The sequence below is a fragment of the Setaria italica genome, chromosome I (assembly GCF_000263155.2).
Source record: "Setaria italica strain Yugu1 chromosome I, Setaria_italica_v2.0, whole genome shotgun sequence".
In the NCBI taxonomy this organism is placed as follows: Eukaryota; Viridiplantae; Streptophyta; class Magnoliopsida; order Poales; family Poaceae; genus Setaria; species Setaria italica.
Window position 1 is genome coordinate 13904773 of NC_028450.1, and position 71656 is coordinate 13976428.

At 46.9% G+C, this 71656-nt stretch overlaps 3 protein-coding genes and 1 pseudogene across 4 annotated transcripts; 2 read left to right on the forward strand and 2 right to left on the reverse strand.

The window, feature by feature from the left end:
- Positions 1 to 11589: 11589 nt before the first annotated feature.
- On the reverse strand, positions 11590 to 14075 carry LOC101773566 (annotated as a pseudogene).
- Positions 14076 to 18017: 3942 nt separating this feature from the next.
- On the forward strand, positions 18018 to 22001 carry LOC101772053 (circumsporozoite protein). The gene is made up of 3 exons (XM_004952258.3): positions 18018 to 18910; positions 21391 to 21447; positions 21567 to 22001. The coding sequence occupies exons 1-3, from the start codon at positions 18080 to 18082 to the stop codon at positions 21600 to 21602; spliced, it is 924 nt and encodes a 307-aa protein (XP_004952315.1). The 5' UTR covers positions 18018 to 18079; the 3' UTR covers positions 21603 to 22001.
- A 6552-nt stretch (positions 22002 to 28553) lies between these two features.
- LOC101772459 (protein MIS12 homolog) lies at positions 28554 to 32158 on the forward strand. Of its 2 annotated transcripts, none has more exons than XM_004952259.4 (7): positions 28554 to 28835; positions 28976 to 29042; positions 29683 to 29802; positions 30365 to 30454; positions 30540 to 30678; positions 31557 to 31697; positions 31796 to 32158. In XM_004952259.4, the coding sequence occupies exons 1-7, from the start codon at positions 28696 to 28698 to the stop codon at positions 31852 to 31854; spliced, it is 756 nt and encodes a 251-aa protein (XP_004952316.1). In that variant the 5' UTR covers positions 28554 to 28695; the 3' UTR covers positions 31855 to 32158. The 2 variants fall into 2 exon arrangements, with proteins under 2 accessions (XP_004952316.1, XP_004952317.1); XM_004952260.4 differs by having other exon boundaries at positions 28554 to 28823.
- Positions 32159 to 33055: 897 nt separating this feature from the next.
- On the reverse strand, positions 33056 to 38755 carry LOC101773140 (protein DEHYDRATION-INDUCED 19 homolog 4). The gene is made up of 5 exons (XM_004952261.2): positions 38534 to 38755; positions 37548 to 37687; positions 35080 to 35157; positions 34692 to 34975; positions 33056 to 33562 (listed from the first exon to the last, which is right to left on the reverse strand). Exons 1-5 carry the CDS (start codon positions 38631 to 38633, stop codon positions 33451 to 33453), a joined length of 714 nt encoding a protein of 237 aa, XP_004952318.1. The 5' UTR covers positions 38634 to 38755; the 3' UTR covers positions 33056 to 33450.
- Between the last annotated feature and the right edge of the window lie 32901 nt (positions 38756 to 71656).

Below are 71656 nucleotides of genomic sequence, written 5' to 3' on the forward strand. Positions count from 1 at the left end.
CTACAAGACGGTTATGTAAGTAATGTGAATCCAATATAGCTTTGTCATGACCACCCTTCACTTAGATGCAACCTGACTGCCATACCTTAGCAATGCACGCGGTGCCTGTTCCTGATAATGGTTGAAGTTTCATTGTGCAGACAGCTCTCTGCAGATTTTAAAAGTAAAATTCCAGAATTGATCAAACAATGTCGATCATATCGTCTGGAACTCGATCAACTAGTGGCATATATATATATAGGCTGATGAAGATATCTTTAGAATCGATTATTTTGCTGTAATGCACCTATTGCTTTCATAAAAAGTTTGCTAGATTCAGTATGAGTTTCCGTAATAGAGCCATAGTAAAGTGAGTATATTCAACTTGCGATGCAATTGGACCCTAGTAGACGTTTTCATCTCTAGAAAAAAACAGGTCCGTGCCTTGGTTCAAAAACATTGAGCACTAGCAGAGAAATGGGCTATAATCCCGGTTGGGAAATCTCAAAGTGCTCGGTTTTCCCAACCCGGACTAAGAATTCGGGTCTCAGTTATTCCACCTGGGACGCTCCTACACACGCGCACGTCACAAGTCACACGATTTTTCATGTGAAATATGCACGTACGCGGTGCGTGGGATTTGAACCCACGACCTTAGGCCTCTCAATCCTTCCTTACCACCTCACTCACATAGCACATGTGATGGAGTTAAATATGTTTTCATTTTGAAGTAACCGTGAAGATCCCTTTAATCCCCGGACTAAAGGTATTAGTCCGAATTTGTGTTACAAACCGAGACTAAAGAGATCTTCACGGATTATAAAATTTAGATCGGGATTTAAACTTCTTTAGTTTCAGGTTCAATTATTTTCGAGAGTTTTGTTTAGGATCGAATAGTGCAAGCAAGAGTCGTCAAGAGAGACAGTTGTTTCGCTAGAAACTTTCATGGTTTGTTACGAATGTATAAAAAGCTGAAGTGTTGATGTGCGCCCGTCTGACTTTTGATGAAGAGGATACTGGATTTTATATCCGGTAATAAGATATCACGTTTCAAATAGCATTACAGCTTAGTTCTAGCTGGGTGAATTATGCCAGATTACTAAAATCAATTAATTTTATTATAATGGACTAGATATTATTATTTATTGTAGTGATTAAAAAAGAATCAGCAAAAACCATTCTTGGACATGAGCAGCACATAGTATTTTCCCCCCTCTTTTGAGGACATAGTATCTATGCTGTGAAATCTTGAATAGATCAATCTTTATGTAACAACCTGGGCTAATCAGCTGAGTTAATCTCAAGGCTAATCCTAATTCTGCAGTTCTAATCAGCCCCGACCCCTGAAACCCAACCAAAACCGCCGGTTCTCTCTAAGTCCCAAAGATAGTGTTCCTTCAAAATCTTAGAGCTGTGGGAGAACCAGAGACTGAGTGGTGGATCCACAACCAGATCCCACGGATCTCTCGGGTCAAGCGCGCCAGAGCAAGCATGTGCCCTGCTTCAAAGTCTCTCCGCCGCGTGGCTTAACCTCCTCGACGAGCCCTGCCTCGCCCAGTCGCCGGCCACGACCAAACGGATCAGCACGCCTCCCTCCCAATTGCGTAGAAGCGCCCTACAGACTCTCTGCCTCACCTCGTCTCACTCGCAACCTCACCAGCCGTGCCAGGCGCCCTGTCACTGCTGCGACCAGAGATTGGCCGCTGCTGCGCCAGACCGCCTCGCCTCCTGCGCTCATCATCTCACCCGGATCCCCGGCCGCGCGCGCCCCACGACGATGCCGCCTTTGCCAACCACGAATCCAGCAGTGACAACTCCTTCTCCCGCCTCGCCAGTAGCGTGCCCCGGCAAAGCCGCTGGTTCGGCGCCTGCTAGCGTCACCGCTCGCCCTGTCACCTCGCCTGCAGCGCCCTCGCCTGCAGTGCCCCTTCCTTCCTTCCTGCCACACGCTAGCCGAGTCGCCGCCCCCAATCTGCCGCTTGATGCGACCAGACCCGCGCTCACCCTCACCAATCCTTCTCCCCGGCAAAACCGCGCCTGCATAAGCTCTGTCTCCAGTGCCCAATGACCGAAGACCCTATCCCCGAAGCTCTGCCTCGCCGCCCAATCGCCACCAAGGCAGAGCACTCCATCCTTTTCAATGTTGGAGGTATGCCCTAGAGGCAATCATAGATATGATGATATTCCATTTGTATCCATGATTTGTATATTGTGTTCATTGAATATCCATTAAAGGCTACTTGAATTGATTTGCAATTATGTGAATTGTATGTGAAACTCTTTACTTGTATGGTTATTCTAAACTTGTCCCTAGTCGGAGTTCATGTGAGGACACACATGAATATTAGACTAGCACATGTATTAGTTGATGACTATGTTTCACAAGTCATGGACATGGAGATGTTGAACTAATAATGTGGACACATGTGGAGACATGTGTTAGGACTGACCCAACAAGAGAAGTAGTTCTCTCTTTAAAACAACATATACGCTTTGTCCTTAGACCTGAGATTGTCGCATGTATTCTAGATGTGGATCGACCTACTTAGGGGCTATCAAACGCTACGCCGTAACAGGGTAGTTATAAAGGTAGTTTTCGGGTTTGTCAAGAAGCATGCTATGAGACATGGTCAATCAAGATGGGATTTGCCCCTCTCTAATTGAGAGTGATATCTCTGGGCCCCTCGAGTGATCGGATCCGAAAATGCATGGCCATGCTACGTACGGTTAAGAGTTAACCTACAAAGGGATTCCGAATCACAGGATCGAGAAAGAGCGGTCAGCTTGAAGCTAGACCAAATATCGTGAGGCAAAGGGAATATCATGTATATTATGTTGTGATGGTTCGTCTGATATGATCTTCGTGTGCGTATAGGAGTTGGCACGTCTTGCTAGAGGCCGCTACCGACTATTGGGCCGAGTAGGAGTACTCGGGCCATGTCTATGCGTATCCGAACCCATAGGGTCACACACTTAAGGGGCTGGAAGCCCAATTCGGATCTGATCCGAGTTGGATTAGGTTTAGAAGTACTAATGGGCCTCGGATCCAGAGGCCCGTCAGGAACCTCTATAAATAGAGGGGTGGGGGGCGCCCTAGGGTTTACACCTTTTTGGCGAAACACACCTGCCGCGCCTCCCACGCCCTTGCCTGTTGCAACTCACGGATCTAGCAGTCCGGCTTGCGACGCTTCCTCCCTGCACGTGTAGATACCTTGGAGGTGTTGCGCCTGCAGCACTTGGACGAGCCGCCGACGAGCCGCCGACGAGCCAACGACGAGCCGCGGTACCGAAGGAGATCTTGCTGCACGTGGACGAGCTGCTGAGGAGCTGCTGGACGTGATCGACTATGTACGACTACGTTGATCGACTACGTACGACTACGTGATCGTCTTCACTGCATCGACGCATATCTACATCTTCCGCACCAGTAGTGCGTCGAGTGGTAATCCCGTGATCCTTATACGGCAGTTCTTCCTGGTTATACGCGGTAGAATTTTTGAATTGCGCTAGTGTAGCCTACCTTGTATCCCAACACTTATCCCACCTGGACTAGTCAAAGTATGCATATGGAAAACTACTCAGGCCATACCGAGTAGAACTCTGTAATTGTACTCGACTAGGACTCGGACTTGTAATCCTACCCTCCTGTGTATATAAGGGCGGGCAGGGACCCCTCTCAAATAGAACAACTCCAAGTGCATCTAAGATCAATACAAATAACTACACAGGACGTAGGGTATTGCGCGATCTAGCGGCCCGAACCTGTCTAAATCGTGTTCCTTGCGTCACCATTGATTCCTTGATTCTTGACGACCCTTACCACATAAAAGCCCACCTAGGGTACCCCTAGGTGGGTTGCCGGTCTAAAACACCGACACCGATGCTAGTTTCCAAACCGACAGAGATGATTCAAAGTCACAATTAGGATTTGTGTTCACGCTAAACGGTGGTGCTATTAGCTGGAAGAGTTCCAAGCAAGAGACGGTGGCTGATTCTACGACAGAAGCTGAGTACATCGCGGCTTCAGAAGCCGCGAAGGAGGGTGTTTGGATAAGGAATTTCCTTATTGAGCCTTGTGTCCAGCCCATTGAATCTCTACTATGATAACAATAGGGCAATTGCGCAAGCAAAGGAGCCAAGGAACCACCAGAAGAACAAACACGTAATGCGACGATTCCATCTCATTCGAGACTTTGTTAATTGGGGTGAGATCAAGATATGCAAAATACACATGGATTTGAATATTCCGATCATTTGACAAAGCCACTCCCGCAGGCTAAGCATGATGCGCATGTAAGAGCTATGGGTATTAGATATCTTCTAGATTGACTCTAGTGAAAGTGGGAGAATGTTGGAAGTATGCCCTAGAGGCAATCATAGAGATGATGATATTCCATTTGTATCCATGATTTATATTGTGTTCCTTAAATATCCATTAAAGGCTACTTGAATTGATTTGCAATTATGTGAATTGTATGTGAAACTCTTTACTTGTGTAGTTATTTTAAAATATGTCCCTAGTCGGAGTTCATGTGAGGACACACATGAATATTAGACTAGTACATGTATTACTTGATGACTATGTTTCACAAGTCATGGATATGGAGATGTCAAACTAATAATGTAGGCATATATGGAGACATGTGTTAGGATTGACCCAACACGAGAAGTGGTTCTCTCTTCACACAACGTGTACGCTTTGTCCTTAGACCTGAGACTGTCGCATGTACTCAAGATGTGGATCGACTTACTTAGGGGCTATCAAACGCTACACCGTAACAGGGTAGTTAAAAAGGTAGTTTTCAGGTTTGTCAAGAAGCATGTTGTGAGGCATGGTCAATCAAGATGGGATTTGCCCCTCTCTGATTGAGAGAGATATCTCTGGGCCCCTCGAGTGATCGGATCAAGAAATGCATGATCATGCTACGTACGGTTAAGAGTTAACCGACAAAGGGATTTCGAGTCACAGGATCGAGAAAAAGTGGTTGGCTTGGAGCTAGACTAAATATATATCGTGAGGCAAAGGGAATAGCATGTGCATGATGTTGTGACAGTTCGTCTGATATGATCTTCGTGTGCGTATAGGAGTTAGCACGTCTTGCTAGAGGCCGCTGCTAACTATTGGCCGAGTAAGAGTACTCGGGCCATGTCTATACGCATATGAACCTATAGGGTCACACACTTAAGGAGCTAGAAGCTCAATTCGGATGTGATCTGAACTGGACTAGGTTTAGGAGTACTAATGGACCTCGGACCCAGAGGCCCGTTAGGAACCCCTATATATTGAGGGTAGGGGGCGCCCTAGGGTTCATCCTTTTTGCACTAGCAGCAGCCGCGCGCCTCCCACGCCCTCATCCTGTTGCAACTCGCGGACCTACCAGTCAAACTTGCGACGGTTCCTCCCTGTACATATGGATACCTTGGAGGTGTTGCACCTGCAGCACTTGGACGAGCTGCTGACGAGCCGATGATGAGCCGCGGCACGAGGAGGACCTCACTGCACGTGGACGAGCTGCTGAGAAGTTGCTGCACGTCGACGTGTTCGACTACGCTGATCAACTTCGATGCCCCGACGCGATTCTACATATTTCGCACCTTTGCATCGAGTGGTAATCTCAAGATCCATAAAATTTTATTTTCCGCTAGCGTAACCTACATCGTATCCCAACAACAAGCCTCTCCGATTCACCCTCGTCCCCTTCCTGCATCTCCTCTCCGTTCCTCCATGGCACGCGCAACTAGGCCAGAGGCGCTTCCTCCGCCCATCCCCGGTACCCCACGGCTGCCGGCAGGCCAGAAGCACCTCTCACTTCCCTGCGGCTGCAGCATCCAGGGCACGGCTCTCTAATCTCAGCCTTCAATCATGCTGTGCACCTCTCAGTTCCAGCATCTACTACCGCTCGTGCGAGCTCCTCCGTGGCGCCGCACCTGCAGGGCACTGCCTACTTGTCCTCGTCCGGCGCGAGTTCTAGGCGTCAGCCATGCTGTGGCAGCCTGCCAGTTTAGGGTGTGAACCAGCGATTCGACCGGCTGGTGGTTTAGCACGAGGTCCTGTAATCGGCGAAGTGAGCTGAGGGCATGGAGATGCAAACCTCCTCAATTTGCTATTTTAGTGTTACCGAAGCTCAAATCCAAATATTTCATCTTTTCTATTTGCTTGCTCTGGATTTCTTTGGGGCCGTCGAGATGCAATTCTATCGCAGGTGAGGCAGGAGAAGATGGCCTGGCGTGCAAGGACATGGCCTGCTAGATGTGCAGCACCATGAAGCTGACGATCGTGGAGGCTGATTCACTTGCGCACCGCCCAGATGAACTCGTCATCGCCTGATTCGCTTGCGGCGAGTAAGCGGCGCGGCAGGTGTGCTTGCGCTCCCGGAAGATCGAATGCGGGGGAGAGGGAGCCGGGCTCTATGTCTGGCCACAGGCTGGCTGGCATGGCTCGCCTCCACGGCCGTCGCGTCGCGGCCAGCTGCACAGAAGCTGATGCTGATGGCGAGGTGGAGGTGCCCGCGCACACGTCAGTGCAGCTGAACCTAAGCGCTGGTGTAGGTAGGCCGCTAGCAAGGCTGCCGAGCAGGCGTTGTGACAGTGGGGCCGGTGTTGGCAAGGACGCCCAGCCAGGACAATAATGAAAGGCGGCGGCAATGGCGCAAGCAATCAGGAGATGGATAGGGAGCTAGTTAACACATCATGACAAGTTTAGGAACTTGGGATGCATTTTACTCTTTTTTATTCTTACTAGCAAAATGCCTGTACGTTGCTACGGTAAAAGATCAATTGTGTTTTTTAAACTTATGATATTTTTATTTCCATCACTAAATTTTTATTGCACATGTTGGATGTCTACACATTTAATGAAAACCAAAAGAATTTTGACTTAATTATTTCCTTCAACTCAAATACCCATTAAATTAAAATATTTTTTATTCAAGCAAGAGAGTTGCTACAGAAAAAATATGTAACCATGTTGTACCATACAAAGCGACCATATTTCACATATATTCTGGCTTAGCAAACACTGTTGTTGTTCGAACATAGTGTATATGCGTTGGTAGACGCGGATCCATTTCTAAATGCAAGTAGCATAGCGTACAACCAGCCTGCATCGACACTGCTCAATATGCGTTAATTTTTATCTTCATGTGTATTTTTTCTACTCTAGTACATATTGGACTTCTAATAAATGTCATGGTTTTTCAAGCGACAAACGGTTCCTAAAGTTTGGAACTACGACCATTGCCATGTATGACAGCGGATGGCAAATGTCCCATGGGGTTTCCTTAATTTTACTCGTATAATCCGAAATGGTAGGAGTGCTTCTCGGGGAGAGGTCGAAGGATCAAATCCCTTCCATGCATTTTTTTGAGTTTTTACTTGTCTATTTAATTTCCAGCAGAGGTTTTCCTCGTGGGCATGCGCCGGTTTTTCCTGGTTTTGCATCCTATGCGCCGGTTCAAAAGTGTGTGGGGGGGAGCTGTTTTTCTTCCGTTTTCTACTGGTTCACCGTGACGGACAAGAATTTGATGGCGGAATCATTGCTCCCCCACCTCCTCTCCTCTCTCTCTCTCTCTCTCTCTCTCCCCTCCGCTGGATCCGGCCAGCCCCCACTCCCTCTCCCTCAGCTCCTCCTCCCTCTCCCCCAGTCGAGGCGGGCGGCGAGCGCAGGTTGGGCAGTGCAGCCAAGGTAGCTCGGGCGCAGCCAGGGCCGGGGCGGTGCGAGCGGCCGGGGCTGAGGTCGGGCGGCACGGCAGGGGCCGGGGAGGCGACTCTAGTGCGGTCGGGCGGGGCGGCCGTGGTGGGTGAGCAGCTGGGGCAGCCTCCTCGTTGGCTTCTCACCACTGGCGCTTCTAACTCCTCCGCCATGGGATGCGGATGCGTCCACCACCGACGCAGATGGGTGAAGGAAGATCCCACCGGCATCGCATCTTCTTCTTCTACTCCCGTAGGCAGTTGCCACCTCCTGCTCCTTTGATCGCTTCGGCGAAGGGGACGCAGAGGAGGAGGCATAGGACCGGGAGGGTAGATGGGGGCGAAGGATGGAAGAGGCGCGACCGGGTGGAGGACGCCAGGATGGAGGTGCGACCGGAGAAGACGGCTCCGTCTCAATGTTGTAGATCTCGTGGATGGCATCGTGGAGCTTCCGCCACGACTTGTTGAAGAACTTGGGGTCGATCTCCACGCGGTGCCAAAAGGGCTCGATCTTCGTCCCCCGCTTCTATTTATACAGGTATAGCACAAGAACGCGACCTCGATTCCGATCCAAGTCGGTGAAGACATCGATCCCGACACGTCCGGCCTCAATACTAATCCGAGTCGGCGGCAACCTTGATTCCAAATCAGTAAGGACTTATGCAACATTGAGGGGCCGCCGCCACCACTGCCAGGTCTCGGTGCCGTGGCTGCCGGAGGCGCGGACAAGAAGACAGAGGCGGCCGCCACCAGCGCCAGGTCTCGGTGTCATGGCTGCCACCATGGTGAGGGTAGAGAGGGAGGGAAGGGGAAGAGGGAGGCGCGGGTGAGAAGACAGAGGCTGCCAGACAGATGGCAGGGAGCCGCGGCATCAGCAGACGGTGAGAGAAAGGGAAGGGGAAACAGAAGGGGAGGTAGACGGGCGAAGGAGAAGACGTGCGGTGCGGACAGGTCTGTGTACAGAAAACAGATTAATGAATATGGACCCACATGTCTATGTACTAATTAATAATTAGGTCCACATGTCAACAAGATTAAGTTGGACCAAACTAAAAAAGTGGGCAGAAGCGTTCCTCACTTTAATAGATAAGATTTAACATGACTTTTGGCTAATGGTTTTTCTTTTGGTTACTGCAGGTTCCAAATCACAACGGTGATTTAGTCTTTAGGTATTTTCCCTTCCCTCATCAAGACTTCTATTTATGGAGGATATATTTCAACTTGTTGGTGCACTGACTTCTCAACAACATTTGGGTAAATGTTTAGTGGACTCTATACATTGTGTAATGTGTACTGACAGACTAGCTGGAATGCTGTATGCTAAATTGTTAGCTATCTACCATCTACTTTGTTTTACTAGTCAGCATTGAAACTGTAAAATTTAGTGATATTCCTAGCAAATTTGATATTCTGACTCTGGTAATGACATGTAGACTGCAGATCTGATGTTGCAGATTCATTAACTTCAATTCGCTTTGCTTGATGGGTAATTCAAAGAATTATTCAAAATCTCCACCCGTATTTATTAGTTAAAATTACGGTCTTGTAAATTCTTTTGAGACTTGACTTTTGTAACTTCAGTCAGCTAGTTCAAAACTACACATGTCGATTTTGTTGAATAGATCCATTGTCGATCAGTTCTATATGTTTTTCCCTTCCAGACATCTGATTGACCATTATGTTCCGATTACTATTACTGATAAGTGGAAGTCCTTGGCTGGAATACTTTATTCATCTTGTTGTGCAGGCAAAAAGATTTAAGTAAAGATTAAGACATTTTCGGTGCCATTGAGCTAGACCAGTGAGCTATTGTGCTTTGTTCAAAGGATGGCTGCTTCCAAGCCCACCTCCTAGTTGTCATCGCTCGATCACTTTCTTTTCCACTAAGTGATTGCTTAGTGACCTTAACGTATGATCTAGGTTGTTTCCCTCTCGACTATGGATCTTAGCACCCCCAATTATTCTGTCTGTACTAAGGATGGCGGCCTGTGTTCGGAGTTTCCCTAGGGTTGGTAAAGCAAAATGGGAACCATCGACATCATACGCTCTACATAAATAAATTTCACTGAAAACCAGCTATATCTCATCTTGGTTTGCCTTTCACCCCTAGCCACAAGTCATCCCTTATTTTGCCACAATATCGTGGGTTCAGTCCTCCAAGGCATGTTAGAGCTCTCTTCAACCTACTCATGGCTAGATAGGAATAGAAGCTCTGTAAAATAGGAAGAACGTAAATCTTCCACCTTTGGATCATGTTCCGTTTTTCACCTGTAAATGTAAGTATGGCCAATGAATTAATGTATGATACTGTCGAATTAATGTATGATACTGTCTTCTGCGAATATAGGAATAGAAGCTCTCTCATAATGCTGTGGAGCCATGACATGGATATATGTCTTCTGCAAAATATAAAAATAGAAGCTCTATGTCATAATGCCCTGGGGCCATGACATGGATGCACGTGTGATCCTTCCATTAGCTAGCAATCTTTTCATACGTGCTGCTGATGTTGCCCATCAAGTCCCTCAATTTCTCTCGCTTAGAATCAGTAATGTTGATTTCTTGATTGAACGCATCAGGGCCATACATTTGTAACAAAGATCATATAGAGTGTTTGGATACTAGGTGCTAAACTTTAGTAGTGTCACATCGGATGTTCAGATGCTAATTAGGAGGACTAAATATGAACTAATTGCAAAACCCTGTACTAATTCGTGAGACGAATCTATTAAACCTAATTAATCTGTCATTAGCAAATGGTTACTGTAGTACCACATTATCAAATCATGGACTAATTAGGCTTAATAGATTCGTCTCGCGAATTAGACTCCATCTGTGCAATTAGTTTTGTAATTACCTATGTTTAATCCTTCTAATTAGCATCAAAACATCCGATGTGATAGGTGCTAAACTTTAGTGGGGTGTATCCAAACACCCCTATAGTCTGTAAAGATCCATCTGTTCCAAATTTGTTACAATTACCCCTATAGTCTGTAAAGATCCATCTGTTCCAAATTTGTTACAATTATAATGTTCTCGCCGTGCCGATGGAATACTTTTCACAGAAAGGATACTAATGGACGAGATGTTTCCTCCTGCTGTCCAAAAGCATCAATCTTGCTTATTGGCATCTTTCGCAACACGCTAAGACCTTATTCGTTTGAGATTCTCGGCAGTTTCGAATCATTGGTTTCTGGGATCTTCAATTTAGGAGCATTAAGCTTTTGGAGGTCTCAAGAATGATCAAAAGTGCCTAAAAGCTTAAACAAACAGAGGCTACGAATCTGTTTGGAAGGCGCCTAACCATGTTACGTACACCAGCGATCACGCCTAAGCCACATCGAATGAAAATCTTGTACGCCTCAGCTGAGGCGAGTGGCGGCGACAAAAAAAGAACGGGCCAACCATAAAATCTCTACGGCGCGCCTAAACCGCAGTGCCAGCCAAATGCTATGCAACTCGCGCGTGGTTATGTACGTGGCAAGTTACAGCGTGTGTAGATCAGTAGATGTGAAATAAACACAATCTAATGCTATCCGTATTCACATTCACCGCTCGCGAAGCTGAAGTCAAATCCGCCACACCTGAGGTGAGTTGCGGTGGCAAAAATGAACTAGATGATCGTGGCGTCTCAAACCATGGCACCTGCCAAATGCCATCGCAACATCCTGCGAATGTGGTGCAGTGAGTTATGCAACCAAACACATCCTAATACTATGTACATTCATATTTTTTGAAACGAACCAAGCAGGAGAGTCGCTGATATATACAGGGCCGAGCCGGCAAAAATCGAGACCCTATACCAAACTCTAAAATAAGGCCTACCTTCCAAAAAAATAGAACTTTAAATAAGATATATGATATATATCACAATAAAATATATCAAAAACCGTACCTATTCGACTTTTGCTTTCATAATCTTTAATTGAAGTACTTCATTCTTTTAGTATTCCTTGAAATGAAATCTTCAATGATATGATCATAATCAATCTTCTCCAGTAATCCAGTTTCAAGTGCTATTGTAGCCAAATCATTAAGTCTTTGTTGTGTCATTGTCGAACGCAAATATGACTTCAATAGTTTCAATTTTGAAAAGCTTCGCTCTGCTGATGCAACGGTCACAGGAATGGTCAACAGAATTCTATATGCAATACTTGCATTGGGAAAACAGTCATGCCGCTTTAGGAACTTTAGAATTTCAATAGGACCCATATTTTCTTTAGGAATGAAATCTTGAAGAAACTTTAACTCCACGTACAAATCATTGGCATCAACATCAGATTTTCCGTCTTTTGTAAGGACAGCCCCAAGATTATCACAAGAAGATTTCAAACTCGTGTCATCCAATGACTGTAATGTTTCAGAGGTAAATAGGAAACCAAAATTTTGTTGGTAACTCTGGTACTGTTCAAATCTTGTTGTAAGTGAGAAAATTGCTTGATCAACAACAAGTAAAAAATAGCTTATTCTAAATAGCTCCTCGGCAGACTGTGTAGCAGCATTTGTGTCACCTAGGTTCTCATCAAAATGTTTCTTTCTTTTAATTTCTCTTCTTTTACAAAACGTTGTACCAATATCCATCTCAAGTGCAATCCCTTTGGCAATCTCTAATGCTTCTGAGAAACTAGTTTCCTATAACCCTTGAAGAAAGAAATCAACCCTTCCACTTTCTCAATGGTAACATCAATAAGCATATCTTTTGCTTGCAAGTGTTTGCTTACTAAATTAACGGCATATAATACCTCATACCAAATGACGATTGCCACTATAAATTCATATTCTCCAAGTTCATTGTTTGCCAAGCCCTTAGCCTCACTTCTTGTTTTTGGATCATTATCAACATCAGATACCTGAAATTGAAAGGAAGAAAATATGTGTTATAGTTGGAGATAGCCAAAATAAGTACATCATTATCAAATATCAGTACAACAATATTGGGTACCTGAAGTAGAGCCTCTCGAATGTCTGTGCACTGAAATCTTATAGATTTAACACTTTCAACGCGACTCTCCCAACGTGTAGCTGATACTAACTTGAGAGTCAATCCTGATATGTTATCTTTCAGAATCTGCCATTTCTTGGTAGAATTAGCAAAAGTTGTATAGATGCGCTAGATGATTCCAAAGAAATCCTTAGCTTTACCACAAGTCTTAGCCATATCACAAAGTGTTAAATTAAGGCTATGGCAACCACAAGCAGAATAGAAAGCACGAGGATTTACATCCAAAAGTTTCTTTTTTACCCCCTTATGTTTCCCTTTCATATTTGACCCATTATCATAACCTTGTCCTCTCACATCATCTATATCAAGACCAAGGAGCTTTAGTTCATTCTCTAGCACATCAAAAAGTCCTTGCCCAGTTGTATCATTGACATCCAAAAATCCTATAAAGGATTCTTCTACGCGAACATTACTTGAAGATGAGTCAACATATCTTATAATTAAAGACATTTGTTCTTGGTGGCTTACATCAGGAGTACAATCAAGTATGACAGAGAAGTATTTTGCACTCTTTAATAATTTCAGACTTAATAGCATAAGCAAGCAAATGTATCAACTCATTCTGAATCTTAAAATCAAGATAATGAGCTTGAGTTTCCTCACTTGTAATACGACGAACATGTTCTTGAATAATTGGGTCAAATTCAGCCAACATCTCTACCAATCCCAAGAAATTCCCATTGCTATCTTCATACATTTTGCTATTAGTCCCACAAAAAGCTAGATTATGCTTGGCAAGAAATTTAACAATGCAAACAATTCTGAACAAAACTTTTCTCCAATGGTCCTTTTCTTTCTCGAGTTGTCATTGAGCACCTTTATCAATAGTTTGATCCTTTTGCAATCTACTACGCAACTCATAACAAGTTGTCATACTCAAAACATGATTTGGACTTATCTCATGCTCTTTAAGTCTAATACCAAGATGTATCCAATCATTAAACCCCTCATTTGCCAACTGACCTTTTCGATGGCCTTTTGTAAATAATTTACAACCAAAGCAAAATACCCTGTCAAGTTCCTTAGAATGGACAAGCCAATCTCTATCACAATGCTCCCCATTTGATAAAATTCTTGTATAGAATAGTGTAGAAAACCTTCTAAAATATCTATCCTTAGGACCTTTCGTAATTGATAAATCTCTTCTAGGGCCCTTTTGTGCTAAAATATCAATTTGTTTATGATCAAGGGAATCCCAATATCTAGGATCAAATATATCAGGCTGAAAGGAATCATTAACATCTGCAACAATATTGTCATCATTAACTTCCTCAACCCCAATAATATTTTCTGTCTCTATCTGACCATCTGTAGGATCATTGTCATCATTATTATCAAGTGCAGCTCCCTGTCCCTGACCAAGTGATTGATTATTGGTGGACTCTTTTCTAATAAATTTATCCATAGCACCCTTTTGAGATTGAGTTAAATCCTCTATTCTTTGTTTTTTCTTATGCTTTTGGTAACCAGATTCATACTTTCTAGACTGATTTGCAGAAGACATGACTACAACCTCAAATTGGAACACTAGATAATCCAGAACCAGAACAAAAATAACCGAACACCTAGATTAATCAATATTATATTATTCATCACCCATCAATATTGATTAAAATATTAAAAATTTATTGGATCAAATTAGTATACCTGGAGCGATCGATCACAATTGACAGACCGATTGACGAATACCGGTGTCGATCTCGATTCGTGACGTCGCACGGTACACGCCCACATGCAGGACGCAGCGGTAGTGGGTACTAGCGCACCGGAGTCTGGAGGCCGGAGCTGACAGACGGACACGAGTTGCGGCATGCGGCGGCTGCGCCACGAGCGAACAGGGCAGGGCACTAGGGCAGCGAGCCAGGCAGCCAGCGATGGGCGACAAAGGGATACAGGCGAGGCGTCACGCCATCACGGGACACAGTGACGGGCCACAATCTATAATCTATTCAATTTTTCACCTATCATCTATCGGAATTCGGATGGACTCCTGTCAAGCAGGCTGGCAGCCTGGCAGGGCGTCAGGTACTCAGGTTCCTAGAGTCATGGGCTCCTACAAAACAACAGGACTGTGAAACAATTATGCCCAAGCCTGCTACTGCCTAATGCCTATACCTACAGAAGGTGCGCTCCTTGGGGGGGCCCTCCAATTTTGGGGGCCCTGTTCATGCGCACCGCTCGCACATGCTCAGGCTCGGCCCTGGATATATATTAAAAAGAAGATGAAGTCTAGATTGGGCAATACAACCAAAGGAAAAACAACAACACTAATGGGTTGGATTGAGACGTCAACACGCGCCAAACAACCTCATCATAACACTCAAACTCAAAAATGACCAGTTGGATTGGGACATCAACACACGCCGACCTCAACTCATCTCAACAAATAGCTCCGGTCGGGTCAGATTGGGACATCGACACAAGTCGCACAATGCTATCGCTCAGCTCAACTCAAAGCTGCATTGCAACACCCGCTGCCAACGCTAGTACTTCCGCCGCAAACAATCTTAGCACATCACCAACTCAGCCACCGTTTCCACCACCCGCCTCGAAGCTCTAAACTCTGCCTTCAATGGCCTCAACACCACCACTGCACCATCACACCACTGCCGCACCATCTGAATTCTTCCTTTTTTTGTTTTTTCACTTTTTCTTTTTTCTTTTCCAAAAAAATATAAAAATATCATTCGCATGGGTACTAAAGAAATCTAAAAATATCATCCACCACAGGTGAGTAGAGCTGCGGCGACAAAATAACATGGTCGACCGTGTCATCTCTACAGTACTCCTAAATCGTGCCACACGTTAAATAACACCGCAACATGCTGCGGTTGTGATGTGGCAAGATACCATGTGTAGGTGCAAACGTAGGGCCTGTTTGGCAGAGCTCCCGCTCTGAAAAAACAGCTCCAGATCCATAGATCCAGCTAGCTTCATCATAGAGCTGCTCCACCGTGGATCTGAGATCTCAAAAAGCATTTGGTACAGCTCCACTCTTATCTTTGTCTCACTAGCAATTTGGGCCCATGCATAAGAATAAAAAAAGAAAAAATGTCTTCGCCTACCGAGCGCCGCCACGCCGGTGGACCCGTCGTCCTCCTTCTCGCCTGCGGCCACCACCTCAGGCCGCGACGCCCGCTATGGCCACGACGATGCCTCCCGCAGCTCCTGTTGCCGCTGCAGCCCACGCCACACGTCCTCCGCCTCCACCTCCGCGGGAAGCTCTTGCTCCTCTTCCTCTGTTGCCACCACGCCGGTGCTCATGGCGCGGCAGTTGGCCCGGCACGGGGCGGCGGCGTGCTGGTGGCGACGCCGGCGGGGAGGCGGCAGCGGCGGCGGGAGCGTGGACAGCTGCTCCTGCTACTGCGCCACGGGCTTGTCGCTGTCGGAGTCCGAGCTCCACATCATCGCACCGACGGCTGCTCTTTCTCTCTCTAATCCGCGAGCATCTCCTCCTCTCGTAGAGGCACTGCGCCGTAGAGGATCTCCGGTGGGTGGGGTGGTGCTCCGACAACAGGGGTGAGCAGGGGCGGGCGGGGCTTTGGTGGGTGGGGTGAGCGGGGCTCCGGCGGGCAGAGGGGCAGGCGGCGCTCCGGCGGGGCAGAGAAGGATGACGACGTAGCAGAGGAAGAGGAAGGACGACAGCGTTTTGCACGGAGAAGAAGAAAGAAGAAATAGAACGAACTGGTCATTTTCCACTAATGAGTGGCAGTAGTGGGTAATTTTCTTCAACTCCACCAAATTTGATTTCGTGGAGCACCCCCTGAGCTGCTCCACCAAATCCATGGATCTAGGGGTAGATCCACCGTTTTCGTAGAGCAGATCTGTGGTGGAGTTGCTGGATCTAAAATTGTTTGGCTGAAAAAATCTAGAGCGGAACTATTTTTAAGGATCTGAAACTACGTGGAGCTCTGCCAGGCCCTTAACACGTCTCAATGTTATGCTACTCAAGGAAGCCCATTGGGATAATGCCTAGCTAGTTCCAGTTAGGGATGAAGACGGACGGATAAAATCTTGTTTCCGACCGTCCATTTTTCTACATTGATCCCATATTTTTATCTATGCGAAAACGGGATGTGAAAATATGAGAACGGGATGGGAAACGAGATGAGGGTGACCAGGAGTAGGATGGAAACAGTTGAGGGTGTATCCCGCTCGTATTTGCGGGATCCTATTTTCAACCGGGATGATCCCGTATTCATCCCTTTTTATTTATACGGGATAGGTCCAACATCACAGTTCTTCGCTCCCTCAGGTCTGAGGCCTTGACCCAACATAGTTTGGATACGAGATACTAAACTTAAACTTTAACAGTGTCATATCGGATGTTCGGATGCTAATTAGGAGAACTAAATATGAGCTAATTATAAAACTAATTGTAGAACCCTGTGCTAATTCGCGAGATGAATCTATTAAGTCTAATTAATCCATCATTAGCAAATGGTTACTGTAGCACCACATTATCAAATCATGGACTAATTAAGCTTAATAGATTCGTCTCGCGAATTACACTCCATTTGTGTAATTAGTTTTATAATTAATCTATAGTTAATACTCCTAATTAGCATCTAAACATCTAATGTGACGGGTGTTAAACTTTAACACCCAGGAGCCAAACAGGCCCTTAAGACGCCTACAATCAGTGAACGTGGTGGACGAGGGTCGAGCTTCGATGCCGACATCCGGCGCTGGAGCCTCAGAACCTGCGCATGCACGGGCAGCGGGGCAGGAGGCTCATGCGTGAGCAACTAGTGCTATATGTGATGATTATTTTTATTTTCAAAAGCATCTTGGGATGAATTCTGATACTGCTATTGCCTTGCGTGCTACTCGTATGCTAGCTTGGCAGCTTGCTCTCGGTTGCAGCGTATGCTAGCTTGGGAGCTTGCTCTCAGTTGCAGTGCATAGTGCTAGCGTGCTGCTCTACTGCTTGTGATTGTGGCATTGCAGCCTGTTGGCCTAGGCATCTTACAGGTTTATATTGATACAGTGTAGTTTGAAACGTGTCATCCCGGTGTATGATCCTGTTTCCGGTATTTTCACCCATATTTGTTCGTTTTCGTATACCTGTTTGTCTTGCTTCCCGTTTTGCTCCCGACTGTCCCGCTACCGGTGGAAAAATATGGGACAGAACATGATTAAGGGGTTTTTCGCCCGTTGTCGTCCGTTTTCATCGCTGGTTCCAGTATTAGGTGTGGTGGTATCATTAATTGTGTGCATAATAGAAAAGGAGATTTTATTTGGAAAATCATAAAGACGGCAAATCAATGTGTGCAAAATCGCCCCCTTCCTTTTACTAATTTATTTCGCAGAGATGGGCCCCAGTTCCTTTCCTTCTTTTCGTCCTCTTCTTCAGTCGTCCCCCAGCCCCCACCGCCGTCGCAGCCGGAGGGGAGAGGACGGAAGGCAATGCCGTGCTGCCAGACGCTGCTCACCGCTGCCGCGGCCGCCGCCAGTAGCACGCCGGTATGGCTCCACCGGCTGCACGCCAAAGAGGGCCTTTCCTTCCCCTCCCACCTCAACATCGACGACCTTCTCTACGGGGGCCGACAGCCGCAGCCTCCCCCGCCCCTTACCCCGCCCGTGCCGCTGCCGCCTCCTTCCTCCAATCACCAAGCCAACCTCGCCGTAGTCGTCAGGGAGCCGCCTCCTAAGGTCGCCGCTAAGCCCAAGCAGCCGCAGCAGCAGCCCCGCCCACCGCGCAATCCCTCGCGACCAAACCCTAGCTCTACCAATTCCCCACAGCCGCCGCCGCCGCCGCCGCCGCAGCCGCAGCCGCAGCTCGCCGCCGTGATCTCCGACGTCTTCGCGGTCCCGTCCTCCGTGCCGCCGGGCACCCCGCCGCCCAAGGCCTTCCGCAAGCAGTCCCGGCCCCGCCCGAGGACTGACGACGACCAGCCGATCCCTGCTCTGCCTCCTCCGCCGCGCCCCCACAAGGACAAGAAGGAAAAGATCGCCACGGCCAAGAAGCGCCGCCGGGCGGAGCGCGCTGCGGAGGCCGACGGGGAGCGCACCAGCAGGACCGACGTCACCGTCATCGACACCAGTATCGACGGCTGGAAAGCCGCCAAAGTGCTTATCCGCAGGGGCGACATCTGGAAGGTCCGCGACAAGAAGCCCTCCGCGGTGTCTGAATTGGAGGATGCCATCGCCAAGGGCAAGAGGAGGGCTGGCCTTGTCTCCAAGCTGCAAAGAGATAAGGAGAAGGAGAAGCTTAAGGAGAAAGAAGCAACAACATCAGTGAGTACTCTTTATGCCCATGCTAGTGCCCTGTAGTATCAGTATCTCTATTGTGCTGCTTGACCTGCCTCTCCCTGGAAACTCACATCTAGCTATGTGATAGGGTTGCTTGTAGAGATTCTGATTTTTACAGAAATGTAGGATGCCACTAGTGACAAAGATAAGAAATGAAGGATTTTTTATATTCTTTTAGTAAACAAATGCAGCCCCCCTAGTTCCATTTATATGAAACCAATGCAGTATTTTAAGTTTCTGGCCCAATACTGTCAAGCAGATTATGTTCAAACTGGGTACTCAGCTGATTTGCTACCCAAACAACAGCCACCTAGGGCCTAGCAGCCGAAATTGGATTATTGATATATCTAGAACTCATGCCGATAGTGCTCATATTACCACACGCACTGGATTTAGACACAGGACCATGACTTCAACATCAATCTTTTGCTTTGATGCATCTTTCCACATAATCCTTGGAATTTCCTTCTTCTGCTTCCGCAATGCATCTTCAGCAACATGGTATGATCGCATTTTGCCCCCATTCAATAGCAACCTGAACTGCACTCCAGATCTCTCCATCTCTGTTCAAACTTGTCCCTGAAAATATAACCACTCGCAGTTTCCATTAGCTTCATATGGCAGCAGAAGTAACTATATCGAGACAACACTTTTATTGTCACTATTCAACTATTCAACACCTAGATTAAAAATCTGTCCCTAAAGATTTGTCAAACGTGTCTGCAGTAAACAACCAGACATTAAGCACCATGTAGCCAAAAAATAAATGATGGATGCACTTAATCTCTCCATAAAATAAGCAAGTTATCAGATGCTTCTGTTCTCTCAGCATATCCCTGGTAAGCAGTTTATTTTAGCCAGAAAAAAATGAAAACACTGATCTTTGGAGGCACAGTCAATTTCCACAGTGCTGGAATATACACATCTTTCACTTCAGCAAAAAGTAATACAACATACAGGGATTGCTCACTGTACTGTTTTGTTAAGGTTCACATTGTATTTTTATTTGGTTTTCCTTCTTGAGTTGAAGTGTACCTGTTGATTTACTTTCTTGGGTTAAGTATTGTTGTTTTGATGATCCAGGGAGTGAGTTGATGAAGTTGGGTGCAATCTGTTATTGTATTATGTTTTGTATTGCCATTGCGTGTCTGTGTCAGCATGACAGTATGCATCCTTAACTATGACCATTTGTGCCTGCAGACATAGATGAAAGCATGCATCTAGGTGTAGAAATATCCACCTAGGATAGCTTGGTTGTTTCATTATATGCTATATGTGGAGAAAAAAGTATATCAACTGTGTTGGGAATACATCCTCCTACACAATGCAGTGGTGGCTGCTGAGGGGTGGGATGAGATCACATGGATCTTGATTATGGTTAGGTTCAAGTATGGGTAATATCATATGGCACTGTTAATTGTTGTTGATCATGGAATCAGATGTTTATTATAGTTTTTTTATGAAGAATGTTCGTTATAGTTGGATGTGTTCTCCTGTAGTAGGGATAACCGGATAGGTGGGTTCACATGGCAGATTCTAATGTATCTTCTCTCATTAGATAAACCTGGTTTGTTGGTTTCAGGATCTACTAAAGTACACATGTGCACACCAGTCTCTGTTTCATTGTAGATCAAAGGAGGCCACCTACCATGTTATGCTTTTACAACATTTGTTCACCAATTGAAAAGCACTACCGTGTGCCATGCAGTTTTCAAGGGAAAAGAAACAGGGCAAAGTTTAGCAATATAACCCGTACCTTTTCCTCATGTTTTGCTTTAGGGACGATATATTAGAATCACGCGGAACAAGTTGGATACTACTTTTAATCACATTACGTATTATAATAGAAAACCTAATTGAACAACACATGTTCGTGAGATTTTCCAGCTACTTGAACAAGCATGATTGGATTAAAAAGAGTACAAATCAATAGTGGTACTCGCTAGTGGTGTGTGTTGCTTATTATCAGGTTTCAGTGCCATTACTAACTTGAACTCATGATCACCCATTCCCCATGTGAGTTTCTTGCCGCCAAGGGCATATGCACGTTCAATAACAGTATGGTTGTTAACATTTGAATTGACTGATTTTTTATTCTGTTATGGGACATAAACTGCAGTTCTTTGACATGATAAAATTTTCCCGTTGGTCATAAAAAAGAGTGTCGTTTTGAATGTTTGCGGATTTTGAAATTCTGTTATTAATATCTTGATGAGTATTTGCATATTTGTTTTGGATGGTATATTAATAATGTTGTGGTTTTACTGTGTTTTGCAATCACATTATCATTGGTTTTAGTGGTCAAAGACCATGTTGAGGTCCAAACAACACTTTTCTGTGACCAAAGGCCATCGTTTCAAGCATATTACCATCCGTTAGAAATGTTGGGTGGATTGTAAAATATAACCAGGCAGTCATGCATAGCATGTTTCACTAAAGCTTTGTATGGTTGTGTCCTACTCCAGGGATACATTCAAGCTGGTAGTGGAGATGTGACAAAAGAATCAGATGACTCCGACAAGGTAAACCTGATGAATTCATCTCTGATGTGAAGGGTGCTTTTCTGTTCTAACACAAAATTAAATAACTCATGCTGTTATGGATATGCTAAATAAGTTTTTTATTACATCCTGCTCTGCAGGTGTTAGTTGTTCACCAGAGCCAGAAGGCCAAATAGAGGCAAGAAAAATGGGTCAAGACAGCCCAATAGGTGACTTGAGAGGGAATTGGGAACAAGACATGGACAACATTGTCATTACATTGCAATTAACATATTCAGTTTGATTAATGTCCTATTGATCCTTTTTTTGTGTCTTGATCTCATCCTATTAGAAATTTGAAATTCCAATCGCGAACATGGGATGTTCTGGAGCTGGTAGGATATAATGTTTATAGATGAACCCTCGCGAGTTTTCCATTTTCCCCCTTTTGTAGAGAAATGTCATGGTCATCAAAATGTTATTGTTGGCTGTTGTTGGAGTTGATGGGCGTCTGATTCAATTGGTCTGTTTGCGTGTACTGCAACTTGGTTGGGTACTGTAAATGTAATGTTCATATTGGTTGCTCAGTTGCTGTACACGTTTGGTTGGCTGTTGTTGGAGTTGATGGGCGTCTGATTCAATTGGCCTGTTTGCTTGTTTGGTTCCGACCCTTAGGCTAGGCAGCTGGCTCCAGGCAACAATCCCAGCCCCAGGCGTCCGAAATTGATGGCCTGGGTTCGCTGCCTGGACCAGGCAGCTTGGCCAGGGTCACAATCAAACAGGCCGGTCTCAAGGTTCCTGTAGGGTTTCAATGGTTGACCAAACGGTCAATGCTGTTGCAATGTCATGAATGTAGTCGAATGTAGTCGCGGTAGCTTGATGCAGAATGTAGTCGCGCGTCTAATTTTTTAGGCGTAAAAGGAATGTTCTCTTGAGTGTTGATATCCTGGTATCCTCTCTTTCGTCACATGAATGCTCCATATGTTATCATTCCAGGAGTACCGAACAACACGAGCATTTGATGTATGCAAATCCTTCGGTCCATCTAAGGATAGAGCTCCATCTTATTCTGATTCTCTATAGAAGATTCTCTAAAAGAAGTGATTCTGTGGCTGAAAATGATTCTCTTTGATTCTAACATAAACTCTTAAAATCATGAAGGAGAATCACTTCACAGAATGAGGAGAAGCTACTTTCAGCTCCTAGCCTCTTAGTTCATTTCATAGAATCACTTCTCTCTGAAAAACTATTTGGTAGAGGTTTTGCTGGATTTAGCAGAGAATCAGCTCTGGAAGCTCTACCAAACGTACCCTATCACTACATGACTGGCCTGAGTGAACTAGTTCAATTTGATGAATCAAAGTTGCCAAATGAGGTTTGAATGGGCGCTCCTATCTATCTTGTGGAAGATAGATAGGAAATCATCTTCCAGCCCACCCCAGCCCATTATCCCCTTCCTTCTTCTTCCCCGACGACACCCTACCCCCGCCACCTTCTCCACCACCCCCGCCGGCGGCTGCCGCGCCGCCCGCCCGCCATCCACCACCACCCTCCACCCCACCCTTCCTAACCCGACGCCGCTCATGACCCCCGCCGCCGGTCACCGCCCACCGGGTGTCTAGCCCCAACCGGCAGGCCGAACCACCGCCACCGCCAGGCCTACCGCCGCCGACGGCCTCCTCCTCCTTCTCTAAGGTCGGTGGCCATTAGAACCCCCAAAACCTGAACCCTTAATCCTAACCCTAAGTCCGCCAGTCTCGACCACCGCCTGCGCCCGGCTGCGACCTCGCCATCGAGCCGCCCCCACCCACCTCCCACCCCTCCGGCAAGCTACCCTTCCCCAACCTCCCCCGACAGCGGCGGCGAGAGATTGTGTGGGAGACGAGGGAGACAGGGGAGGTGAAGGAGGATGAAGGAGATCGTGCGGCCCACAGAAGGCGCACGAATTTCAAACATCGGAAGATTCCGGAAGATGGATATGTTTTTCGGGTTTCAATTCATCTGCAATTCAGGGGGTGTTTGGCAGCACTCCACCTTTCAGAAATCAGCTCCACTCTACCAGCTCCACACTTTTGCAGCTCCACTCCACCAACTCCAGAAAAATATGGAGTTGTTGAACGTGTTTGGCATATTGTTGTGCTCCAGCTCTAGGAATATGAGTTTTTGGTGGGAATGTTCTATTCTGCCCTTGGTGGTTGGATCGGTTGAGTTTTTAGCATGGTTTATATTTTTTTTCCGCTGCTACAGTAAAACCAGGCCATCAGTACCGTTCGTAGGTGTTTTTGAGTTTTTTTCCTGCTGCTACAGTAAATAGCGTACAGTACTTTCTTCAGGGTTTTTTCCCATGGCAAAAAATATTGAACCAAATAACGTTGTACCGAATGAAAGGTTGCAACAAATACGGTACAAAATCAATCTTTCCAATACAAACTAGTTCCAAGTAAGAGAGAGTGCGGTGGCTAGCTCATCACGAAAGACATCCATAGTTGGCGCGTTGAGTGCGGAATTCGACCCATCTGACGCCGCTTGCAAAACTGCATATTTGTTATATCTTTCCGGTATTGTAGGAACAAAATTAGGATCATGATCAAACCGAGCAAAGTCTTCATCTTGACTTCCATACTCACGAATGAAATTGTGAAGGACCATGGTAGCCACAACAATCATCTTTTGCTTGTACATGGGATATGGTGGCATCTTCCAAAGAATTTGCCACTTCATTTTTAATAGTCCAAAAGATCGCTCAATCACATTGCGGATAGATGAGTGAACCCGATTGAACCTTTCCATAGGCGTCTTAGGTTCAATACCTCTATGTCATTCCGGTAAATGATACCTTTCACCCTTGTAAGGAGCGAGGTAGCCAGAATGATTAGGATATCCCGCATCCACAACGTAGTATTTGCCTATGTTCACAAAAAAATAATATGAGTTATGGATTAATGCTACATGTTAATCACATTCATATATCAAATTGAACACATGTTACCTTGTGGAGGATGTGGAAAAAATTCTTCATCCACTCTGAGTGCATTGTACAACACACTTGTATCATGCATAGCTCCAGGTTATCCCGTGGAAACATAAGTGAAACGCATGTCAAAGTCGCATACCGCTAGTACATTTTGAGTGGCTACCCCGGTCTTTCCAATATATCTCACTTGCTCATCAGGTGAAAGAGCAACACGGATATGAGTGCCATCAAGTGCACCAATGCAATCTTTGAAATGTGGATATGCGCGTTTGTCATCTCTTTTCTTTTATGGACTGTGGGGAAGTTGGGATTCTTTGGTCGAATGAAATCTTTCGCCATAGCCATCAAAGCATTTAACACCTCATCAAATTTTCTACTAATAGTTTCGCCAGAATGCTTAAATCTATTTTGAGCTCTCCTATTAGACTCGTTTCCAGCACATGTGTATAGGAACATAGCAAACATCTCTTTTGTGCTAATGTGCATAGAAGGTCACAGCCCATACCTTCCCACCAACACACCATGAAGATCCAAGAAGATTTCATTGTTCATACGTAGTTGTCTATGACATTCTCCAGGACTTTTCATTGTCTCTAGCAGCCATCCTGTTCCACTTACACCAGATGTCCTTGTTGGGTTTTTAACAAGGTAAAGGTTAGCATATATTTGTGCAATTTTTGCAGCACCCAACATAAGATTCCAAAAGACCTCGCTTTCATCATTGGAGTCATCACTATCGCTCTCACTTTCCTACAGATAAGAGATCATATGACATATAAAATAAAATAAGTACTTGGTATTAAAATAACACTTAAGGTTGAATGACAATACTTCAGTCCAACAAGTAATTAAAAATTGAAATAACACTGCAGTTTCAATAACAATAGTTCATACGAACAAAAAAGAATTATTAAAATGACACAATTCCTCAATTGCCATACTTGGCATTGTACTTTCTGCGAAGCCAATTAAATCTAATCTCGTTTGTTGGCAGGGTCATGAATATTTCCCTTTGGTCCTTCTTCACAAACAACTCTGTGGCGATATAATGCTCATCTGTATCATATCCTATCCCACATTCCAACACAAGGTCCATGACTTGTTGCACAGTTACTTCACCCAATTTTTTAGATGTAAAAGAGGAAGCGGACTCAGCAATCTTGGTTACTTGTTCCTGAATAACTTGTGATGTTCCAGTTCTTTGTTTCTTTGCTGGTGGAATTCTTTTGTTTGCTAACAAAATAGTAGGAGAAGGAGTAACCTCTTGGACCTCATCTGTTTCATCCCAAGTAACTCCGTCATCGTCGCAATCATCAGGGACATCATGAACCTCATTCACATGTCCGTTGTCAACATCCTCTTGTGTTGGTGGTATGATGAAATTAGAGCTCATAGGATTCCAATAATCGCTTTCATCATTAGTTATGTCAGCAAACATCACTGTCAAGTCCTCCTCATTTTGCAACGGTTTTTTTCGAAACTTGCCGCAACCTGGAATCTCCTGCAAGGACATCATCGTTATTTACAAAAAAAATGACATGAACCTATTGCTTAACAGAAATAAAATAGTTTCGGAACTCACCGCCCTTGCCTTCTTCCACCACTCATCATCCATATCAATCACACCTCTTGCTCTGTCCCATCCCGCACCCGTTTGCTTCCTCATTAATTTCTTCCAAGTCGTTAAATCGGTCTTTAACTTATCCCACTTGTTCTTCATTTGCCGCTTGGTCAAACGAATTGTAGTGAGGTTGAAAAATTCATTGCTGACCTCATCATAGCCTACTGAGTTCAAATGAGTGTTCGGTCTATTTCCTTTCTTAACTTGTTTGGTAAATAACGAACATATGATCGTCGTGTTTGCATCAGTCCATTCAATTGAATCACCCTGAATAACATATGACAGTCCATTGAAGTACAAGCATTCAAAGTAATCTGACCTTGTTGATAAAACCACAATTGTTATTCAGTCACAATCCATATAACATGCAATCCATATAACTCTTCTAGCGGTACAAATACCTTGCCTATCGGAGGTGCTCATAGGAGAGTTTAGCATGCACCACATGATGTCTAGCAGACTAGCAACTAAATACACCCTATGTTTCATATGTGATAGGTTCAGAAAATCTGGTTAATCTGGTCAGAAATAGCTAACCTTGACTCATTCGGAATACCATTAGTGTAGCTACTCAAAAGGATTTATAATCACAAGATTACTATATACAAATGGTCCCAAGTAGAATTCGATTCCTACCAGATTGCACTTATGGCTTAATGGAATTCCTTCTGGATAACAGGCAAGTATGCATACAAGTTTGCTACCACACATTACAAGTACCCGAATGAATATATGACTCAACTGTCCTGAAACTAAAAAAAAAATAATTCTCAGACTACAAAGCCATTTCATGAGCAATGATTTCCAAGAAAAGATGATGTGACTGCTCAACAAAATTGATGTGGTCCCTCCAAATCTTGAGCCAACCCATTCATCTAGACCTGCACCAATAGTTTATACGAACTGAACCCATCTTGCTTATTCAGGAAGGAATGCTTATTCAGGAAGGAAAAAGCCTTCCAAGTCTCAACCAAACACATAGCATAATGATCATATTTAGAAGGAATGGTCAATTGGGCCTTAACAACAACTACAGGTAGATGCTAACTTTACCGTAGCATTTCACCTTCGCACTAAATCCCGACAGAAAAAGTGGGAAATAAATGGGACCGTTCCGGAGTCGACAATCGAATTAACATCTATTAGCGCAGCAAGTGTTCTTTTCAAAACTAGAAGGCTTGAGATCGATAAGATCAATCAAGTAAAACGATCAGCAAACTGTGCGCTTGATCACTGAGCCTATTATGCAAAGCAACATGGATGAACTTTGACACGACGGAAAATTAAAAGTAACTCAGCAGATTCTACCATAAGCCTTTCACTCCTGATCCAGCTATCCAAATTGACTTTACAAGCATATTTCTATCTTGCAGCTGAAAGATGACAAACAATTATACAAGTATCACTGGCTACATGAGTTAGTTTTTCCATTACCGTGTCAGGAGCGTTTCTCTTTGATGCCTTCTCGCTGCCATACCCGGCGCCACAGCCACGGCCACGGCCGCCACCCTGGCCAACACGGCCACGGCCTTGGCCGCCACCCCTGAAATTGCCAACACGGTCACGACCTCGTCCGCTGACGGCCAGACCTTGGTCACCATCATCCTGGCCCCGAAATCACCCCTGGACGGATCTTGCTCCATGCCTGATGCCTCCCTCGTCACGCTGGTCACGCCGCCCACAACGGCCGGGCCGCCCCTCGGCGTGCCGGCCAGACCGGCGGGGGCCGCCAGGGACGCGCCGCCCAGGCCGGTGGGGGCCGCCCTCGGCGCGCCGGCCAGGCCGGCGGGGGCCGCCAGCGACGCGCTGCCCAGGCCGGCAGGGGCCGCTCTCGGCGCGGCAAGGCCGGCGGGTGCCGCCTGCGGCGCGGCGGCCAGGCCGGCGGGCCCTTCCATCTCCGCGGCGCCCAGGCCGGCGGGGGGGCTCCCTCGGCGCGGCGCCCAGGCCGGCGGGCGTCTCCCTCGACGCGCCGCCCAGTCCGGCACCTCCGTCCCCGTCCATCTCGCCGGAAGAGTCGCCGCCGGCGGATCGGCGGAGGCGCAAGGTCGGGCGCATGCAGATGAGTAGCGGATGGGTCTGGTGTTCTATTTTCTTTTGACCAGAATCGAAGGGGTACTGTGTAACGGCCCTCGGCGTCCCTCCCTTGGAAGAATCCACGACGAGGTCTGTATTCAAGATTTTTGGAGCACCCCTTGAGGTACTCCACCAAAAACGTGGATCTACCCCCCTGTTCCACGTTTTTCCTAGAGCCGGAATTGCTGGAGCCGAACATGTTTGGATGCGATTTTTTTGGAGTTGGTGGAGTGAAGTGATTTTTGGTGAATGAATGTGCTCCCAAACAGGCCCTCAGTCAGGCAAATAAAAAGCACTGCAAAACGCACCAGCGAAGCAAGCCCAAGACAAACCATGAAAAAGGACCTTGGACGGACGGGCGGGGAATTTGATGTCACGGGCTGGGACGCGTTCCATAGGATTTAGCCCATGAACAGAATCAGGCCTAGTTAGGACAGCCCGCGAGGCTCATCCACTTTCTTCTTCTGAACAAGGCACATCAAGAAGAAAGCGGCTGTGACCAGCGAGAAATTTGAAACCCTCGACCGGGCTCCGGCGGCCGGCGGCCGACGACCATCCCGGCTCCGATCCGCTGCCTCCCACCAGCCAAGAGCTCAGAAGACTCGGAAGTAGGAGAGCGACGATGGAAGAAGGCGATGAGAGCGCGCCAAGAGCGGGGGCGGAGGCGGAGGCGGCGCTGGGGCTGAGCCCGCAGCTCTTCGTCGACGAGGTTCTCGACAGAATCGCCGACATCAGCGCCGAGGCCTTCGAGTACTGCCTCCAGTTACGCTCTCTCCGGATCCTTCTCTCGCGGATCCCCGCCTCGATTTCCCTTTTCGTTTCGGTACTCTCTCTACCCGCTTGGCCGCCGACCGGCAGGCAGCTTTTTAACATGCCATTTTCCTGTCGCTTTTCTTCTCCAGTGAAGCGGCCGCACCAGGGGTCCTCGGCGCCGCCACAGCGGCCCAGAAAGCCGCGGAGCTCCAGCGGGTAAGTGACTGGCTCCCGCAACATGATTCGATACAGCCCAAATCGCGGATTAGATTTGGGGATGGATGGATAGTTAACTGCCTGTCCTCAGCTGATTCATGTTCCTGTCTTGTGAATTCCACTGCGCCAGAATTCATATCACAACTTTACCTCAAAAAAAGAATTCATATCACAACCACATGTCCTCAGATAGCGTTCCTTTCCCACTAAGCCACTTTTGTTTGACTTGATTGTTCTTATGTAGTGGAGATCACTAGCTGACCTGTTGCAAGCTACGGTGTTTCAGTATCTGCTTGTTTACAGTGCTGTATGGCAAAGAAAGACAGGACCAGGAAAGCATGGCTTCATTAAGTATATTATGAACTTTATATGGTGCACTAGCCTTCCAATTGCAGGATTGCACTTAGCTGCTTTGACGCTTCAAATGTTTTAGGCAGTTAACTTGTGTACTTCATGTTCCACAACATGCATTAATTTCTTTAACATATAATTTGTTTTACTTAGGCTGCCATTCATTATCATCTCTTCTCTTGTAAAAGGCTTTTGATAGCATTCTTAATCACGTAAACTCTTATTGCATTATTTTATGAACCAGCAGGACCATATTGATAAGTAGAAGTGTGTTTTTTTTTGTCTGTAGGGATTAAATGGCATTCGCCATGTTGTAAAGAATGCACTGGATAAGAGAATGACCAACTGGGAGAAATACTGCTTCGAACATTGCTTCAATATACCTGAAGGTTTTATGGTGCCTGAAGATGTACGTACCTTATATTCCAAAGTAACAGATTTGTCTCAAACATGTTAAATTTAGCATTGATCTTCTGTAGCAACATTTCAATTGTGTTCATCATTCCTCATTCATTATAGATGAAGGGGAACAGAAAAACCCTGTTTATGAAGGTTCATAGTTTAGAAATCTGTTATGAGTTTATTGGTGTAAACACTCAACTACAGAAGCCCACATACTCTTGTGCAGTCATAAAAGCCAAGAGGTCGTGCATTCAATATTGACATTTTACTAAACTGCTGAAATACTTGAGTTTTTGTTAACATAGTTTCTCTCATAGACTTGTGAATTTGATGTTGTTGAAACCAGTGTTTCTGGTGAATGCAACAATTGTAATACCATTGTTTCCATTGATCTGAAAATTATCTATATATGTGGAATATCGGTTTAGCTTAACTTTGTGCTAGATTGCAGTAACTACAAAATAAGCCTTTGATTCCAACTGTGCTTTCTTTCACATTCACTTCACTTCCTCACCTCACAAGATATGGTAATGCGGATGAGTATATATGATCTTCTTTTCTTTCATCAGGATAATTCATGTGCAAAAGATTCACACAAAGATGGGACTAATTCATATTTGGATGTCGAACTTGACTCCATAAGGAGAAAGCTCGAAAGTGTAAGCACCTTAGTTCTGATTTAGCTTATGATATATTTATTCCTGTAATGTTTGCTAGTGTTTCTCACCTTTTTTTTTCTGTCAGGCTAACAAGGAATCTGAAAATCTTCAAAGAGAGATGTCTTCATTAGAAAATCAAACTACGTACAAAAGAAAACTTGATTCTGCTATTGCTGAGATACAAAAGTTGTTTGATGACAAATTTGTGCAGGAAAATTTTGAAGGTATGACATTATATTCAGTAGTTTAACCCAAAAAAGGAAGCAGAGAATGGTACAATATTTGATCAATTCTTATTACAGTTATCAGTTCTGTCCAGTATTTCCAGAGATAGTTGAACTTTTCTGTTGTTCACCAAAGTTAGCATGTGAAATATTAGTTTTTCTTTTTGATAAAATTGGAAAACTATTATGTACACAGTAAGGTGTTACGGGATCCATTGTCTTGTCTACCTGATCAGAGCTCCAAACTGCTCAATTGTTTATTGGACATTACTTATTGAGGAGGATGTTATCCTTATACCTTAGAGAAGTGGTGCTGTCTTCTGCGTGTCATTTATTTATTTATTTGAGAACAGGCCTTCATGCTAATGATTTCCCTTCACCAACTTGTTTGACAATTTGATACCACATGCAATTCTTTCGCAATGCTGGTGCCTAGCAGCTTGGTGTCATTTTTTTCGGAGGGACCAAGACATGTTAGGGAACCAGTATTCTTTTCCTCCACATAGTTGTTTCACATTGAAAGACAATAGAGCACTGAGACATGGTGACTACTGTTCCTTTATACTGAAGAAAGACCATTGCACGAAGTTTTTCACTCCATGCGTTACCTTTAGCAAGAAAACTGGTAAAAAAAAACTTGTGAACCTAAATTGTGGATTCTGTCACTTCTGTCATTTGAATGTTTCCTAGTCTTTTATTTCATGTAACACCTCGATATTGTTGCGGTATTGTTGTAGAATGTGTGACATCAATTACAAAGTTTACATGGACCTTTAATCTGGATAGAACATATCTACCCTTTTATCAATTCAATCTCCAGTCAATCTAGTTAGCCCTGGTTCAGAAAGTATGAATAGTCAACTGTGCTGAACCTGCAGATCTTGCAAAGGCGATACCAGTATTGCAGCAGAAAATAATAGGTATGAAAAAGAAAAGAACCGAGACTGGGAACTTGATAGATCAACAGGTTTGGAACACGAATGGTCTGAGAGACAGTAAGCGTCAAGCATTGGGTAACGGTACTGCCACCACTTCCCACATTGCCTCTTCAGTTCTTCCGTGCATAGAACTATACTGTGTGTTTATATGCCATTGACCAAGAACTTGCCCCTCTCAGGTTTTACTGCATGCACCGAAGACATTCAAGGGATTGTCAATATCTTACAGAACAAGTAGCTTAAGGTGTTGTGCAGCCTATGCCATATCAGGATGTCAACTATTGGTTGCATTTGCATTACAGTATCAGCTACGCTTTAACTTTGTCTAGCCATCTTCTTGCTAGCTGCCTGTTTGTGACACTGAACTGCGTTATGGTGATGGGAGACTTCCTGTATAAGCTAGGGCTGCTATGTTGTGTAGATATGGTGTATTGGGTATTTTAGGTAATGCATCAGTGAGACTTCTTGGATCATTGTGTTTTTTTGAAGTAATTCTTGGATCATTGTGTTGATCATGAAAGTTTCTCTTTTTTTGGGCTTAATTTGTGTCACCTCTGCAAGTTTGCCTTGTTAAGTTGCTATCCTACGTTGTGATCAGAGGTATATATTGTTGCGACGGTACATTAATGTGTCCTGCTGGAAGCAGCTAGCTGTGATGTCGGTGCATTCTGAGTTGTAGGTTACATATAGTAGGAACAATTTGTCTGATTAATACTGCTGTTAGTGCATATGAATTCTGAGTTGTGACAGTTACAATAAGTCTCAGTTCTTATCGCCTGAATATAATGCTCCACAAATTATCTGCTCAGATATATGAAACAACTCGTTAGGTTAGGGGGCTTGGATCCGCGTTCGGCAAGGAAGGATTCATTTCCTACATTTTTAGATGGAATAACAATATTGCAGCCTCTATCCGTGGATGGGCACAGCTGCTCTCATCACCAGTCCAGATTGAGGAACTTGCCCTTGGATCTGCGGTTAGTGCATCCTCCAACCGGAGATCCCAAATTCCTGGCCACCCCATCTACATGAGGCCCTAAAACTCTTTACTTCAACTACTCCCTCCGTCCCACTTAGATATCTAGAAAAGTCAAAACAACTGATATCTAGAAAAGTCAAACAACTAATAGTTTGGGATGGAGGAGGAAGTATTGATTAAAGAGAAGGTATTATTCAATTAGTCTTGAAAAAAAGTACTTTCATGATATATTAAGTTTATACGACTTTGTGTTGCCAAGTTAATCCAAAACATAGTGTTAGAAGTTGCATTCGAGACCAATTGTGAAAAACATCATACATTTACGAATGGAAGTTGACTTATGACAGCAGACATTTGCAAAGACAGCTCATTCTGATAGCGATAAAAGAGGCTCCAAAACATTGCCACATGGATTTTATCGACTTGTCACTCGCATCCTGTGGAATTTGTTGAAAGAAACGAACTTAAAGGATTTGGCAGACAGATTTCATACGCATATACCAAAGTTGGAAAGCCAACATTCAAATGTCCATAGTAATAATCAAATTAGACAGGGTACGACACCTGCAGCACAGAATGAAATACAATGAAAAAAACATTAAGACTCTACTATAAGAACACTAGTCAATAGCCTAGCAGTCTGAATTTGATCTGGAAAACAAAGGTTCAGAGCTGCTTCCATAACATATAAGAGGCCCTCCGCATCTTCAGTTTATCGTCGAGCTTCATGGAATCAGGTACCAGCCTCAGTCGGATGAACAACTTCGAGATACCGAAGATTATTAGCTCATTATTCATCCAGATAAATGAGTGGGCAAAAGGCCCACATGATTCAGGTGCATGAGCTCTGTTCTGCTAGTCATCGAAAAGGGTAGTGACAAGGATATGCTGTACAAAGGCTGATCTCACTGCTGCTCGCCTCCTCCTCTGCTCCCTCTCTTCATGACTAAGGTTGGAATCAGCAGCACTATAAGAAGAAATTGCATTAATGCAGCTCTCTCTATTGGAGTTTAAAATCCTATCGTAGTAATGTATTTCATCTATGTAGACATAACTGATGATCCATGGTGTTTTAACAAGCCTATAAGATTTGATAGTGTGCATAATCTACACAACCCAAAGCAATATGCAATTATGGTACAGTTTTAACATGCCTACAAGATTTGATTGTGTGCATACTTGATTTATTGACATCCTCTACAGTTTGAAAAGCATAACTTCAGGGCTGGATGAGAGCCAGCAGTGCTGGATGTGGTACAGGACTTACAGCGCCCATTGTTTCCCAACATTGGACATTCGCATTGGTCATTCGATATGAAGCAAACTTAATTCCACAACGGAAGAACAGTATAATTAAACAGGTCTCATAAATTTACACTCCAGACATGCTTATTCGACCTTAAACTTATATGTAGAAAGGGGGATTAAGCTTATCAGAGAAGCTCTATAAGTAAGCTAATCATTCAGCACGGAACAAATTGCAGCGCAGAACATGAACTTGCATGGTAGGTGCAAATAAGGTATTAACGTGATGGGAGCTAGGATATATCACTAATCTTGGTTTGGTGTGCATATTTAGTGCAAAAGCAATGGTGCCAGCATGCACCAATCTGGATTCCATCGTGGCAGTGGGCTCATAATCTATAAGCACGCAAACTTGGCATACAGAACGGGCTGGATTTAACAAAATAGCTTCTCCAAAGACGTTTAGTTCATAATCTATAAGCACAATAACTTGGCATATAGAATGTATCCAGTCTGTGCTAAGTTCTAGTCTAATCAGAAAAGGAAGTAAAGAGCTAACTAGGTAGCTATTAAGCTGACTCTAACCCACATATAACAGCAATCTTAATGTGGATGATTCAAGCAGCTTTAAGCTAAGTGTTCATAAACAGGTTTTATCTTTTGTGGCTTAGCAATCAACATTAAGATTGCTACATAACAAAGGAGGCTTTGTCTTTTGTGGCTTAGCATTTTCATTCAAAGGAGGCTAAAAGAAACTTCACCTGACATAGAAACCCAAAAAACAGCCACATAACATGCAGAAGTACAGCAAACTACTAGTGATAAGAGGCAGGAAAGGAATTGGATTGTACCTTATCTTCCAAGTCTTTGAAGGTAGTGATCTTTTAAACCAACTATTTTCGACCACAGCAGGAGCAGAAGATTTTGACGTTTCTTCTGCTTCTGTTGAAGATAAATTTAAAACTAACGACGATAGCAGTGAATCAGTGACTGAACTAGATGTATTGGTACTGCTGCTTCGACCGCTATTTCCAAGAAGCACCTTTAAGTAGGTCTCCTGAAGATCTCTCCCTGCGTAGGAGAGAGTGTGGTTGCCAGAACCAGCAACTCTACGTAACCTGTGATGTCTTTGCAGGTGCATATTATTAAGGAGACAAAGGAAAGTTACAGTTCAAGAAACACTTCCACAACACCAATGCAAACTGCCTATAAAGACATAATCATCTAAGAAAAGGATATTTTAAACAGGTAGCCATGCTGAAGAGTTATATGATCCAACAAGTCTTTCGAAATCCTGGCTGAGCAAACTGGGCAAGCCTACGGAGAGTATAAAAGTGAGGTTAGGAACTGTACAATATATTACATATATAATGGATGCAATGGGCTGAGCTGTTCATAATGCCAATAGCTAGCTTCTGTGCTTATGGTGTATAAGCCCCACAAAAAAACTGTGGTTTTTGGCCACAAACTTATGGTGCATAAGCCCCTCAGGCAAAAACAGAATCTAGTTTTGGCAGAAGGCCAACAACCTTGTGGGCATGTCTTGCTCATTTTTTTTTCTCGAACGTCGTGGGAGATCTGCATGTCATTCCATTAAAGAAGAGTATAGCACCACTCGCACACATGACTATTCGTACACACAAACAGACACAACACTCACGCCCCCTAGAGACTTAGTTCATATTCATGCCACAGAAAATAAAAGGACACAACCAAGGAGACATTGCCAAGAAACCCTTGAGCAACTTTTTAAGGTCTCAGGTTCTGACGGCACACCACAATGCGATAGAGCAAATCTGATGCAACCTACGTAGAAAGCACCATAGGCCAATTTGCTTGAGTAGAAGATGGTGGGGTGTGAATTAGGGAAGAGGCAATGTGTCAAGCCCACCTTATTCCCCTACATAAGCTGAAGCTTTGTGTCCATCAGTTTGGCCACAACTTCAGCTTATGCTTAGAATAAGCCACATATGGGATTTTCCAAGATACACTCAACTTTGAAAGACAATGAAAAAAAATGTTACTTCTAATATATGATTAAAAACAGTCCTTGCCCAACAAAAAGAAAACAGTCTATAGTACCATTAAGCGAATGCTAGATCAAACAAATAAGCAATTGGAAGAAGTGTGCTCTACATGGGAATCACTTAGACAAGCTGTATGCATGCTAGCTATCAAGTATACCAAACATCTGCTAAATTCAAGTTTTCATAAATTGAATAAATATTCGCATAGTGCACCTTATTATATGTTCATGAGCAGATAGGCAGGCAGTCCAAGATTTTACAGCACCTCAGCCAGTTTTAGCTCCACTCAAGTTCAGAAGACCTTAATTGTCACATGTTCGAAGGCATCTTTTATTCTTTTCTTTGAATATTTCAGTACTACCGAGAAGAATAGAAAACTTGCCGGCACACCCACATTTTGTGACTTTAATGACTGAGTGCTTTATGTACTCTAAGCACCCAATTTGCAAAACCTAATTGGCTAGTTGCAACGAAATGAATCTAATCCCATAAAGCCATTTCTTATGTCAAAACTCAAAACAAAGCAAATATTGGTGGACATAAAAAATTGGCAAGTGCCATTGAACAAACTTCCCCCATGGACATTAAACCTGTATGATGGGTTAAACCTTCCCCTGTGTGATACAGTATGGTGGTGGCAGTGCTTAGAGATGTGGAGAAAGAAAGGTTCACTGCAACAAGGGAGCTGCATTTAGCCAAATAACCAAAAACAGTGTAAGCAACACGTCACTATTTTCTAGCAGGTCAAACAGGAATGTGATGGATGATTGTGTTTATTTTGGAACTATCACTCACTTAAACTACTTATGCGAGTGTGGGTGTGGATGGGTGCCTGGGGCTCTGTACACATTGGTGGGGAGTTATGCTCAAGAGTGTCACAAGGAAAATCTAACTCACGGTACAGAGTATATAAGCTCATGACTTATACACATAGGTACTTGTATAAAGCAGCTTCTAAGTCCTTGCTGAATGCCATTCAGACACTAGATAAACACCATCCATTGCCTACCAACAATGAACATAGCCCCCATAGTATAGTTCCTATAAGAAACTAATGTGCCTTGCCTAATTTCCTGGATGCAATTATGTGTATTACCTAATTTAAACCTTACGGTAGAACAGTGCAACTATGTTTAAAGCTTGACATCATCTAAAGCACTAGAGTTATCGTGATTCATGGGGTATTTACATGCACTCAATCAAGTTCGCGGACAGATGAGCTCAGGTTCATTGAGTAAGCTTGCAGGTGATGTAAATATTGTCAAGACCATGCTATTTCAGTGCTTATTAGTTTCATCATCTAAGGATGAGAAGCATTACTTTGAATAAAAATATGAACTAATATTCTGATGTGAACACATAAGAAACATATTTTGTTCAAATTATATTAAACAAACATTAAATAGAACAACCAACAATACAGTGCCCAATAACAATTTGTGGACAAAACAAACCATATGGATATGCAGCATAAATAACTGGTAGCTAAATATGACCATATTTATAGCACAACCATGGAAAACCACCTATACTTCTTAGTTCTTGGATCTCGCACAGAATGTTACTAGTACGGATTTGACTTGCTTTCAATCTAAATTTCCCTGTAAACGTTCAATCTACATTTCCTTGTAAACATACCAAATAAAAGAAGCACACACAATTCGAAGGAACTGAACTTACCACAACTTTAGACTCAAAAGGGTGCTCATCCTCCAAATGGGTACAAAGAGATGTAATGTCATGATCTTCATAGCAGTAAGGACATGAGAAGTCTGAGCGTCCCTCGTCCTCAGGTTCAATATCATCATAACCAAACCGCTCTGCAAGTGTATTATTTATCAATATAAACAAAGTAATAAAAAAACAGGTTTACAGAAAGTACAATAAGGAAAAATAAAAATGAAGATTGCATCTTTTTTTTAGATAAAGACCATTTCTGGAAGATTACACTTTCATCTCAAAGGATTAGAAGAATCGATGCTAGGAACTTAAATGTACAACAGAGTTTAGGATTCTGCAATCCAATCCAATCACTAATTCAACGGAATGGTTTCTGTGTTTTGTGTCGAAGTGTCATAGACACAGTTCTCCGAAATATACATCAGGTAGATTTATTGCATACTTTTCTGAGATTTAACCTTGTCATCTGTAGATTGCTGAGAGCTATGACAACTGAACTGTGCCTTTCATATAAATCTTGTATTAAAAGGATTGTAACATTTCACATACCAAGCAATTTAGTTCGAGCCTCAACCTTTTAGATAAATGTAATAATTCTCGCATAAAGGAGGAGAATTGAAATGCTGAACGAGAAGTTTATTTATATGAGCTTAATTTTCCGGTCGTAGAAGTCAAGCTATATCCAAAATCTTCTCTATGTTTCCCGTACCTACGCCCCCAAATGTAACAGAAATGGAACGGAACTGAGACGCATTTCTGCTGCAAATCGAACCTTTCTTAGGTGGTCACCGCGTAAATCCAATAAAAATCGCTCAAATTAATAGCTATTAACCGGTCAGGACGGAAACTTCCGATCCCTCAAGAGGGGAATCGAGATTCAACAAAGAAGCCGCGCCAACGGTGCAGCCCAATCTGGAAAATTTTGCCCCGTCGGAACAATCGCCAGGGTCTTTTCTATGCCGGATGAACAAACGAGGAGGAGGTACCGTGATGGGACGCCGGGGTGGCGTGCTGGCGCTGCGCGCGCTGCAGGGCGAACTGCCGTTTGGCGGCCATGAGGCGCGAGATCCAGAGGTCGGAATCCATGGTGGCTGCAGGCTCCCCCTCCTGGCCTCTCCGACCCCTTCCCTCTCTCTTCCCCCTCAACTCGGTAGACGGCAGGCACCACCAACTAAAATTAATTAAAAAACATTTCTTTTTTATTTGATGGTGATTTCTCCTGTTTTTTTATGTAGGAAGGGTGTTCTTCCTGTAATAAAGAGAGGAGACCTGGTGGAACCGTGGTGGTTGGGACCACGCGTCAGAAGTCAGAACCTGCATAGTTGTTTATCTTTTTTGGATTTGGAGCTCCGGATTATTGATTAATTGGATATGTGCTATTATAATTCCCACGTTTTTTAGCCACACCATTATTATTCGCATAACAGGAGTGATGCCATTACAAAATTACATTTACTTGAGATATACCATTATGTATGTATCGGACGATGTCACGCTCACCTGCAAGCGCAAAGAATATCTTCAACAGAATTGCTATCCCACATTCCAAACTTGACAAGTCTGCTAGAAAAATTACGGTTCAATAAAGTTGCTAAGCGGATGATTATCCCATCCGACTCGCCAAATGCTCCTCCACGCTGTCACAACTTTGACCCGTTGAAGGAGTCATCAATATTGTGCTAACTCAAGAGGAGGGTCATCTGTACCATCCTGAAGTCCGAGATTGTTGGTATTTCTTATGCTCTGTTTGGCATAGCTCAAACTCCACAGATTTTTGCTCCACTTCACAACTCCAGCTCGAGCATGCTCCACGTGAAGTTGGAGCTATCTAGGAGGTGTGTTTGGCTAGCAAGGTGCCCATGGCTCTAGAAAGAGGGCTTTGAGAGGTGAATTGCCATTCTTGCCCCCCAACTCGTGACCCCACCTGTCATCCTCTGGTTCCCATCTTCTTCTTCCTTAGGTAGCCATGCACCTCGCATGAGACAGACCTCCTCGCGCTGCCACTAGGCCCTTGTTGAGCAAGCACGGGGGTGCGGCCCATGGGATGGTAGCGTGGCTGGGGCGCGGTTGCGCCGGACGGGTGGCCGACGTCGTGGGATGACGGCGCAACAAGGTGTGGAGGCCTTGCTCGGGTCCGCTACATATTCTCGAGGCGAAAACAGGCGCATGGCGGCCCTTCTCAGCTCTGCAGCATGACGACCCTCTACAGGCAGCGAGCAGTGTTGGGAGGAGGGGCGGTGGTTAGACTGGAAGGATAAGGAGAGGGAGATGGGAGGGTGGGGGATGGAGGTGGTGAAGGGCCTCTTGGCTGGCGGGGGAGGCGGTGGCGGCGGGTAGGAGAAGTGTCAGGTGTATGGGGGGAGACATCGGGTGGATAAGGTTGGAGGCGTCGGGTGTAGAGGAAATAGGAGCGAACCATTTTTTGTGTAATCAGCGGCAGTGGTTGGTAATTACCTTCCAACTCCACGTCTAGGTTCATTTCGAAGGGGTTTGGAGTTGGGAAAGAGGTGCTCTAAGAAAATGAACTAGAGCTCCACCAACTCCATGGAGTTGGGCTGCTCTAGAAAATAGTGGAGTTGGGGTGTTTGGCTGGCTCCACCCAACTCCGGCCTGGAGTTTGGAGTTGGAGCCATGCCAAACTAAGCCTTAGTCCAAACCTCTCTCTCATCTCTCCCTTTTCCTTTCTCTCAAGGCAACCTCTTCCTGGCCTACTATTGATGGTCGTTAAGTACCAAATATGACCGTCAATATACTCAAGAATAAATGAGGATTGACATTTCTTACACGCATATTTAGTTTCGAATAATGTAGTTCCACTTGTCCTTGAGAATATTTGGTTGCAGGTGAAATAACATAAAAGGATGGAGAAAGAACATTCTATGGATCCAAAAAACACACTCCCAACTAATGGGAGGTTGCCATGTGTGCATCCCATGGATTGAAGGGCCCCAAACTATCACAACCACCTTAATCCACCGGATAACACACACAACCACCATTGGGACCCACATGTTAGACTACCACGCGAAGGAGGTTGCACGAGAGGCCACTAGGGGTTCGGCCGAATCCTTGGATCAGCTAAACAGCCTCTGGCTCCTCTGCTGATCAGCTTTCATGTGGCGACGGTTGACGGACCCCCTACGTTGGTTATGGGATATTCCCTAAAGATTCCTTGGCAGAACCACCTCTTGGAGCCTATAAATAAAAAGGCACCCCTTCCATTCTTACACACACCACAAGTTGAATCACTCTCTCCCTCTTAGTTTCCAAGTTAGTGGAGTTAGGCTAGAGTAGCTCTACTTCAGGTTCCAGGTCTCCTAGGAGTCTAGGGTATGGCTCTTGTATCTTACTTTCCTAGGTTGACTTTATTCTATTCAAAGTATACATCTTTTTTATATAGTGTTGTGCTTGGTTCTTATATGCATGAGTTAGATATATACCCTTGCTATGTTGATGTGCTAGGCTTATACGCTCGTATGCTAGTCGTATACACTTGCTATCGTAGTATAGGCTTATATACTCTTATGTATCCCTTGAGACCATACTTCGATACATACTCTGTGTGCGTATATACCTTGTATAGCTTAGTTGATCTATGCTACGACATCGGTTCAATGGCCATATTTATGGCGGCTTCATTCATAGTCACAATAGCTCGAGATGGCTGGAGTGTTGTTATCAATGCAAGCATGGTGCTTGGATTGCTTAGCTTCATTGGATATGAGTTTACCCCACGGGCCGAGGGATAGGCGGCAGGTGGTGATAGCCCTGTTCGTCCTTCGTAATATCCCATGTTCGGGTATGTTGTAGGAGTTCGAAAATTAGCAGTAACTTTGTCGGGTGGAACCGACACATTACTGTCTCCTCGTGTGTGCCTGGGTGCATGGCCTGAGTCCTATACTATGTATGTTATGCATGTATGATCTGTGTAATATATAGGAAGTACATATGAACCTAGAGCTAACTCTTTGTCCTTCTCCCTAGCTTAGTTATCTTGAGATGATTCTTATGTGTGTCACACTACTTATCTATTATTATCTTACCCTTGCCTTGAGTATTGTCTCTATCCATCTATGGTATACTCATATGCGTAGTAAACTCTTTTGACCTACCCGCCTTCCTTTGGAAAATACAATACCCTTGGGAATATCTTGGGTGAAATGCTACAATAGTATATCCGTGCGCTAGCGGATTTATTCATGATCGTTAATATATCAACACCTACTACCTCTCCGCCCTGGCCCAACTCCTCCAACCCAACACCATGGTGCCTCTACTAAACGAATGAAGCCCACCAGGTGCACAATTACGGAAGCACCTTGCCAAAACCCGCCTTCCTTCCCTCACCAATAGGCGGGACCAACTCATCATCCTCAGCTCCCTCCTCCCTTTTCCCCGACCCTTGCCTCTGTCTTGCATGTAGGCAAAGTCGCCCCTACAACATTTCAAATTCCGATGCCCCACCATGATCCTCGCCACTCTGGACCCATCCCGCCCTTATCGCTCCTCCATCACCATCCACAAGCCTGTCAAGGTGCTTAACCTAAGCCAAGCCACTTCCTCACCCGCACATCATGGCCAATGATTCTACTACCAAATTTCTGGCTACCTACTCCATATCAAGGCCCGGCATGGGGCACTCACCTCCCCTTTTGCCTCCATGCATGTTGCTGCACCCTTGTCGCCAGTTAATCGGAGCAAAAGCCCCACCAGGTAAGCTACTCTGCATCACGATCGATCTTCATCGTGAGACTCCCTCTCACACTCCATTGCTTCCTATTGCACATGCAGGGTCAATAGGAAGGCCACCCCGGCACCAAGAAGTGACAACTTGAGGCCCTAAACCCTTTTCTCGCATGCATCATGACCATTGTCCGCCCCATGCTGTCGTTCGTCGTCTCTGCCATGGAATCGATGTTACACACAAAAGGAGGCATATAGCTTATGCACCACAAATTTCCAACGACCCGCCACCGCCAGCCCATTTGTGCCATCCGCTCTACCTTTTTCGGTGACCAAAGCTGAGCAGTGCACTGCTTGCTAGCAAGCCATACCAGCACGATAAACCTAGATTAGATCCTTAGATACCCCTTTATGTTTTAAATCCAAGCCATCCATCCAGGTGTAACGATTGAGCTCTCTAATGAACATCGTTAAGATCAGCAAGATCATTAGTCTTATTGAGCTGATGAATTAGCAGCTTTCATAGAAAAAAAGATCACAATGACCTTAAGGAGTTAAACTGCTGTTTACATCCTAAACCACGTTTTTGCACAACAAATTTAAGTTTCACCAACAAGAAAGTTGTCCAACTGGTTAAATACCAGCAACCTTGGTTCTCAGCTTTTGTTTTTCCTTAGCCAACCAGAGCTCTAAATCTGTGAGACAAGTTCAACCTTGGAGCCTTTTTACTACAATCCGTTGCGATCTTGATCTAACTTCTTTTGGCAAAGTTGTGCATGGGTTCAAGGACAGAAACTTGTTAAAGGGTTCAATTGGCGCGCGGTTCAAATTTTTGGAGAAGAGTTGCAAAGCAAGTAACTTCTCTGTTCTCTTCGCGCCCCAAACCAGAGCACCCTACGTGACATCGTCGCGTGGCACGCCACCACCGGCAGCTTGCCGGCAACCAACCCGCAGCCGTGACGCGACGGGGTAGTGCTAGCACTGCCCAATCGCGCCAGCAGGCCATCCCTCCTCTCTGTTCTGAATTCTCAGCGCCCAATCCCGCTCCACCTCTCCCCTCTCCGCGAACACCACACCGTCGAAACTCACCGGCGCATGCCTTTGCCCAGTAACCAGCGTGACATGACCACACGCGCGTGCAGACCTAGCAGATCCGCGTGCCCGGCAAACCCGCTTTGCCCCCAGCCCCAAATTCTTGCTGCCCAACCAGGGCAAGATTATGTCCGAGCTCGCCAATGGAGGCGCCGACCAATCACCACCGCAACAGAGCACTTCCTTCTCCCTCAATCTTATCCTCTCACCTGCTCGAGCTCGTTTCCTTCCTCCGAACACTTCCACGCATCTATAAAAAGGTACCGAAGCCTCTTATCGGAGTTCCCTTCGCCACCACCGCCTTTGCCGCACTACCTGCTCTGTTTTTCTCCACCGCACTCATCGCCGCACTTGGAGCTGCCACTCTGGCCAGCCCCGTGCAGCGACTCCTTCACCGTTAGCTTCGCCTTGGTCGCTTGGAGCTCGTCGACCCGTTCGAAGAGCTTGCCGCCCTGCTTAAGGAGCCTCTGAGGTCCCTGTCTCACTGGATCGCCGCCACCAGTTTCCGGGACGTCGACCTGAGCCGTCGTTGTTCCTCGTGCTGCCTCGGCTTGTTTCTTCCCGACCCCGAGACCTCGTCAGTAGGACCGGAGGTGAGCTACCGACCCCTTTCCAGCTCTTCCCGACCCTGAATCGTCCGCAAAAGCGACCGGACCTTGTCCGTCTCGCCCAAGTGCTGTCCGCCTCGCCCGAGTGTTGTCCGCCTCGCCCGAGGGCTCGGTTGTGTCTTTTCTTTTGACCGAGGGTATCTGTGCTAAATTCCGTGGACTTCTCTGTGTTAAATCTGAGGATCCCGATACAGTTATTCCTTAAGTCTAAGGGTCAGATCGTAAGTTTTTCCTGATCCGACTCTTTTAACTTGAATTAAATCGACAGAAACTTTGAAATTACATCTTAAATCGAGGAAAAATCAGAAAAATGTGAAATCACTTTGGTTGGAATCCTCGTTCTGAGTAGAATCCAATAAAGTAGGTTTTGCACCTTTTCCTGTAGTTTTGCTACAGTTTTGGATTTAAATCCTTGCAAATACTATTGAAATCACCGTCTAAGTGTCTTACCCTTTCATTGCATCTCGTGTAGAACTGAGCATTACCGACGGCACCTACAAGCTGCATCAAGTGCTTGACAAGGACCCTGCTGCAGAGCTACTCCAAGCCGGAGTAGAGACCGTTGTTGAACCCGCCGTAGGCCCTCAAGCTAACTTAGCGTGTGAAGGCACGCCCCGGAGCATAACCCCATTTTTCTAAACTTGTGCATGCCTTCTGTTGTTAATGTTTGTACATTTACATTTACAGGAGTTGTTTGGAACTCTAGTTGCATGATCCTAGGTTCCTTTGTTCTGAATACTAGTATGATACGATCTCGAGTAGCTGCTTTGCTTAAATAGGACTCGGTAAATATCGAGTAATTTCCTATCACTCGCGAGTTATAGGAGTTGCTTGCTTTCTTTATGCAACAACCGTAAGGACGATGGACGGGGCAGGGCCTTGTCAATGGTTTTGGTGGTCGGTGGATGTGGCGGATCCACTTCGGATTTACTTGGTTAAACATGATTAGGCCGCATGATACGCGACGCTCATGCCTAAATCGAGTAAACACGAAGTGCCGTTGGATTTCATCCGATTTAACCACTTAAACAGGACCAATTAGCAGACCCACACGAAGGTGAGCGGTTCCAGAGAATACAACAAGTCCACCGAGTTAACAAATTAACCATTTAGTTCGACCATAAAACAACATCAGAGTATATAGATTCAGAAGGAAAACAACAAAAGGTAAAACCACTAGCGGAAGCTAATTCGTCGGGGTCGGACATCCCAGGTGAGGCCAACCGGGACATCAGTGATCCCTCTCCTCGCCGTCCGAGGAGGGATCCCACTCAACCGTCCAACCCGGAGGGAGTTGGGGCGGCCAAGTACCAGCAGAGGGAGGCTCAGAGGCAGCAACTTCACCTGAAAAAGAAGAGCCACAACAAGGCTGAGCTACTAAGCTCAACAAGACTTAACCGACAGAGAGTACGCTACTCCACCTCTTCTAGACATGCAAGGCTTTTTGGCTGAGGGGTTTGTTTGCCAAAAGCGCTAGGCGTATCCCCACTTTCAAGTTTTAGCTCCGGTTCTAAGTTCATTATCCGGTCTAGGTTGGCAATCTATTCTAAACAAACATAGAACCAACCAAAGGTATATACATCATCAACAAAACCATGTCATCATCAGATTCCTTATTTACTCAGGGTGACATAGCGATCAAGCAATCTCAAACTGTGAGAGGCAGACGAATCGATTCGAGTTTCTTAACCATGCATGGCGAACCTAATCTCACGACATCCGCGCACCGCAAGGGTCGCTTCCTGTATCGTCCGTCCCCATCAATTCCTAGGCGCGTGTCAGGTCAAAACTTCCCTTGGCATGCAATGATCCACAGTCCCGGCCTCCACCGTACTGTGACCGCACTTGCACCCACATGATGCACCATGGGAACCTCGTTCCAGCGACAGCAAGGGTATAAGCCACGCCCTAGTTCAATCAGGTACTAGGCTTCCCCATCCTAAACTAGGTATGAGATTAGTACTTTCAAACACTTGATCACGAACACCACCACTATCGGGCCTTAGCAAGTTTCATAGACAGACGGGGCGATCAACCGACCACCAAAGAGTTACCCAAAACCCTGCCCCGTCCATCGTCCTTATAGTTGTAACAGAAGAGAAACAACCAACTCCTACAACTCGCGAGTGACAGGAAATCACTCGGCTTTTACCGTTTCCTATTTAAGCAAAGCATCTACCCGGTCCAACAGCTAGTGTTCAGATCAAGGGAGCTAAGTTATGCATCTATGGTTCCAAACAACTCCTATACGTAAATGCACAAGCATGTTAAAGAAGGCATGTGCAAGTTTCGTAAAGCATGGGGAATTCATGCATCCGGGGCTTGCCTTCGAGCAAGGAGGAGGGAAACTGCTCTTCTGCTTGGGCGGCTTCGGCTTCTGGAGGCAGGAGCTCAGCTACACCTTCGTCTTCTGACGCAGCTCTACACGAATGCAATGCATTGGTTAGCATTTAGACGGTTATTTCAACAGCAACACTTGCAAGTTTGAGCCCAGAAACTTGCGGCAATTTACAGGAGAGTGGGAAGGTTCAATGGAGTCGATGGAGATCAAGGTATAAGGGTCGGATGGGGAGGAACTTATGATCTGACCCTTAATCTAGAGGAATAGATGAGCTAGGGGTCCTCAGACTTAACGCTGAAAGGTTCCCAAGTTTTATACATACACCCTCGGTTCAAGAAAAAGATACAGCCGAGCCCTCGGGCGAGGCGGAGAAGGGTAGGCGGAACAGACAGGGTCGGGCGAGACGGAACCGGGGTCGGGCGGATAGGAGGGGTCGGATGAGGCGAACAAGGGTCAGCAGATTACCTTCGTCTTACAGAGGAGGCTTTGGGCGGAAGGACTAAGGGCTTGGGACAGCGGCGAGGATGTCCGGCGGTATTCCGGCGGCGGCGGTGCTTCTTGTGGATCACAAGCAAGCTCTTGGGCAGCACTGAAAGCAGTGGCTGGTGGATTGGGGAAAGGTGGTGTTTGAGCAGAGAGGAGAGTTCCTCAGACTTAGGTGGTGGCGCTGTGAGCACGAACAGTTAGTAAGAGAGAAGGCAGCGATGGCAAGGGGAACTCCGGCGGGGCTCCGGCATTCCATTTTATAGCTGCGCGGAAGAGGGAAGGGGGAGCGGCGCGAAGGCCGGGGAAGAAGCGATGGAGTGCTCTGCCGGGGCGGCAATTGAGCGACGAGGGCGGTGGAGCAGGACTTCGGGGATGACACCGGCGGTCATTGGGCACTGACGTCAGGGCGGCGTAGGCGCGGGTTTGCCGGTGGTTGAGATTTGGCGAAGGTGGGCGTCGTCGTGTGGTGGAACTGATGGAAGTGACCGGGAAAACGGCGCTAGAAACGAGGTCGCACAGGTGAGAAGACAGGTGGCTGCGGTCGCGTGAGCGAGCGCGGAGCAACAGATTGTTGGGGCGGCTTCTGACAAGGCGGGAAAAGGAGCTGTCGCTGCCGCGGTCTGGGTTGGCGGATGAGGAATCGTCGCGTAGCGAGGACCAGGGCGGCGCGACTGTGGAGAGGTGACGGAGAAGACGGGCGGCATCGGGCTCTGCAGTCGGGATCTGGCGATGTGATGATGGGCGCGGGCGGCGAGGTGCTGCAGAAAGGGTAGTAGAGGAGCTTCCGCCGCGATTGGGGAAGGGGGCGCGAGAATCCATTCGGTCGTGGCCAGTGACGAGGCGGAGCGGCGGGCGTCGGAGGAGTTGAGCCACGCGGCTGGGGAACTCTGAAGTAGGCATGCAACTCGAGTGCGCCTGTCGCGGGAGATCTGAGAGAAAGATCTCGTGGGTCCACCGATCAGTCTTGGTGGTCCACGGCTCGAACTGAAGGGCGACGTTGTGGGATGGCTTAGGAAGATCTGACGGTGGGTTGGGGGTCGGCGGGGTCGGAACGGGGAAAACACGGTGAGGGGTCGGATCGAATGGGTCGGGAGATCTTGAGGTTGAACACTTAGGCTTGGAAAACTGAGACAGGTGATAAGGAACTCAGATTAAGATTGACGCAAAGGATTTTTATCCGAGGCCGTTACAGCCTACCCCCCTTAAGAAGAATCTCGTCCCGAGATTCGGATGTAGAAGTAACCGGTGGGGGTGTGTAGCCTTTACCTCCTTGGCTGGAAAGAAAATCGGGGAAGTGCTTGTTCAAGTACTATTCTGTTTCCCACGTCACTTCATCCTCCGTGTGGTTCCTCCAGAGGATCTTGTACATTTTGATCACTTGGCGTCGGGTATGCCTCTCTTTTTGGTCAAGGACCTTGGCCGGATACTCTGCATAGGTTAGGTCAGGCTCGATTTGAAGCTGCTCCTGTTCTAAGATCTCGGTTGGGACTTGGACACATTTCTTCAGTTGAGACACATGGAAAACGTCATGTATGGCCAATAGCTATTCTGGGAGTTGGATCCGATAGGCAACGGGTCCACAAATTTCCACAACTTCATATGGGCCAATGTAACGGGGAGCCAATTTCCCTTTCACTCCAAACCGTTGCACTCCTTTGGTTGGGGAAACTCGAAGATACACATGATCACCAATGTCAAACTGCAGGGGCCTTCTTCGCCTGTCGGAGTAACTCTTCTGTCGAGATTGGGCAGCCTTGAGATTTGCTTGAATTACCTTCATTTGCTCTTCGGCTTCTACCACTAAGTCAGGGCCATAAACTTGTCTCTCTCCCGCTTGGGACCAGTTCAATGGTGTCCGGCATCTCCGTCCGTACAATGCTTCAAACGGTGCCATCTTCAAACTGGCTTGGTAGCTATTGTTGTAGGAGAACTCCGCCAATGGCAGGCACTTGTCCCAGTTTTTGTCATAGTGGATGACAGAAGCTCTTAACATGTCTTCAAGGATCTGATTGACTCTCTCGGTTTGACCGTCGGTTTGAGGATGATAGGTTGAGCTACGGATGAGTTTGGTGCCCATGGATGCTTGTAGCTGTTCCCAAAAACGTGCTACAAACTGAATTCCTCGATCAGAGATGATGGTCTTAGGCACACCGTGTAGGGAAACTATGCGGTCGAGGTACAGCTCTGCATACTGCTTGACTATGTGGGTGGTGTGGACAGGAAGGAAGTGGGCGGTCTTGGTCAGACGGTCCACTATAACCCAAATGGAATCATGTTGCTGCGATGAAAGAGGCAGTCCAACAATGAAATCCATGCTGATGTCTTCCCATTTCCAAGAGGGAATAGGTAGGGGCTGTAAAGTACCTGCTACCTTTAGATGACTGGCCTTGACGCGTTGGTAGGTGTCACACTCTGAAACGTACTGGGCAATTTCCTGTTTCATTCCGCTCCACCAGAAAGTTTTGCGTAGATCATGGTACATCTTATTACTGCCTGGGTGGATTGAGAACTTGGAGAGGTGAGCTTCATCTAGGATCTGCTTCCTCAAGTTGGGGTCGGCCAGTACAACCAGTCGGTTTCCATAATATACTTTTCCAGTTTCACTCTGTCGAAACTGCTTATACCTTTCATCCTTCAAGGAAATCTTCTTGGTGATCCGCTTTACTTCCTCATCCTCCACTTGTGCTGACCTTATTTGGTCTTCCAAAATAGAGTCAAGGGCGATGTGGCTGAGGGTTCCATGGGAAACAATTTCCAAATTGAGTTTTCCCATTTCATGACACAGAGTCTCGGTGGAGGTTGTTGCCAACAAGCAGTTGCAACAGGGCTTGCGGCTAAGAGCATCGGCCACCACATTGGCCTTGCCGGGGTGATAGTGTACTTCCAAATCATAATCCTTTATCAACTCTAACCATCTTCTTTGGCGCATGTTGAGGTCGGCTTGGGTGAAGATATACTTGAGGCTCTTGTGGTCGGTGTAGATGTTGCAGCGGGTGCCCATCAGATAATGTCGCCATATCTTTAAGGCATGGATCACTGCTGCCAACTCAAGATCATGGGTCGGGTAGTTTAGCTCATGAGGTCGTAACGCCCGTGAGGCATAGGTAATGACTCGGTTGTCTTGCATAAGAACATATCCAAGTCCAGTGCCAGAGGCGTCACAATACACGTCAAACGACCTAGAGGGGTCGGGTTGGGCCAAAACTGGGGCTGTGGTCAGCAAGCGCTTTAAGTTTTGAAGGCTTCTTCACATTTGTCGTTCCACACAAATCTGACCTCTTTCTTCAACAACTCTGTCATCGGCTTAGCTATCTTGGAGAAGTCCGGTATGAAACGCCGATAGTAGCCTGCCAGTCCAAGGAAACTTCGGATCTAATGCACTGAGGCAGGAGGCTTCCAGTCCATGACTTCCTGTACCTTTCTGGGGTCGACGGCTATGCCATTCTTAGAGATAGTGTGTCCCAAGAACTTGACACTATCTAACCAGAATTCACATTTGGAGAACTTGGCATAGAGCTGATGGTCTCTCAGCCGTTGGAGAACTACGCGAAGATGGTTGGCATGTTCTTCTTCGCTCTTCGAGTACACCAGGATATCATCAATGAAAACCACTACAAACTTGTCCAACTCGGGCATGAACACCGAGTTCATGAGGTACATGAAGTATGCGGGTGCTTTGGTGAGTCCAAAAGACATGACCAGGTACTCATAGAGTCCATATCTTGTGGAGAAGGCAGTCTTAGGGATGTCACAGGGTTGGATCTTGATTTGGTGATAACCTGAATGAAGATCAATCTTGGAGAACACTCTAGCTCCAGCTAACTGATCAAACAAGACATCAATGCGGGGGAGTGGGTACTTGTTCTTGATAGTCACCGCATTGAGAGGTCGGTAGTCTACACACATGCATAGATTGCCATCCTTCTTCTTTACAAACAAGGTCGGGCAACCCCAGGGTGATGCACTGGGTCGGATGAAACCTTTTTCCAACAGATCATGCAACTGGGTCTTCAACTTGGCCAGCTCAGTTGGTGGCATCCGATAGGGTCTTTTGGAGATGGGAGCGGTGCTGGGGATCAACTCTATGGCAAACTCCACGTCTCTATCAGGCGGCATGCCGGGCAAGTCCTCTGGGAACACATCCGGGTACTCAGAGACAACAGGGAGGCTTTCTAGCCGGGCTTGCGATAGAGGGTACGCACAGGGAAGTGCGGACTTAGGAGGGTTCAGGAACAGGGTGGAACTGTCATGAAAGGGCGAGTTGATGTGGAGGGTTCGGGCAGCTGGGTCTAGACCCACTTGGTGCTTGGTCATCCAATCCATTCCAAGAATGATATCTATTCCTTCCAGGTCAAGGATGATAAGATTTTCCTTAAAAAGGTTTTGGCCTAGCTGAATAGGCACATTGACTCATCCTATTAGAGGTGATTATTCCACCCGGGGTGGATATTCTAAAAGACCCTCTGGTTTGGCATTCTTGTAACCCACACTTGTCACGGGTCTTTCTCCCGATAAAACTATGTGAAGCTCCCGAGTCAAACAAAACCAAAGCTGAAAAACTGTGAATCAGAAAGGTACCCGTCATTATCGGCGCACCTTCAGGAAGCTCTGCTGCGTGGGTGAAGTTCAGTCGACCTTAGCGAACTTGCACCTTGGGCCTCTTCCCTTTGTTGAGCGTTGCATTGCTCTGTCCTGGGTGCGGGCTCTGATTTTTGGGGCAGTCCTTGGCGAAATGCCCCACATCGCCACAGGCAAAACAGCGGTTACCCGTTGCAGGGCGTGGGGGTGGCGGCAGGGTTGGCTGGGGCGCCTGTAGTTGGAAACCAAGAAAACGGGGCGCTGCTGCTGGCGGGGGTCGGGCAATCCACCTTCCCGACTGCTGGGGTCGGCTGGGCTCCTGGGGTGGAACCATTCTGAAACGCTGCGCAGGTGGGCTGGGCGTTGGCAGTGGGGCTTTCCTCTCCCTCTCGGCTGCCAGAGCCTTCATGCAGTCCTCTTGTGAGATGGCCAGGTTGACCAACTCATTGTACGTATCCACCCTTATCGGGTTTAACCTTTCTCTGAGCTCCAAGCTCAGCCCTCTGCGGAATCTGTCCCGCTTCTTCTCGTCAGTATCCGCGTGATATCCAGCATAACGACACAGATCGTTGAAGGCTTGAGCGTAGTGCAACACATCTCGGTTTCCCTGGTGAAGAGTCAGGAATTCATTGAGCTTGCACTCCAGGAGACCCTCCGGAATGTGGTGTGCTCTGAACGTTGTCTTGAGCTCGTTCCAGCTGATGACATGGTCTGCTGGCAACATGGCGTGGTAGTGATCCCACCATAGCCGGGCGGAACCACGTAACTGCTGGGCTGCAACCGGGCCTTATTGTGGTCGGGACACTGGGCGGTGAGAAGCTCGAACTTGGATTCGATGGTGTGAACCCAGGCGTCTGCATCGAGCGGGTCTTGAGTCTTCTGGAACAATGGGGGCTACGTCCCCAAGAAGTCTTCATAACGAGCAACATGAGGTTGCTGCTGAGCCCTTCCACCATGGGGCTGCTCCTGTTGTTGCCCTTGTACCAGATGTCTCAGCAGCTCGGTCTGAGCCGCTAAGATTGCCTCTAGTGGAGACGGGGGTGGGGGTGGGGGAAGATCCTGTCTTTGCTCGCTGCTGCCGGGCACAGAGCCAGATCTGCTGCGATGCGCCATCTGCAAGAGTTAACGTTCCATTAAATTCATAATCTTAGAAGTACTCCAACAGATGGGAACGCACAAGTTAAATTCTCCAATGCAACTCTTGCCGATAATGAAACACTCGGCCTCATAAGGGAGATACACTCTTCCCATTGAAATCTTAGTTAGCATTTATCCTAGCCCCGTACACGACTTCGGGCGAACCATACCCAGACTCCAGGAATTCCCTTACATCTGAACTTAAGCCAAGGGGTCAGGCTAGGTGAGCTTCCCGAGAAAAGGGGTCGGCAAAACGATCCACACAAAAAGGGGTCGGGCGAGGCGGAGAACTGCCTTGAAGGGTTGGGCGCATCCAATCTCGCGACCCGGGGTCGGCCAAACTTGAATAGACCCACAGAAAACAGCGTGTGTGGTCGCAGCACAAACTCACATGGTCTAACATTCCAACGTTTTGCAAAGAGTCAAAGGTCAAACTCAGGATCTGATTTCATTGGGATCTTTTTACAAAGGTGTTCTAAACACAAGGAGTACTCGACTCAAGGCTAACCTATTACAGGACTATCCAAAATTTAGGCTGCCGAGGAGTACAACAAAAGAATGGGTTCCCTGCAACTCTCCATCTATGAGGGAACACTGTGAGTGGGAGAAGGGGCGTCGTCCTCTTCAATGTCCATGCTGGACGCTTCCTCAGCCTCCTCAGGGTCTTCTTGAGCTTCCAGCTGCATCTGGAGGGCATGCATGTCATCGAGCTCGGCGTGATGCTCGTCCAAATGAGCATTAGCAACCGCCAGCTCCATTTCTACTTCCATCTTTTCCTCTGATAGCTCGATCATGCCGTCCACCAAGTCGGCTACTTCTCCGTCAAGCTCAGAGATTCGGTCCTGCATGTCATGGACCTGAATGCCTCGTTGGATGAGTTGATATGTTTGGCCCACCATGTCTCTTCTGGCGGCCTGGAGGTGTCCTTGGGTATCCACGGCGATCCGAGCAAGGATAGTCATGGCCCGTCCTTGGAGCTCGATCAGCCGATATAGGGCTGACATGCATCGGATATTGGTGGAGATGGTGACCATTGAGTAGGAGGTGGCCAACACCTCGATATTACTGACGAGGTCGAGCCACGCTGGGTCCAACCGGTTCCTGGCAGGGAACAGGCCGATGGGGTCTAGGGTGACCTCCAGTGGGTGCAGCTGACAGAATTGAGTGAGGAGTTGAAGAGCAGCTGACTCCCAGGTGTCTTCCAGGGTAAGGCCGTATGCTGAGATTCCAAACGAGGGCTAGTCGGGCCGCACAGGAGGGGGAGGTACTACTGCCTGCACGTTGCATGTTTGGACGCCTCGCTCCAGGTACAACCGTCCGGCATACAAGGGTGGAGACTGGTACCCGAACCACTTCAAGGTGTCCCACAAGATAGCGGGAAAACCCTCAAAGTGCAGACACGTCGAATGGAAGGTGCCATCCGCGCCATACAGGACATGTCCGGGGGCGGCCATCTGGAACCAAGAACCAAAACAACGTGAGACGAACTCTACAGGTCAGGGGTCGGACAGAAAAAAAAGCATCCGGATTTTAACCGAAAACAAGCTGGAAGAAACTAGAAATCCTTAGAACCGAAGAAGAGCCTTTCCGAGCAAGGTTGCTTTTGAGGAGGGTGACTTTACAGATTCTTAGCTTATGTCGCATGCACGACCTACCTCGTTCTTAACCAAAACAACTGCCAAAGCTTGGTCTTACGCAGTTAGTGCCGGTGGCAAGGCAACCAGTACGTCTCTCCCTATAGTAACTAGTCGGTTCTAGCAACGTTTCCTAAGCAATCGCGGGTAGTGTACCTGCAGAAAACACAACCACATGAACCTTTCGTGCCAGCACCCATGAAAGCGTTCCCAAACATTACCGTTCACTATAGGAATGGCACCCATGCGTTCAAGGCTGCATGGACAGCACTCAACCGTGGAAATAGGTCCCCTTGGAATGGAACCGTATAACCCTTCGCATACTCGTGATGTGGAACCAGCACACGTATAATAGACGTGGCGAACAATCATGATGATAGGCTCGTTGGAATCGAACCATACCAACCTTCGTATGGATTACATACGGAACCTGCGCACGTAGGATACACGTGGGCGAAACAACCGCGATGATAGGGTCCTTTGAATAGAACTCCCTATCAACTATCGCATACTCGTGATGCGGAACTCAGCACATGTATAATACACGTGGCGAAGTGCTGGAAGGGTTAGCAAGATAACCAAATAAATATTAGCCATCTAAAACAACCCCAAAATCCCCTAGGGCCCCTCGTACTAAAGTCATCCTTAACGATCGTACGAGATATTTTTCAAAGAGTTTCTTGCAACTTTTATCTTTTAAAGAAGTGTGTTAGGACCTGTTGTGTTCTCTGTCTTGCTAAACCGGCTCTGGTACCAGCTGTGGTGGATCCACTTCGGATTTACTTGGTTAAACATGATTAGGCCGCATGATACGCGACGCTCATGCCTAAACCGAGTAAACACGAAGTGCCGTCGGATTTCATCCGATTTAACCACTTGAACAGGACCAATTAGCAGACCCACACGAAGGTGAGCGGTTCCAGAGAATACAACAAGTCCACCGAGTTAACAAATTAACCATTTAGTTCGACCATAAAACAACATCAGAGTATATAGATTCAGAAGGAAAACAACAAAAGGTAAAACCACTAGCGGAAGCTAATTCGTCGGGGTCGGACATCCCAGGTGAGGCCAACCGGAACATCAGTGATCCCTCTCCTCGCCATCCGAGGAGGGATCCCACTCAACCGTCCAACCCGGAGGGAGTTGGGGCGGCCAAGTACCAGCAGAGGGAGGCTCAGAGGCAGCAACTTCACCTGAAAAAGAAGAGCCACAACAAGGCTGAGCTACTAAGCTCAACAAGACTTAACCGACAGGGAGTACGCTACTCCACCTCTTCTAGACATGCAAGGCTTTTTGGCTGAGGGGTTTGTTTGCCAAAAGCGCTAGGCGTATCCCCACTTTCAAGTTTTAGCTCCGGTTCTAAGTTCATTATCCGGTCTAGGTTTGCAATCTATTCTAAACAAACATAGAACCAACCAAAGGTATATACATCATCAACAAAACCATGTCATCATCAGATTCCTTATTTACTCAGGGTGACATAGCGATCAAGCAATCTCAAACTGTGAGAGGCAGACGAATCGATTCGAGTTTCTTAACCATGCATGGCGAACCTATTCTCATGACATCCGCGCACCGCAAGGGTCGCTTCTTGTGTCGGCCGTCCCCATCAATTCCCAGGCGCGTGTCAGGTCCAAACTTCCCTTGGCATGCAATGCTCCACAGTCCCAGCCTCTACCGTACTGTGACCGCACTTGCACCCACATGATGCACCATGGGAACCTCGTTCCAGGGACAACAGGGGTATAAGCCACGCCCTAGTTCAATCAGGTACTAGGCTTCCCCATCCCATACTAGGTATGAGATTAGTACTTTCAAACACTTGATCATGAACACCACCACTGTCAGGCCTTAGCAAGTTTCATAGACAGACGGGGCGATCAACCGACCACCAAAGAGTTACCCAAAACCCTGCCCCGTCCATCGTCCTTATAGTTTTAACAGAAGAGAAACAACAAACTCCTACAACTCGCGAGTGACAGGAAATCACTCGGCTTTTACCGTTTCCTATTTAAGCAAAGCATCTACCCGGTCCAACAGCTAGTGTTCAGATCAAGGGAGCTAAGTTATGCATCTATGGTTCCAAACAACTCCTATACGTAAATGCACAAGCATGTTAAAGAAGGCATGCGCAAGTTTGGTAAAACATGGGGAATTCATGCATCCGGGGCTTGCCTTCGAGCAAGGAGGAGGGAAACTGCTCTTCTGCTTGGGCGGCTTCGGCTTCTGGAGGCAGGAGCTCAGCTACACCTTCGTCTTCTGACGCAGCTCTACACGAATGCAATGCATTGGTTAGCATTTAGACGGTTATTTCAACAGCAACACTTGCAAGTTTGAGCCCAGAAACTTGCGGCAATTTACAGGAGAGTGGGGAGGTTCAATGGAGTCGATGGAGATCAAGGTATAAGGGTCGGATGGGAAGGAACTTATGATATGACCCTTAATCTAGAGGAATAGATGAGCTAGGGGTCCTCAGACTTAACGCTGAAAGGTTCCCAAGTTTTATACATACACCCTCGGTTCAAGAAAAAGATACAGCCGAGCCCTCGGGCGAGGCGGAGAAGGGTAGGCGGAACAGACAGGTTCGGGCGAGACGGAACCGGGATCGGGCGGATAGGAGGGGTCGGACGAGGCGAACAAGGGTCGGCAGCTTACCTTCGTCTTACAGAGGAGGCTTTGGGCGGAAGGACTAAGGGCTTGGGATAGCGGCGAGGATGTCCGGCGGTATTCCGACGGCGGCGGTGCTTCTTGTGGATCACAAGCAAGCTCTTGGGCAGCACTGAAAGCAGTGGCTGGTGGATTGGGGAAAGGTGGTGTTTGAGCAGAGAGGAGAGTTCCTCAGACTTAGGTGGTGGCGCTGTGAGCACGAACTCCGGCGGGGCTCCGGCATTCCATTTTATAGCTGCGCGGAAGAGGGAAGGAGGAGCGGCGCGAAGGCCGGGGAAGAAGCGATGGAGTGCTCTGCCGGGGCGGCGATTGAGCGACGAGGGCGGTGGAGCAGGACTTCGGGGATGACACCGGTGGTCATTGGGCATTGACGTCAGGACGGCGCAGGCGCGGGTTTGCCGGTGGTTGAGATTTGGCGGAGGTGGGCGTCGTCGTGCGGTGGAACTGATGGAAGTGATCGGGAAAATGGCGCTAGAAACGAGGTCGCACAGGTGAGAAGACAGGCGGCTGCGGTCGCGTGAGCGAGCGCGGGGCAACAGATTGTTGGGGCGGCTTCTGACAAGGCGGGAAAAGGAGCTGTCACTGCCGCGGTCTGGGTTGGCGGATGAGGAATCGTAGCGTAGCGAGGACCAGGGCAGCGCGACTGTGGAGAGGTGACAGAGAAGACGGGCGGCATCGGGCTCTGCAGTCGGGATCTAGCGATGTGATGATGGGCGCGGGCGGCGAGGTGCTGCAGAAAGGGTAGTAGAGGAGCTTCCGCCGCGATTGGGGAAGGGGGCGCGAGAATCCATTCGGTCGTGGCCAGCGACGAGGTGGAGCGGCGGGCGTCGGAGGAGTTGAGCCACGCGGCTGGGGAACTCTGAAGTGGGCATGCAACTCGAGTGCGCCTGTCGCGGGAGATCTGAGAGAAAGATCTCGTGGGTCCACCGATCAGTCTTGGTGGTCCACGGCTCGAACTGAAGGGCGACGTTTTGGGATGGCTTAGGAAGATCCGACGGTGGGTTGGGGGTCGGCGGGGTCGGAATGGGGAAAACACAGTAAGGGGTCGGATCGAATGGGTCGGGAGATCTGGAGGTTGAACACTTAGGCTTGGAAAACTGAGACAGGTGATAAGGAACTCGGATTAAGATTGACGCAAAGGATTTTTATCTGAGGCCGTTACAGCCTACCCCCCTTAAGAAGAATCTCGTCCCAAGATTTGGATGTAGAAGTAACCGGTGGGGGTGTGTAGCCTTTACCTCCTTGGCTGGAAAGAAAACCGGGGAAGTGCTTGTTCAAGTACTCTTCTGTTTCCCACGTCGCTTCATCCTCCGTGTGGTTCCTCCAGAGGATCTTGTACATTTTGATCACTTGGCGTCGGGTATGCCTCTCTTTTTGGTCAAGGACCTTGGCCGGATACTCTGCATAGGTTAGGTCAGGCTCGATTTGAAGCTGCTCATGTTCTAAGATCTCGGTTGGGACTTGGACACATTTCTTCAGTTGAGACACATGGAAAACGTCATGTATGGCCAATAGCTGTTCTGGGAGTTGGATCCGATAGGCAACGGGTCCACAAATTTCCACAACTTCATATGGGCCAATGTAACGGGGAGCCAATTTCCCTTTCACTCCAAACCGTTGCACTCCTTTGGTTGGGGAAACTCGAAGATACACATGATCACCAATGTCAAACTGCAGGGGCCTTCTTCGCCTGTCGGAGTAACTCTTCTGTCGAGATTGGGCAGCCTTGAGATTTGCTTGAATTACCTTCACTTGCTCTTCGGCTTCTACCACTAAGTCAGGGCCATAAACTTGTCTCTCTCCCGCTTGGGACCAGTTCAATGGTGTCCGGCATCTCCGTCCGTACAATGCTTCAAACGGTGCCATCTTCAAACTGGCTTGGTAGCTATTGTTGTAGGAGAACTCCGCCAATGGCAGGCACTTGTCCCAGTTTTTGTCATAGTGGATGACAGAAGCTCTTAACATGTCTTCAAGGATCTGATTGACTCTCTCGGTTTGACCGTCGGTTTGAGGATGATAGGTTGAGCTACGGATGAGTTTGGTGCCCATGGATGCTTGTAGCTGTTCCCAAAAATGTGCTACAAACTGAATTCCTCGATCAGAGATGATGGTCTTAGGCACACCGTGTAGGGAAACTATGCGGTCGAGGTACAGCTCTGCATACTGCTTGACTATGTGGGTGGTGTGGACAGGAAGGAAGTGGGCGGTCTTGGTCAGACAGTCCACTATAACCCAAATGGAATCATGTTGCTGCGATGAAAGAGGCAGTCCAACAATGAAATCCATGCTGATGTCTTCCCATTTCCAAGAGGGAATAGGTAGGGGCTGTAAAGTACCTGCTACCTTTAGATGACTGGCCTTGACGCGTTGGTAGGTGTCACACTCTGAAACGTACCGGGCAATTTCCTGTTTCATTCCGCTCCACCAGAAAGTTTGGCGTAGATCATGGTACATCTTATTACTGCCTGGGTGGATTGAGAACTTGGAGAGGTGAGCTTCATCTAGGATCTGCTTCCTCAAGTTGGGGTCGGCCAGTACAACCAGTCGGTTTCCATAATATACTTTTCCAGTTTCACTCTGTCGAAACTGCTTATACCTTTCATCCTTAAAGGAAATCTTCTTGGTGATCCCCTTTACTTCCTCATCCTCCACTTGTGCTGACCTTATTTGGTCTTCCAAAATAGAGTCAAGGGCGATGTAGCTGAGGGTTCCATGGGAAATAATTTTCAAATTGAGTTTTCCCATTTCATGACACAGAGTCTCGGTGGAGGTTGTTGCCAACAAGCAGTTGCAACAGGGCTTGCGGCTAAGAGCATCGGCCACCACATTGGCCTTGCCGGGGTGATAGTGTACTTCCAAATCATAATCCTTTATCAACTCTAACCATCTTCTTTGGCGCATGTTGAGGTCGGCTTGGGTGAAGATATACTTAAGGCTCTTGTGGTCGGTGTAGATGTTGCAGCGGGTGCCCATCAGATAATGTCGCCATATCTTTAAGGCATGGATCACTGCTGCCAACTCAAGATCATGGGTCGGGTAGTTTAGCTCATGAGGTCGTAACGCCCGTGAGGCATAGGTAATGACTCGGTTGTCTTGCATAAGAACATATCCAAGTCCAGTGCCAGAGGCGTCACAGTACACGTCAAACGACCTAGAGGGGTCGGGTTGGGCCAAAACTGGGGCTGTGGTCAGCAAGCGCTTTAAGGTTTTGAAGGCTTCTTCACATTTGTCGTTCCACACAAATCTGACCTCTTTCTTCAACAACTCTGTCATCGGCTTAGCTATCTTGGAGAAGTCCGGTATGAAACGCCGATAGTAGCCTGCCAGTCCAAGGAAACTTCGGATCTAGTGCACTGAGGCAGGAGGCTTCCAGTCCATGACTTCCTGTACCTTGCTGGGGTCGACGGCTATGCCATTCTTAGAGATAGTGTGTCCCAAGAACTTGACACTATCTAACCAGAATTCACATTTGGAGAACTTGGCATAGAGCTGATGGTCTCTCAGCCGTTGGAGAACTACGCGAAGATGGTTGGCATGTTCTTCTTCGCTCTTCGAGTACACCAGGATATCATCAATGAAAACCATTACAAACTTGTCCAACTCGGGCATGAACACCGAGTTCATGAGGTACATGAAGTATGCGGGTGCTTTGGTGAGTCCAAAAGACATGACCAGGTACTCATAGAGTCCATATCTTGTGGAGAAGGCAGTCTTAGGGATGTCACAGGGTCGGATCTTGATTTGGTGATAACCTGAACGAAGATCAATCTTGGAGAACACTCTAGCTCCAGCTAACTGATCAAACAAGACATCAATGCGGGGGAGTGGGTACTTGTTCTTGATAGTCACCGCATTGAGAGGTCGGTAGTCTACACACATGCGTAGATTGCCATCCTTCTTCTTTACAAACAGGGTCGGGCAACCCCAGGGTGATGCACTGGGTCGGATGAAACTTTTTTCCAACAGATCATGCAACTGGGTCTTCAACTCGGCCAGCTCAGTTGGTGGCATCCGATAGGGTCTTTTGGAGATGGGAGCGGTGCCGGGGATCAACTCTATGGCAAACTCCACGTCTCTATCAGGCGGCATGCCGGGCAAGTCCTCTGGGAACACATCCGGGTACTCAGAGACAACAGGGAGGCTTTCTAGCCGGGCTTGCGATAGAGGGTACGCATAGGGAAGTGCGGACTTAGGAGGGTTCAAGAACAGGGTGGAACTGTCATGAAAGGGCGAGTTGATGTGGAGGGTTCGAGCAGCTGGGTCTAGACCCACTTGGTGCCTGGTCATCCAATCCATTCCAAGAATGATATCTATTCCTTCCAGGTCAAGGATGATAAGATTTTCCTTAAAAAGGTTTTGGCCTAGCTGAATAGGCACATTGACACTCATCCTATTAGAGGTGATTATTCCACCCGGGGTGGATATTCTAAAAGACCCTCTGGTTTGGCATTCTTGTAACCCACACTTGTCACGGGTCTTTCTCCCGATAAAACTATGTGAAGCTCCCGAGTCAAACAAAACCAAAGCTGAAAAACTGTGAATCAGAAAGGTACCCGTCATTATCGGCGCACCTTCAGGAAGCTCTGCTGCGTGGGTGAAGTTCAGTCGACCTTAGCGAACTTGCACCTTGGGCCTCTTCCCTTTGTTGAGCGTTGCATTGCTCTGTCCTGGGTGCGGACTCTGATTTCTGGGGCAGTCCTTGGCGAAATGCCCCACATCGCCACAGGCAAAACAGCGGTTACCCGTTGTAGGGCGTGGGGGTGGCGGCAGGGTTGGCTGGGGCGCCTGTGGTTGGAAACCAAGAAAACGGGGCGCTGCTGCTGGTGGGGGTCGGGCAATCCACCTTCCCGACTGCTGGGGTCGGCTGGGCTCCTGGGGTGGAACCATTCTGAAACGCTGCGCAGGTGGGCTGGGCGTTGGCAGTGGGGCTTTCCTCTCCCTCTCGGCTGCCAGAGCCTTCATGCAGTCCTCTTGTGAGATGGCCAGGTTGACCAACTCATTGTACGTATCCACCCTTATCGGGTTTAACCTTTCTCTGAGCTCCAAGCTCAGCCCTCTGCGGAATCTGTCTCGCTTCTTCTCGTCAGTATCCGCGTGATATCCAGCATAACGACACAGATCGTTGAAGGCTTGAGCGTAGTGCAACACATCTCGGTTTCCCTGGTGAAGAGTCAGGAATTCATTGAGCTTGCACTCCAGGAGACCCTCCGGAATGTGGTGTGCTCTGAACGTTGTCTTGAGCTCGTTCCAGCTGATGACATGGTCTGCTGGCAACATGGCGTGGTAGTGATCCCACCATAGCCGGGCGGAACCACGTAACTGCTGGGCTGCAACCGGGCCTTATTGTGGTCGGGACACTGGGCGGTGAGAAGCTCGAACTTGGATTCGATGGTGTGAACCCAGGCGTCTGCATCGAGCGGGTCTTGAGTCTTCTGGAACAATGGGGGCTACGTCCCCAAGAAGTCTTCATAACGAGCAACATGAGGTTGCTGCTGAGCCCTTCCACCATGGGGCTGCTCCTGTTGTTGCCCTTGTACCAGATGTCTCAGCAGCTCGGTCTGAGCCGCTAAGATTGCCTCTAGTGGAGACGGGGGTGGGGGTGGGGGAAGATCCTGTCTTTGCTCGCTGCTGCCGGGCACAGAGCCAGATCTGCTGCGATGCGCCATCTGCAAGAGTTAACGTTCCATTAAATTCATAATCTTAGAAGTACTCCAACAGATGGGAACGCACAAGTTAAATTCTCCAATGCAACTCTTGCCGATAATGAAACACTCGGCCTCATAAGGGAGATACACTCTTCCCATTGAAATCTTAGTTAGCATTTATCCTAGCCCCGTACACGACTTCGGGCGAACCATACCCAGACTCCAGGAATTCCCTTACATCTGAACTTAAGCCAAGGGGTCGGGCTAGGCGAGCATCCCGAGAAAAGGGGTCGGCAAAACGATCCACACAAAAAGGGGTCGGGCGAGGCGGAGAACTGCCTTGAAGGGTTGGGCGCATCCAATCTCGCGACCCGGGGTCGGCCAAACTTGAATAGACCCACAGAAAACAGCGTGTGTGGTCGCAGCACAAACTCACATGGTCTAACATTCCAACGTTTTGCAAAGAGTCAAAGGTCAAACTCAGGATCTGATTTCATTGGGATCTTTTTACAAAGGTGTTCTAAACACAAGGAGTACTCGACTCAAGGCTAACCTATTACAGGACTATCCAAAATTTAGGCTGCCGAGGAGTACAACAAAAGAATGGGTTCCCTGCAACTCTCCATCTATGAGGGAACACTGTGAGTGGGAGAAGGGGCGTCGTCCTCTTCAATGTCCATGCTGGACGCTTCCTCAGCCTCCTCAGGGTCTTCTTGAGCTTCCAGCTACATCTGGAGGGCATGCATGTCATCGAGCTCGGCGTGATGCTCGTCCAAATGAGCATTAGCAACCGCCAGCTCCATTTCTACTTCCATCTTTTCCTCTGATAGCTCGATCATGCCGTCCACCAAGTCGGCTACTTCTCCGTCAAGCTCAGAGATTCGGTCCTGCATGTCATGGACCTGAATGCCTCGTTGGATGAGTTGATATGTTTGGCCCACCATGTCTCTTCTGGCGGCCTGGAGGTGTCCTTGGGTATCCACGGCGATCCGAGCAAGGATAGTCATGGCCCGTCCTTGGAGCTCGATCAGCCGATATAGGGCTGACATGCATCGGATATTGGTGGAGATGGTGACCATTGAGTAGGAGGTGGCCAACACCTCGATATTACTGACGAGGTCGAGCCACGCTGGGTCCAACCGGTTCCTGGCAGGGAACAGGCCGATGGGGTCTAGGGTAACCTCCAGTGGGTGCAGCTGACAGAATTGAGTAAGGAGTTGAAGAGCAGCTGACTCCCAGGTGTCTTCCAGGGTAAGGCTGTATGCTGAGATTCCAAACGAGGGCTAGTCGGGCCGCACAGGAGGGGGAGGTACTACTGCCTGCACGTTGCATGTTTGGACGCCTCGCTCCAGGTACAACCATCCGGCATACAAGGGTGGAGACTGGTACCCGAACCACTTCAAGGTGTCCCACAAGATAGCGGGAAAACCCTCAAAGTGCAGACACGTCGAATGGAAGGTGCCATCCGCGCCATACAGGACATGTCTGGGGGCGGCCATCTGGAACCAAGAACCAAAACAACGTGAGACGAACTCTTCAGGTCAGGGGTCGGACAGAAAAAAAAGCATCCAGATTTTAACCGAAAACAAGCTAGAAGAAACTAGAAATCCTTAGAACCGAAGAAGAGCCTTTCCGAGCAAGGTTGCTTTTGAGGAGGGTGACTTTACAGATTCTTAGCTTATGTCGCACGCACGACCTACCTCGTTCTTAACCAAAACAACTGCCAAAGCTTGGTCTTACGCAGTTAGTGCCGGTGGCAAGGCTGTAGGGATACGAGGTAGGCTACACTAGCGCAAATCAAAATTTTCTACCGCGTATAACCAGGAAGAACTGCCGTATAAGGATCACGGGATTACCACTCGACGCACTACTGGTGCGGAAGATGTAGATATGCGTCGGTGCAGTGAATACGATCACGTAGTCGTACGTAGTCGATCACGTCCAGCAGCTCCTCAGCAGCTCGTCCACGTGCGGCAAGATCGCCTCCGGTACCGTGGCTCGTCGTTGGCTCATCGTGGCTCATCGGCGGCTCGTCGATGGCTCGTCCAAGTGCTGCAGGCGCAACACCTCCAAGGTATCCACACGTGCAGGGAGGAAGCGTCGCAAGCCGGATTGCTAGATCCGCGAGTTGCAACAGGCGAGGGCGTGGGAGGCGCGGCAGGTGTGTTTCGCCAAAAAGGTGTAAACCCTAGGGCGCCCCCACCCCTCTATTTATAGAGGTTCCTGATGGGCCTCTGGATCCGAGGCCCATTAGTACTCCTAAACCTAATCCAACTCGGATCAGATCCGAATTGGGCTTCCAGCCCCTTAAGTGTGTGACCCTATGGGTTCGGATACGTATAGACATGGCCCGAGTACTCCTACTCGGCCCAATAGTCGGTAGCGGCCTCTAGCAAGACGTGCCAACTCCTATACGCATACGAAGATCATATCAGACGAACCATCACAACATAATATACATGCTATTCCCTTAGCCTCACGATATTTGGTCTAGCTTCAAGCCGACCGCTCTTTCTCGATCCTGTGATTCGGAATCCCTTTGTAGGTTAACTCTTAACCGTACGTAGCATGGTCATGCATTTTCGGATCCGATCACTCGAGGGGCCCAGAGATATCACTCTCAATCAGAGAGGGGCAAATCCCATCTTGATTGACCATGTCTCATAGCATGCTTCTTGACAAACCCGAAAGCTACCTTTATAACTACCCTGTTACGGCGTAGCGTTTGATAGCCCCTAAGTAGGTCGATCCACATCTAGAATACATGCGACAATCTCAGGTCTAAGGACAAAGCGTATATGTTGTTTAAAGAGAGAACTACTTCTCGTGTTGGGTCAGTCCTAACACATGTCTCCACATGTGTCCACATTATTAGTTCAACATCTCCATGTCCATGACTTGTGAAACATAGTCATCAACTAATACATGTGCTAGTCTAATATTCATGTGTGTCCTCACATGAACTCCGACTAGGGACAACTTTAGAATAACCATACAAGTAAAGAGTTTCACATACAATTCACATAATTGCAAATCAATTCAAGTAGCCTTTAAAGGATATTCAATGAACACAATATACAAATCATGGATACAAATGGAATATCATCATCTCTATGATTGCCTCTAGGGCATACCTCCAACAGTCTCCCACTTGCACTAGAGTCAATCTAGAAGGTACCTAATACCCATAGCTCTTACATGCGCATCATGCTTAGCCTGCGGGAGTGGTTTTATCAACGGATCAGAAATGTTCAGATCCGTGTGTATTTTGCATATCTTGATCTCACCCCGGTTAACGAAGTCTCGAATGAGATGAAATCGCCGCATTACGTGTTTGTTCTTCTGGTGGTTCCTTGGCTCCTTTGCTTGCGCAATTGCCCCATTGTTATCACAGTAGAGATTCAATGGGCTGGACGCATTCGGGAACACACCAAGCTCAATGAGGAAATTCCTTATCCAAACACCTTCCTTCGCGGCTTCCGAAGCCGCGATGTACTCGGCTTCTGTTGTAGAATCGGCCACCGTCTCCTGCTTGGAACTCTTCCAACTAACAGCACCACCATTTAGCGTGAACACAAATCCTGATTGTGACTTTGAATCATCTCTGTCGGTTTGGAAACTAGCATCGGTGTAACCTGTTACAACGAGCTCCTCCTGACCTCCATAGACGAGGAACATATCTTTAGTCCTTCTCAAGTACTTAAGAATGTTTTTCACCACTGTCCAGTGACTCTCACCTGGATCAGATTGGTGTCTGCTTGTCATACTTAGCGCATATGAAAAATCTGGGCGAGTACTTATCATTGCATACATGATAGATCCAATAGCCGAGGCATATGGCACTCTACTCATGCGATCCCGCTCATCAGCAGTCGAAGGACACTGAGTCTTGCTGAGATGTATGCCATGTGACATAGGCAAGAACCCTTTCTTTGCCTCTTCCATGCTGAACCGCTTCAACACTTTGTCAATATAAGTATCTTGGCTCAAACCTATAAGCCTTCTCGATCTATCTCTATAGATCTTAATGCCCAGAATATATGCCGCTTCCCCTAAGTCCTTCATCGAAAAACTATTTTTCAGTGAAGTCTTTACGGACTCAAGCATAGGAATGTTATTTCCAATCAGTAATATGTCATCCACATATAAGATTAGAAATACTACAGAGCTCCCACTAACCTTCTTGTAAACACAAGACTCTTCTTCGTTCTTGGTGAAGTCAAACCCTTTGACTACTTCATCAAAACGAATGTTCCAACTCCTAGATGCTTGCTTCAATCCATAAATGGATCTCTGAAGCTTGCATACCTTTCCAGCATTTTTCGGATCGACAAAACCCTCGGGCTGTATCATATACACGTCCTCAGCTAGGTTTCCATTCAGGAAAGCTGTCTTGACATCCATCTGCCATATCTCATAATCGAAATATGCTGCTATAGCTAGAATAATCCGAATGGACTTAAGCATCACTACGGGCGAGAAGGTCTCGTCGTAGTCAACTCCTTGAACTTGTCGGAAACCTTTTGCGACAAGTCGTGCTTTGTAGATGTGAACGTTTCCATCCATGTCCTTTTTCTTCTTATAGATCCACTTGCACTCTATGGCTTTAACACCATCAGGCGGGTCAACCAAGTTCCAAACTTGATTGTCTCCCATGGACTCTATTTTGGATTGCATGGCACTCTGCTATTTTTCGGAGTCTGGGTCCATCATTGCTTCTGCATATGTCGCAGGCTCATCATTGTCCAACAATAATATTTCCCGCATTTCTCGGAGCCTTGCCGACCTTCGTGGTTGTGGCGGTGCTTCTCTTGCTATGGGTATCTCAACTTGTTCTTCTACGTTAGCATCACTCATTGATTCTTGCCCGATTGGCTCATCTTGAACTTCTTCAAGATGCACTGTCTTTCCACTCTTTTCTCCTTTGAGAAACTCTTTCTCTAGAAAAACCCCGTTCCGAGCGACAAACACTTTGCCTTCTAATCGGTTGTAGAAATAATATCCCAAAGTTTCCTTTGGATATCCCACGAAAATGCACTTATCCGACTTGGGTGTGATCTTGTCCGACTGAAGTCACTTGACAAACACTTCACATCCCCAAATCTTTAGAAAAGACAAACTAGGAACCTTTCCAGTCCATATCTCATATGGTGTCTTGACTACGGATTTAGATGGTACCCTATTAAGTGTGAAAGCTACTGTTTCTAGAGCGTATCCCCAAAATGACAACGGTAGGTCCGACTGGCTCATCATTGATCGAACCATGTCTAACAAAGTTCGATTACGTCGCTCGGACACACCGTTTCTCTGAGGTGTTCCAGGCGGCGTAAGTTGTGGAACAATTCCGCAACTCTTTAGATGATTGCTAAACTCGTGGCTCAAATACTCGCCTCCACGATCAGATCGTAAGGCCTTAATTTTCTTGCCACGCTGATTTTCAACTTCATTCTGAAATTCCTTGAACTTTTCAAAGGTTTCAGACTTGTGCCTCATCAAGTAGACATAGCCATATCTACTAAAATCATCAATGAAAGTTATGAAGTATTGGAATCCTCCTCTAGCCGTCGTGCTCATTGGTCCGCATACATCACTATGTACGAGTTCCAACAAGTCTACTGCTCTCTCAGGAAATCCTGTGAAAGGCGTCTTGGTCATCTTGCCTAGCAAGCAAGCCTCACATGTCTCGTATGATTCAAAATCAAACGAAGTTAGAAGTCCATCAGAATGGAGCTTCTTCATGCGCTTTTCACTTATATGACCCAAACGACAATGCCACAAGTAGGTAGGACTCAAATCATTAGGCCGAGGCCTTTTAGCACTTACATTACAGACAGGTGAACCATCAAGATTTAAAACAAACAATCCATTCACAATGGGTGCAAAAGCCATAAACATATTATTCTTAGAGATCACACAACCATTATTTTCACTCGCAAATGAATAACCATCCTTCATCAAGCATGAAGGAGACAAAATGTTTCGACTTAAACTAGGAACAAAATAACAATTATTCAACTCCATAATAAATCCTGACGGGAGGTGGAGTTGCATCGTCCCGACGGTCAAAGCAGCAACTCTTGCATTATTGCCCACGCGGAAATCAACTTCTCCTCTTTCCACGCTTCTACTTCTTATCATTCCCTGCATCGAATTGCAAATATGAGCAACCGATCCGGTATCAAATACCCAAGAATTAATAATTGTATCAGCGAGAAATATGTTGTCTATAACATAAACAACAAGCGTACCTGAGGTAGAAGTACTCTTACTTCCACCGTTCTTCAACGAAGCTAGGTACTGCTTGCAGTTTCTCTTCCAGTGACCAAGTTCATGACAGTAAAAGCACTCTTTATCTGGAGCAGGTTCAGCTTTAGCCTTGGGCGGTGGGTTTGGCTTGGACGTTCCAGCCTTGCCCTTCTTCTTCCAAGAATTGCCCTTCTTCTTAAAGCTAGGCTTGTTCTGTATCGCCATCACATGGCTGGTACTAGCGCTTTTCTTGATGTCAGCCTCTGCTGTTTTAAGCATGCCACACAGCTCATTCAGACCCTTCTCCGTCCCATGCATATGGTAGTTCGAGATGAAGTTCCCATAGCTAGACGGAAGAGACGAAAGAATGAAATCAGTGGCCAACTCTTGGCCCAGTGGGAAGCCCAGCTTCTCCAACCGTTGAGTGTAACCAACCATCTTGATTACGTGTGGTCCTACTGCTGCGCCTTCTGCTAGCTTGCTCTCAACAAAGGCTTAGACACATTGAACCTTTCAGTCCTGGCCTGTGTTTGGAACATGTCTCTAAGCGCCACGATCATATCGTGCGCCTCATGGTTTGTTTCGAACTGCATCTGCAGCTCGGGTTCCATGCAAGCAAGCATAAGGCAGCTTACTTCAAGGTTAGCATCACATGCCTTCTTGTAAGCATTCTTAGCAGCAGCGGGTGCATCATCAGCAGGTTCTTCTGGTAGTGGGTTGTCTAGAACATCTTCCTTTTTCTCAGCCCTGAGAACAATTCTCAGGTTACGGATCCAATCCGAGTAATTTGTTCCATTCAACTTGTCCTTCTCAAGGACCGAACGCAAAGCAAACGGTGTAGTGCTGCTAGGTGCCATTTAATCTACAACAAAGTAATGCAAAATACACTAAGACAAACGTATCCATGATAGAGTAAATCATATTAAACTATTTTAACAGAATCTACTCCCACTAAAATCAATATCCCTCTATTGAAACTTAGTGATTCAGGATCCACAACTAACAAGTCCACTAGTGAGCTTTAGCATCACCGCTAGCAAACGAGGTAGATCGGTAAGCAACTTTTGCTAATCATATCAACATATGACTCCTGTTGTTGGGTGACATCTCTATGTCTCGGCGCCCAACCTTTATGCCCCAAGGTCCTTAACCATTAAGATGACCTCGTTAAGCAAACCAACCCTTATGCGTGTAAGTGTCCGACACAAACCCGTCTAGTCAAGAAAAACTAGTGGTACCCTAATTTCATAGACCCACCACTAATTGTACAAGACATGGGACGGTGCAAGTTTTAGTTGGGAGGGCATACTAACTTAAACTTTGTGAGGGATCATTCTACTTCTAACATCACAGCATGCAGAAAGTAAAACATAAAACAGAATGGCATTCACACAGTTGTGACACAGTATGGCCCGTTTTCATATGGTGATCTCCATCTCCATAGAACCTGTTCACCATGGTGATCTCCATCTCCATGTTCCATGTGCGCCATCCTCCTGGTGATGAGTCCTCCAAGAACTAGAGCATGCTATTACGCCTAATAGCTAGTAAAGAATCTAGTAATGAAGATTACATAGTTGCTTGGATCATCACAGATTGGTACGCAGACCATTAAATACAATAAAGTGACAACACATATGGCTCCTGCCGTGTTGCCGTACGCGCGACACGCAGGTCACGAATGAGTTACACACATGCATCACATACACAAGGGGGCCATACTGATCACAAGATACATACATACATCCTGCAAAATAGAGTTAGGCGTCCTAACGTTCCAAACTTCGGATGCCCAAAACTCCATCTTCCAAGCCGAATTTGGGAAATCTAATTTCGCCGAAAATGGCAAAGCGATTGAAATTCATGTGTAATTGTTTCTGTAGATCAATTTTCGTATAGAAATCGCCTCGATCCGAGATCGTACCGAAAAGTTACGGCTGATTTACCGAAGCATACGCATACGGCAAAATCCCGACCCCGGCAGTAGATCCCATCTACCATTGCACATCTAATGCGCCTGGCGTATGACCCTGGATCTCGATTCGACCAATCATATTGATCTTCCCTCACTGCAACTGGATTTACGTGTATCACTTAACTCCGATGGCGGAAACCGACCGGTAGGAGTATGTCGTTACACTACCATTGCAGCAAGGGCACGAAATCAGGACATAGATCAAACAGAGAACTCGCATATCTCCATATGCACACATCCCGAATCCAAAACTAAGCAGCTAAGGCTCTGATACCACTGTAGGGATACGAGGTAGGCTACACTAGCGCAAATCAAAATTTTCTACCGCGTATAACCAGGAAGAACTGCCGTATAAGGATCACGGGATTACCACTCGACGCACTACTGGTGCGGAAGATGTAGATATGCGACGGTGCAGTGAATACGATCATGTAGTCGTACGTAGTCGATCACGTCCAGCAGCTCCTCAGCAGCTCGTCCACGTGCGGCAAGATCGCCTCGGGTACCGTGGCTCGTCGTGGCTCGTCGGCGGCTCGTCGATGGCTCGTCCAAGTGCTGCAGGCGCAACACCTCCAAGGTATCCACACATGCAGGGAGGAAGCGTCGCAAGCTGGATTGCTAGATCCGCGAGTTGCAACAGGCGAGGGCGTGGGAGGCGCGGCAGGTGTGTTTCGCCAAAAAGGTGTAAACCCTAGGGCGCCCCCACCCCTCTATTTATAGAGGTTCCTGATGGGCCTCTGGATCCGAGGCCCATTAGTACTCCTAAACCTAATCCAACTCGGATCAGATCCGAATTGGGCTTCCAGCCCCTTAAGTGTGTGACCCTATGGGTTCGGATACGTATAGACATGGCCCGAGTGCTCCTACTCGGCCCAATAGTCGGTAGCAGCCTCTAGCAAGACGTGCCAACTCCTATACGCATACGAAGATCATATCAGACGAACCATCACAACATAATATACATGCTATTCCCTTTGCCTCACGATATTTGGTCTAGCTTCAAGCCGACCGCTC

Bases quoted from the DNA above. Each gene is read 5' to 3' on its own strand.
- LOC101772053 (XM_004952258.3), top strand. From the start codon at position 18,080: ATGCCGTGCTGCCAGACGCTGCTCACCGCTGCCGCGGCCGCCGCCAGT. The intron at 18,911-21,390 runs GTGAGTACTCTT...GTCCTACTCCAG, and splicing joins AGAAAGAAGCAACAACATCA to GGATACATTCAAGCTGGTAG. The intron at 21,448-21,566 runs GTAAACCTGATG...CCTGCTCTGCAG, and splicing joins AATCAGATGACTCCGACAAG to GTGTTAGTTGTTCACCAGAG.
- LOC101772459 (XM_004952259.4), top strand. From the start codon at position 28,696: ATGGAAGAAGGCGATGAGAGCGCGCCAAGAGCGGGGGCGGAGGCGGAG. The intron at 29,043-29,682 runs GTAAGTGACTGG...TTTTGTCTGTAG, and splicing joins AAGCCGCGGAGCTCCAGCGG to GGATTAAATGGCATTCGCCA. The intron at 31,698-31,795 runs GTACTGCCACCA...TGCCCCTCTCAG, and splicing joins GCGTCAAGCATTGGGTAACG to GTTTTACTGCATGCACCGAA.
- LOC101773140 (XM_004952261.2), bottom strand. From the start codon at position 38,633: ATGGATTCCGACCTCTGGATCTCGCGCCTCATGGCCGCCAAACGGCAG. The intron at 37,688-38,533 runs GTACCTCCTCCT...ATACACTTGCAG, and splicing joins CACCCCGGCGTCCCATCACG to AGCGGTTTGGTTATGATGAT. The intron at 34,976-35,079 runs ATATCCTTTTCT...AATAATATGCAC, and splicing joins AGCATGGCTACCTGTTTAAA to CTGCAAAGACATCACAGGTT.